Source organism: Solanum pennellii, chromosome 3 (assembly GCF_001406875.1).
Source record: "Solanum pennellii chromosome 3, SPENNV200".
Lineage (NCBI taxonomy): Eukaryota > Viridiplantae > Streptophyta > Magnoliopsida > Solanales > Solanaceae > Solanum > Solanum pennellii.
This window is the reverse complement of record NC_028639.1, coordinates 73,509,920-73,571,705: the sequence shown is the minus strand read 5'-3', so window position 1 is coordinate 73,571,705 and position 61,786 is coordinate 73,509,920. Positions and strand designations below refer to the sequence as shown.

Genomic DNA, 61,786 nt, shown 5'->3' with positions numbered 1-61,786 from the left:
AAAGGACATTTGATGCAAAGAGAACGAAAACATATGCAAGCTGGTAATGTTGTGTTTTGACCATTGATACTCCATGACATCCTTTTATGGTAATACGAGACCCATAAAATAAAGAGTTGTGGGAGAAGAACTTTTGGCAGATTCCATGTAAAGCCTAGGATGTGTCTCTAAGCATAATTTGGGCTCATTGAAATTAATGGAGTTTGGAAGAGGGATAAGGTCAGTACATGGGCGAGGCCTTCCAGGCTCTTCTTCCCACGAAAGTGGAATTGAAGCTGAAGTGTGAAGAGGGGTTAAAATCCCTAAATCCTCAGCTGAATTTACTGAAGACAGAGGAAGTTTTAATGTTGAACTTGTTTCTGTCCCCATGGCTCTTTTGTTTTTTTTTCTTTTGTTGCTTTGGTGGTTTGGTTTGTAGGTAAAGAGGAGAGTAACATCAGCTATGGCCAATATTTTTGTATAGAGGAGAAGGCCAATGACTACAAAGTATTCATTTTCCCCGCGTAGCATTCAAACTTTTCAACATGTGTTTTATAAATTGCTTTGGCACAAGATAAGAATCGATCTCACGACCACATAAATGGTTGTGAGTTTACATTGTTATGCAAGATTAAATAGGCTGAGGTAAAGTGAGTAAACAAACAAGTTGCCCATGAAATTACCTTTTTGAAGGCATTAATTTTACATTTAAGACAATAATCATTGTCCCCATATCGCTGACATTTATTTTCCCCGCTTCAACTAGTTCTTTCCGCTGTGTTCTTAAAATGAGTAAACTGAACTCTTTCAGTCGATCTTTCCTGTTCTCTGTCTGGTTTTTCTTGAACTGATTGAATATGCTATTTCTGGATTGTCCATTACTTTGAATAAAAACTACTAAGGAGCTATTTTGTTTGTGTGCTCAGGAAAAGGCTTAATCTTCTTTGTTTGTGTGACTTGCTTTTGATTGATGAAGAGTTAATCCCAGCGCAAAAACCAAGACTTCCTGAATTGGTGGTTGATATTTCGTTTTTTATTAGGTTTGCTCCTATGAGTGTGTAATGTCATAATTCTACGTTTTTTGGACCAACTTACTGATTAAATCATCATACTTGAGTAGAATGGTTACACACAGAAGTGCATTTTTCATTTAGGACAAGTGTTTTTTGCTTTGCATCATTTGGCTTTAGGTATTTTCATTTATCTAATCAGATACTCTTTTTGTCAATTAATTCTATGTTTGTTCTAGTTATTAAATGTTTTTGAAAAATGAAAAAAATGGTGTAGCTGCATATAAGTCATTGTATCCCATGCCTANTTTAGGACAAGTGTTCCTTGCTTTGCATCATTTGGCTTTAGGTATTTTCATTTATCTAATCAGATACTCTTTTTGTCAACTAATTGTATGTTTGTTCTAGTTATTAAACGTTTTTGAAAAATGAAAAAAATGGAGTAGCTGCATATAAGTCCTTGTATCCCATGCCTTAGTTATTCCTACTTTTGGGAGTGCTTTTTTTGACTTGGGTAATCTTATTAGCTAATTCGAGATGAAATTAAAGCTGGGAAGTCTGACAAGGAGATCTATACAAAGCTTGAAGATGATTTTGGTGAAACTGTACTTTATGCCCCAAAATTTGATATGCAGACGGCTGCTATATGGCTCTCTCCGGTCGGTTGAAGATTTTATCCACCTCTGCCTTGATATTTCATTAATAGACAGAAACACTGAAGTTGTTTGAAATTTTCTTGATGCAGCTACTAGTTGCTGGTGCTGCTGGAGGTTTGTGGGCTTACAAGAAGCACAGACAGAAGACCAATGTGCACATTATGGCTTTGAATCTCGTTCGAGGAATTCCCTTAACCCCAAAGGAGAAAGAAACCATGCTCGATGTCCTCACGCCACCTCCTGGAGGAACTTCTTCCTTGAGTTGGTGGAAAAGATTGCTTCAGCAATGAAAACTCTTTAACCTGTCAATTGTCATCACTTCCCTTGTATTCTATTTTTTTTTTTGCTAGAATATCTCAAATTGCCAGCTAGTCAAGAAACCACCCTATCCATGTCATTTTGCATTGGCGTTTTTGAATTGGTCATCCATCATCCTGATTATACATTTTTCTAAGGGTATTCCCTGATATAAGTTATCGATATCTTATTGTACAAAAGGGTACAATTTGGTTATGAGTTGACTTCAATGTAATAATAATGCTTACATAGTTTTCTGATAGAGCATCTTAATATATATTATACAGTTAATTTTTCATTCCTCTACTCTATCAAGAGTTGACTTTTGCATAACTAGCATTTAGTCAATCTCTTTGATAGAGGTGAGACTTTCAACTATCACATTCACACTACAGAGTGTTACAAAGAAGTTGAAAAAAGAAGAAGCTGCTTCAAACTTACAGGCTGGGAACATTCTACCTATGACTTTCCAGTGTGCAATTTGCCACAATTATCGGCTACTGACATGTGAACACCTTAGCCAACTTGGCTTGGAATCAAACTTATAATACTAAAGTTTTGATTGATAATCCCCCCTTTCTGTGATTAATTAAACGTCTAAAACCAAAACGAACAATTGACTGCAGCATATTTGAAGTGTCTTAATTGATTAGTTATTCAAAGTAAACACATCTTATATAGCATAAGAAAGGACCTCATTCATCTTCTTCCTACTCAGACACCAAAGCTTTAGATACAATGGGAAGAGTTGATTCCTCTAATGAAACTGAAAATCCTCAGCCAGTCGGCGGTGTGCCAAATCCTTCATACCAAGGAGCATATGCACCAACACTAACAGGAACTCCATGGAGCACTGGCTTATTTGATTGTCATTTGGACCAAACTAATGGTATGTTTACTTTTTCTCCTATATAATTGTAATCTTAGTGTCAATTATGTCTTATCATGAGGCGTAAATTAACTAGTTTTACGCTGGTTGTCAGCCTACTACAACTCTCCTCCTTTAAGATAGTGTAGGCATTATGTAGCAATGATATTGATATTAAACATTGTTGTTTGTGCAGCTGCCATGACAGCGTTGTTTCCTTGTGTGACGTTTGGACAGATAGCTGAAGTTCAAGATGCAGGAGAAATGAGTAAGTTGTTCTCTAAAATCTATCCAATATGTCTTGTAAAAGAAGTGTGTTAGTAATTCTTTGTGATATTTGGATGGTGGCTGCAGCTTGTCCATTGGGGTCTTTTATGTATCTCTTGATGATGCCTGCTGTTTGCTCTCAATGGATCATGGGCTCCAAGTACAGAACAAAGTTGAGGCAGAGGTACAATCTGGTGGAAGCTCCCTATTCAGATGTAGTTTCTCACATCTTTTGTCCATTTTGTTCACTTTGTCAAGAGTTCAGAGAGCTTCGTATTAGGGGACTCGATCCAGCTCTTGGTATGAAATCGTCTTTCCTATTAATATTCTGCTTTGTCATAGGCAAATCTAGAAACTAGAGTCAGTGAGTTTAGAATGAACGTGATCTTTTTTGTATGTATACATTCTCAAATGTTAATATGGGTCTGTAAAACTTAATGCAGGTTGGAATGGCATTGTTGCTCAGCAGCAATATGGAAACCAGCAAATGAATCAAGCTCCCTCAGTACAATCCATGTACAAGTAAATTGAAGAGTGTCTGATTTTTGTTATTGTTTAAATTAAGGTTGTAATTTTTAATTTTTTACCAAATTCTATTCATGTTTGAAGTTTATATCCTTTAATTCAAGCACCTTTTTGTATTATTGTTCCATTTCCGTTATAATGAAATTTTCTTTTTATTTATTGAAAGAAATGCTCAAGGCCCAATTACCTTTTTTTTTTAAAAAAAATGAAAGAGTACTATTAAATAAAGTTTATTTACGATTTAAATACTGAACTTTATTATAAGGAAAATAATCAAAAGTCTCAAGAATCACGCACAATTTAATTAGAGAGGTCTAGCTTGACGTGAAATATGGTAACTCCTTTCGGATAAGAATGTTATTGGTCCGAGAATCAATAAAAAAATAAGTGCTAGTTTCAAACGCTCTATAAAATTTGAATACGAATCAGACTCATTCAATTTGTTGTTTTACCGCTGTTGAGTCCTATTTAAAAGTATTTAGGAAATGTTAGGCCCAGTGTCATATCTTTACGGTTACTACTATCGGTAGCAACTACTTAACAATCGGTGGCTTGTGCAAAATTTTCCCAATCACATGACGGGCGGCGGTATTGAATTTGGAGAGGTGAAGGGCAAACAGAAGATTTACTCAACCACTTTCGCTTCAATTGCTCTCCCTTTTCCCATGCATATTGTTTTTCTTCTTCTATAAACCCTACCTTTCGGCTTTTCTATTCCGGTAAGTGAATATTGTTTTGTTCTTCATCGAACAATGTCACTCATTCTCTGTGCTTTTATATGCGATCGCCCAATCAAACTGGAGTTATTAATTTTTCATGTACGTGATTCGTCTTTGTTGAGATTGAGAAATGGTTGCAATCTGAATTTTGTTAACTCGCTGTGTGGAATTCAAGCAATCTCGTATTACATTTAGCTTTTTAAAACGAAGATTTTGCTCTTGACGATTGAATTTTGTCTTTATAATATTGTATTTTCTTATTATTCTATTCAGGTGGGGCTAGGAGAAGGGAATATCGCCTTTTTGTTTCCACTTTTTTTTTATATGATATTGCTCTATCATGAGCTTTAAATGGAACACTAGTCTAAGGATTCATATAGCCGATATTAACTTTTGGTAGCATTTAAGCTTAGTTGTTGATGTAGGCTGGGGGTGGGGGCGTTAAAGACTTGTAATTCTTTATGGAATAACTAATTCTGACTGTTGAATGAATCAGAAACAATGAGGAAAATAGAATGCATTTTCAAATTCTATTGTGTAATTTATTAGGCTCTTTGTATTAGGTTAAACATTTTCCATTTGTGTTCTTATTCTCATTAATCTCTTAATGGAGGTTGATGGATATTTGCATCTACACAAATATTCTGTATTCTTGGAGTACCATCTGTATTGTTTGCTGACATTCTCACACAGCATACTCTGTTGGCCCAGGATTCCCTTGGATGCTACGCACTCTCCTATTTCGTTGTCCTCATAAGAGTTAGAGCTACCTGCTAGGTATGTTCGTTGATATTTCTTTCAGTACCAATCAATATTCTGACTATCATTTGCGATACAATATCATTGTTTACAAGAGATTATGGAAACATTTGAGTCTTCCTTAATGAGAATAATTCTTTCCATGACTTCTTTCTGCTTCCATTCCAGGGATAAGGAATTTATGCGCTTATTCTGTTGATATTGATTAACTATAACTTGGGACAGAGTATTGTTTTGTGATTTGGTTCTTATCATATATTATTATAAGCATGAAGCTCAAAACTTAAAAGTTGAATTACCATTTTGCCCCTCTAATAAATTAAAAATTATATAATATATATATATATATAAAATCTTCTTACTCTCATTTCATAATCTTGACCTTTCAAATTTCTAACATAAATGTAAATAAAAATAAAAATGAGTAATTATCAAGAAATTAAAGTAGATTCATGTATCTTTAAAATTAAATTTCATCTCTATCTTTTTTATATTTATTTTAACAATAATTCATGTGACTTCATGTTTTCATAATTTTGTTCTATAAATTTAACTTTTTTCAAGAAGAACTTTTATTTACCGCTCCTACAATTCTTGTATGTAGGAACTCTAAACATGTGAAATAATGTCACAATTTGAGGTGAAAGTTGTGAGATTCCCTTATGCAGTTACGAGAATAGATAAGAATTCAATTACTGAAGCATCGGAGCTTGATGTGTTAGTTTTATACTTATTTGTAGTAAGAATTATAATACGACTTTTTTGTCTCTCTTCATATAGTTGAATTCTTGTTTTATATACAAGTTGCTCTAAATTCATATTTGTATTTTGTATGCTCAAATATTCAGTTTCACTATAGAGACAACCAAAATGAAATGCCTAATTATCTTGCTCATGTGTACCTTTTTTTTTTCTTTTCTCCGTACTTATAATTTTTACATATACATTAATTTTCATCTTTAAGAATGAATGTGAATAGGATGTTTACTCTTTTCTTTTCTTTTTATGGAAAAAACGGTGAAACATATAATATTATATTAATGGTGGATAAGTTATGTATGACAATTAAATTTTATATAAAAATAGTAGTTATTCATAAATATCCTGATTTTTAAAATATAAATGATAAAACTTTTTACATCTTAGTTTTTAATATTTATAGTTAACTAATTAGTTTAAAGTGTTTGTGGATAAAAATGTAATACAATACTTAAAACACATTCATTAAAAAAGTTGAAAGGTTTTGTTTTCCTTCACTCAAAGTTAATCTTACACTATCTAGCATTATTCTACCAATAAAACGGAACTATCAAGAAATTTAATTTAAATAGTTGTTATTTTTCCTTTTAGCTTTGCAAACTTATTTTTTGAATTACAAACAAAGTTTATTTTATTAATTTCTCATATTATTATCTCGATACATTCACTTGGAGGTCAGAAAATTGGATTGTCACAATTAGTAGTAAAACAAAGTAAGAAATCTCAATTAGACATATTTTATTATTTAGTCGTATTATCTTTTAAGAAATAATACACTCATGGGTTACACGCGCAAAGCGCGTGCGCGGAAACTAGTGCAAGATAAATGTGATACTCGAGTACCAAGATGTCTGCCAAACTAATTTTTGCCTTTGAACTTATATGTTACAGATACCTACTCGCCTGTTTGTGTGAGACTCGCTGCCTCGGAATGCTATGCGAAGGGGAGTTGTTCCAAACCTTGCTCACCTTCAAACCATGCATCAAATCAATAAGTAAAGACCACACATCTTTTTCATAAGCTTTATCGCTTCATAAGTATATATTAGTATCTCAATTTATAATTTAACTAGCATTAATTTGGTGCATTTCACCGAGTTTGCCTGAGTCATTCCGCTATGGCAGATGATCATCATCATCACTAAGCCCCATCATTCTCTTAGTGATGTCAACATCAGCAGAAGGTCCATATTGCCGGCAACAAGCCACAAAATAAAGCAGATTAAAAGCTGTCAATACAGCAAGAAGCCAGTAGTAATACTCATAGTGTCCCTTGTTGATATTGCTTGAAACCCAACTTTCTGTTCCTTCTCCTTTGGTGTACTTATCCACAGCACTCAAAATCACACTTGCTAAAAGACTTGCCACTGCCATTCCCAGTCCTAAAAGAGCAGATGCAATGCTTGACATACTCTTTGGGAGCTCCGAATAATAGAACTCTGTGGAACCGATCGCACTGAATGCCTCTGCTATCCCGTTTAAACTGTTTGGTATTATGAGCCACAATGCCGACATCTCCACCAACCCCTGTGAATTGTTCAAGAGCCCTTGATTGATTGCTTTTCTTCGTCGAACATGTTCGACAATTCCAGAGACTACCATTGACATGCAAGAGATGAATATGCCAATTCCCATTCTGACTATTGGTTTTAGACGAACTGATCTTCCTTTGATCTTCGATGCCAATGGAAGCATCACTCGGTCATACAGAAAAACCCAAATTGTTAACGCAATCATCATAAACATCCCAAATGACCCTGCTGGAATTTGGAATCCTTTACTTAGATGCCTATTCATGGATTGAGCTTGTAGTAGAGGGAATGAACTTTGGCTCAAGTTTATTGATATCATGATCCCCGTCGACCACAATGGCATGACTCTAATGAGGGCTTTTAGCTCCTCAACTTGCTCCACTGTGCAAAGGTTCCATGGATTAGCTGCACCTCCATTTAGCTTAACATCTTCAGGGCTTTTAATGATGCAAGCTTTGTTTAAGAATCTCAATTTATCCGATGGCGCTTGAGGTCCTGAACCACTCTTGTGATGGTAATCAGAGTTCTGATTGGGGTAACGGAGTTTCCTATTCTTGCAGGCAACGACAAGTACTTGTATAAAGCTGGCAAAGACGTTCGAGCGAACCTTTGGCTTGATATAAAACGGAGAAGCAAGGAAGAAAAACAGCGCGGATAAGAACATGAGGATTGCAGGAACTCCAAAACCTATTTTCCACCCGAGTCTGTCTTGAAGGTAAACAATACCTGTCAGGGCAATCAGAACAGAGACTATGGATGAAGTATAATACCAGGCAAAGAAGCTCTCCAAAACCGTACGCTTGTGGGAATTATTATCTCCCTTGTCAAACTGGTTAGCACCAAAGGCTAAAGAACACGGTCTTATACCTCCTGCACCAATTGACATGAGCAGAAACGAGAAAACCAAGAGCATGTATTGTGATGTCGTTGTAGATTTACAAGTCTGTCCCAATTGATTGCAAGGCGGAGGCCTTGCTTTCGGAATCATAGCTGTTAACCACAACACTGCTGTTCCCTGCAACAAGAGGACATTGAAGTATTAAAAATCAGTAAGTTAACTACAATCCTCTTGTCTTATGGGCATAGAAAAATATACTGTATAATTAACAGGTCTAACTGAACATATTTTTCAGGTGCGCACTTAAAAACACTAAAATTACAACAAACATATAGCATCGCGCAAGCATTAGTGGTTGATTCTACAATGACCTATAGATCATACAGATCACGCAGACAAAGACATAGTAATTGGTGACCTCGACCTGAACGAGAAGAAAGATGAAAAACTATAAAACACTAATTAGCAACAAATTAGTTTTAAGTTAAAAGTAAGTTACCATGAAACTGAAGATGGAACCAAGGCCAATAGTGAGGAACCGACCTAAATATGAATCAGCAACAACAGCTCCAACAATAGGCAAAAAATTGGTAGCAGCTGACCAGAAAAATAGAAGATTTTGAGTTGCAGTAATGTCCATCCTGTATTCTCTCATCAGATAAAATGTCATATTTGGTAAAAGCCCATAGCTCGCCACATTCTCCAGTGCCTCATTTGCTGAAATGATTCATAATAAAACTTAATTATAAAACAAACAAAAAATCCCCAAAATATTTGAAATACTCCATTACCTATGATAAAAGGCATAGTCATAAGTCCACCCTTCTTTCTACTTTTAATTGGAATCAGAGAAGAATGTGAATAAGTTTGCCTCTCTGAATCCTCCATTTTAGATCCTTGATTTAAAGGAAGAAACTCCTCCATTTCTTGCTCCATCTCCTCACTTACTGGAGGTTATTAATCAGAGGAATTGGGGAAGAATGAAGTAAAACAATGAAAAACGCTAAGTCAAAATGGAAAAAAAATGATAAAACAGAAAACCGCTGAATCTACAGAAACAAAATAATGATGGGGAAGTGAATGCAGCTGCCGATTAGCAAATGCAAGAAAAAGGCACGACTCACCATCACATATTTCTATGTCTTCCTATTTTTTATATAATATTTTATCTCTATATTAATAAAATTCTAATTAGTACCATTGACCACATCATCACATATTTCCATGTCTTCTTATTTTTCTTTTTTGATTTTTTGTCATATAGTATATATTGTATCGAAGTCTGACTTTCTAACTTTAAATACTATTCTCACAAAATTTAAACTTGAAATCTCTAATTAAAAAATCAACATATCCTTAATACTGTGTGAAAGGTTGCATTTCTTTCCCTCTTTGCTGGTCCCACTATTAACCTCTTAATAGAGTTTGTTAGATATTTGCATCTATGACAACTATTCTGCATTCTTTGTGTACAATACAATCTGTTTTGTTTGCGAATATCTCACACTGCACACTCTGTTGGACCAAGGATTCCTTTGGATGCTACACAGTCTCCTATTCTGTTGTCCTTAAAAAAGTTAGAGCTTGCTGATGGATATGTTCATTGATACTTCTTTCGATACCAATCGATATTCTGACTATCATCTGCCGATACAATATCGTTGTTTACAAGAGATTATGCAAATGCATATTCTCGCCTCATTCTCCTTCTGAATCTTTTTTAATGAGAAAAAATATTTCCAGGACTTCTTTCTGCAACATCTGAGGTAAATCACTGAAAATGACACCTATGTTACCTCAAATTTGTTGGACTGGTAATATCTATGTAACTGTGTTTTAACTATATATCATCCAATTTTATTTTATTTTCAATTTATAAAGCTTTGACATCATGATGTCTTTCGCTTTTTAACCTATATCGGTTGGAGGAAAAAGGTTCATTGTTTTCTTTTTTTTCAGGGACCAATGCTGATATTATGATCGGTGGATACAAGTTATCAGCATTAGAAGTTGAAGCAGTTCTGTTAGAGGTTGTTGTTTATCCATCTACTATAATATAAACTACTCTCTGAAATTCCCATCGCATTTAGACTTTTTTCCTGAGAATTATCTTTCTGAAAGAAAACAAAAAGAAGTCTCAGTGCCAAACATTTGATTTTGAATAAAGACATTTCTGTTCCACAACATTCGGCTATATCAGATTGTTGTGTGTTAGGATTACCTGAGAAAGACTATGGTGAAGTGGTGTATGCAATTGTTTTTCCTAACTCTAGCTGAGTTCAGAAGAAAACAAGCTGAGGAATTGAAGCCTGCACTAAGCTTGTCCCTTATAAGGTATTTCTCCTTGTTTTCTGAATTAATTTGACACAAAATCTTTATGCAAGAACTAACTAACTTCATGCAAAATAGTTAATTTTATGAAATAAACACTTTATACATATATATATGTCTGTAAGGCAGCATCAAGTTTGCGATATATTTTAGCTTCAACTTAAAAGTTGTTAATTTCTCTTATATATGTTTTGATTTAATCTTTATAGTACAAAGAAAGTCGAATAATATATGTACATTCTAATTTATTATTTACAATACAAACATTTTATCAAGTTTTTTGAGGTGAATGATAACGCACATTCCCAGAAACTAGTTAAATAAATGTAATAAGCATACTTGTCAAATCATCCTGAATTTTTTGGGGCCCAAAAGAACGAATTTGGCAAAACTAATCAGTCATCATCATCACTAAGCTCCATCATTTTGATAGTGATGTCAACTTCAACAGAGGTTCCATAATGCCAGCAACAAGCCACAAAATAAATCAGATTGAAAGCTGTCAATAGAGCAAGAAACCAGTAGTAATACTCATAGTGTCCCTTGTTGATATTGCTTGAAACCCAACTTTCTTTCCCTTCTCCTTTGGTGTACTTATCCGCAGCACTCAAAATCACACTTGCTAAAAGACTTGCCACTGCCATTCCCAATCCTAAAAGAGCTGATGCAATACTTGACATACTCCTTGGTAACTCCGAATAATAGAACTCTGTGGAGCCGATCGAGCTGAATGCCTCTGCTATCCCATTTAAACAGTTTGGTATTATGAGCCACAATGCTGACATCTCCACCAAACCCTGCGAGTTGTTCAACAGCCCTTGATAGATTGCTTTTCTTCGTCGAACATGTTCAATAATACCAGAGACTACCATGGACATGCAAGAGACAAATATGCCAATTCCCATTCTGACTATAGGTTTTAGACGAACTGGTCTTCCTTTTATCTTTGATGCCAATGGAAGCATCACTCGGTCATAGAGAAAAACCCAAATTGTTAATGCAATCATCATAAACATCCCAAATGATCCTGCTGGAATTTCAAACCCTTTAGTTAGATGTCTATCCATGGATTGAGCTTGTAATAAAGGGAATGAACTTTGGCTCATGTTTATTGATATCATGATCCCCGTTGACCACAATGGCAAGACTCTAATGAGGGCTTTTAGCTCCTCAACTTGCTCCACTGTGCAAAGGTTCCATGGATTGGCTGCAACTCCATTTGGCTTAACATCTTCAGGTCTTTTAATGATGCAAGCTTTGTTTAAGAATCTCAATTTCTCCGTTGGCACTTGATGTCCTGAACCATTCTTGTGATGATAATCAGAGTTCTGATTGGGGTAATGTAGTTCCCTATTCTTGCAGGCAACGACAATTACTTGTATAAAGCTGGCAAACACATTTGAGCGAACCTTTGGCTTGATATAAAATGGAGAGGCAAGGTAGAAAGACAGAGCGGATAAGAACATGAGGATGGCAGGAACTCCAAAACCTACTTTCCACCCCAGTCTGTCTTGTAGGTAAACGATGCCCGTCAGGGCAATCAAAACAGAAGCTACGCATAAAGTATAATACCAGGTAAAGAAGCTCTCCATCATCTTATACTTGTTGGGATTATTATCTCCCTTGTCTAACTGGTTAGCACCAAATGCTAAAGAAGACGATCTTATACCTCCAGCACCAATTGACATGAGCAGAAATGAGAAAACCAAGAGCATGTATTGTGATGTCGTTGTAGATTTACAAGCCTGTCCTGATTGATTACAAGGCGGAGGCCTTGCTCTCGGAATCATTGCTGTTAACCACAACACTACAGTTCCCTGTAACAACAGGGCATTCAAGTGTTAAAATTAGGTAAGTTCCTCTTGTCTTATGGGAATAGTCACATATACTGTATAGTTAACACGTCCAACTGAACCTATTTTCCGGGTGCACACTTGCAAAAAGACACTGGAATTACTAACAAATACTTACCATCGGCCAAGCTTCCGTGGTTGATTTTACAGTGACCTATAAATCATACAGATCACTCAGACAAAGCTAACTTTATCATTGCTCAAATGTTCCCTTTACTAATTAAAAAAGTGGTGGTTTAATTAGTTATCTTAGAAATAAATATTTGTAGCAGCAATTAGGATAATAAGGACAGTACTATTTTCATAACTTAACCACCATTGGATCCTCTGACTGTAATAACGCATGCTGATAATTATAATGTCACAAATCACGATTAGGAAATTCTAAATCAGTATACTCTCCTCTCTCTTTATTTGCTTGTTCAGTTTTAGCTTGACACATCTATTAAAAAAATAATAATTGACATAATAAATTTATCATTTTACGCTTATTAATTAATCGAATTCCAAAGTTAGTTTACTCATTGAAAAGGTTTTATCTTTCTAAAAAACATTAACTCTCTAAATAAATTGTGAGTATAATAGAAAAAAAATATTTTTTTCTGACTTATCAAAAATAAAAAATAAAAAGTTAAAATTGAACAAGTTAAAACAGGTGAATTATAAAATAAAATTAGCATTTTCTTCAGAAATATATTATAATTCAATTAGAAAAGTTCTTAAAAAGAACACTTCTAATGAAGTAAAAAAAAGATCAATAAAGATTGTCATCATAAAGGACAAAACTAACGCATCTTCTAATAATTTATTTAAAGTAGACAAGTTGTGGTTCCATAATATTAAATCCCATAAAAACACTTATAAAACTGTTAATGAAAATTTGTAGCTCATTTGGATGGAGTGTTAAAGTATATGAGATTTTTCGATAAATTTTAGTAGGTCATTTCTAATAAAAATTAAGCTTATTTTCAAAAGCATTAATAAAATCAGAATAGCACAAGGAGCACATTTTCATTATGCGTAATCTTTCTTTAACTGATAAACTATCTTAATAAATATTAAAATTAGTGGGAGATTGTTGATTTTTCATTTTAATATTAGTATTTTATGTATTAATTTGCTTATAATGGAGTACAAAGATGCCGCATTTCCAATCTTCTTGGTTGCTATTCTTTTTAACCGTTAGTGGGCTATTATTGATCGTGAGTTAGCCCTCATTTATTGTTGTAAGTAGAGGTGTCAAAAATGAATTTAAATATAGGTATTCGCTTAATTTGTTCAGAATTCAAAGGTGGGGTTTAAGATAATTTGATTGGGTTCAATCTTAACACATTCAAGCTTAATCAATTTGAAGAGAATTGTCAATTGAGCCAATTCAATTTCTAATTTCAATCCGTTTAAAACTTGTTATGAAGATATGTTTCTATACTGAAGGTATGAATTATTATCTATTTAATATCTTTTAGAGTTTATCTATCAATTTGCTAGTTTTTATCAAAAAAATCTTGAGTGAAAATTCAAATTGTGATTATAAAAGTTAAATATCAATATAGTAAATTATTGAGATTAATCGAGTCAAATTGGGTGCGTCAAGACCCAATCCGTTTTTTAGCCCATTTGAGTCCAACCCATTTGAACCAAAAGTAAACTTGGGCGGGTCAAGACCCAACCCCGATATCTATTAAACCCATTTTAGTATTTCCAATTTCAAGTCAACCAGCACATTTGACACCCCTAGTTGTAACTTGTAACGTAGGGCGGTAGTTTCTTATTCGCGTTGGTGACCATTACTTCTCCTTCATTCGTTCTTTATTCTCATTCTTCATTTTTTCATTATACCTTGTAATTTTGATAACTTTGAGGCTATTTATCTTCACTACTTACTACCTTATTATCTTCATATTCATTACTTAAAGACTCCCTCATAAAAAATATAGAGTGCATAAAGTTAGTCAAAAATAGAGTTCTTATTAGTTAAAGTAATATGTTCTTTTTGTAGAGTTTTGAACTTAACTCTTGTTAAGAATTTGTTGAGTTAAACTTTGAGATTATGAAGTTGTATCTAGGAGGAGACAAGTCAAGAAGGACTATTATCGGACCAGTAAAAAATGTGTTATAGTCGGCTTGAATCTTTTTAAAGAGATCGAGATATTCGTGTCTCAGCTAGAAAGATTTTTATTTCTTTATTTTATTTTCAATTGTAATTTGTAATCTTGTAATTTTCACGAATATTTTATTTTTATTTATATTCTTCATTTGTAATTTTTTATTTTTAAAATCGACATGTGTAATTTTAGTGAAGAAAAATACGAATTTTACGAACGAACATTATTTTTTTTTTAAAAAAAAGATAATTCTTTTTGAGAGTTATTTCTGTATTTTGTGTATGAAAAATATCCGACAAAATTTTGTTAGTTTTCATTTAAAGAATCGTTGACATCCCCACAAAGTTTGTCGAGTTTTAACATTTTTTTAGTGATGTTACGAGTCTCTTTTTCGAATTGAGTTACATTAAAAGATAAAAGTGAGTATTACGTCATTCAGAAAACTTTCATCAATTTATTTTTATGCAAAAATATAGAGATAATCTCAAAAAATAATATTATTATTTCAAAAAAAATGTTAATTTTTATTTTTTTTTTATTTATAAGATGAAATAAGAACGTATAAGTGAAAAGTTATATTACCATGAAACTGAAGATGGAACCAAGGCCAATAGTGAGGAACCGACCTAAATATGAATCAGCAACAACAGCTCCAACAATAGGCAAAAAATTGGTAGCAGCTGACCAGAAAAATAGAAGATTTTGAGTTGTAGTAATGTCCATCCTGTATTCTCTCATCAGATAAAATGTCATATTTGGTAAAAGCCCATAGCTCGCCACACTCTCCAGTGCTTCATTTGCTGTAACAATTCAAAAATAAAACTTAACTTAATTACAAAACACAACAAAAAATATTTGAAATAGTTCAGTACCTATGATAAAAGGAATGGTAATTAATCCACCCTTTTTTCTACTTTTAATTGGAATCAGAGAAGAATTTTGCTTCTCTGAATCCTCCATTTGAGATAGAGGAACATACTCTGCCATCTCTTCCTTCATCTTCTCACTTACTGGAGATTAGCAAACAAGAGGAATTGAGGATCAAAGGAGAAATAAAATGGAGGAAAATGATTAAAATTTGTTTGGTTCTACAGACAAAATAATAATGGGGTAGAAGCACCTGCATTTTATCAAATGCAAGAAAAAAGGCATGTATCAATATATGTAACTCCTATCAGGGGTCATGAGGTGACACCTAATAGTCCTATGATTAAATAATATTTCCTCGGTTTAACTTTAACATTCCACATTATATGTTTAAGATTACAAAATTAGAGGGCATTTTGATATATTTGACATAAATTTAATTTAGAACTGCAAGATTAAAAATTCTTCTTTTTTTTCTTGAACTTCGTTCCAAGTCAAACTAGGCTATCCTTTTTTAAACGGAGGAAGTAATGTAACTTAATTTGTCGTCTACTTAGTAAGTTTGAGATAACTTATTTCGAGATTAATAATTAATATCAAAATAAGTTATCCTTTTACTTGGATGGTGTAGTGATCTCGAGATGACTTTGTATGCAATAAATTTTAAAGTGATAGAAAATAAATTAAAATCACAAAAAAAAGAAGAAACATAATTTTATTCATCAAGATTGCAGGTGAAATTTCGTTTATCCCTTAATTCTTTTCTCATATGATGTTTCTCCATAATTCGTGGGTTGTTTGTGACGTATTTCTCGACTTAGGATTTTGACTTGATCTACATAATTTGCGGATGATTTGGACTTGATCTACATAATTTGCAGGTCGTTATTGGCGAATTTCTCAAGCTAGAATTATTTGGACTTCATCTACATACTTCGAGGGCCGTTAGTTGCGTATTTCTCAAATTAGTATGATTTGGATAGTTGCGTATTTCTCAAATTAGTATGATTTGGACTTGATATTCATAAATTGATGGGCGTTAGTGACGTATTTAATATGATTTGAATTTGATATCTTTATGAATATTCGATGAGTTTGTAAAATATGAGATATTTGCAATTTCTTTATGAAATTTTTGAGATTTCGATTTCTTTATGAAATTTTTGAGATGCCTTTTTAAAGAAATGTAGTACCATTTATATAGAGGTAATGAATTAGGGTTTAGAGTTGAGTAGCCTCCAAGAATTCTAATTGAAATTGAACACACCTTGTAGAGTCTCAACTCAACTTGAACACGTCTTGTAGGGTCTTACAAAAATTCAAAATCTACTAACTTATCTCGGAATACAATAAATAAATGACAAAAGTATCTCTTTAAAACTCTTTTCATACATCAATATTTTCACATTCGTGATGGATATTTTTGTAAACATATAAATCATTTTTAAAATTTATGTAAGATATATTATTTTAAATATAATAATTAAATACTTCGTAAAAAATAATCTCGCATAAGTGATTAATCTCATCATAATCTATCTCTTCGTAACTAATCTCATCTATATCTCTTCTTATCTAGTATTATAGCTTAAGTCATATGTTACCCCTTAAAATTGTCCTCATATTTTAGTTATACACCTTAACTTAGCTTATATCTATTGAACACTTCAATTTTAATAAATTTCTATCTATTAAACACAAAATGAAAATATGTTCAAATACAAATGTGGGCGTCTCAAACACAAATACATAACAAGATAGATCAATAAAATAATGACACACGACAATTAAAAAAAAATTAAAAGAAAAAAAATATTTTCAATCAACCCCCCTGCCCCTTCTTCTTCGTCAAAATCTGCTACTCTTTCAAAGACTTTCACCCATTATGGCTTTATTTTCTATCCGCTAATAATCATTTATCATCATAATTATATATAAAAACAACGACGCTTTTTGCCTAAGAAAATAACCAATTTGTATTAGTTTTATCAGAAAAAATGAAATTTTACTAGAATATTTGGAAAAAAAAAGTAAAAGCAAAAGAAGAATATATAAGGGTGAGAGAAAGAGAGAGACCTGCAGTGAAGAAGATTTATTTTTTATTTTTTATTTTTTATTTTTTATTTTTTATTTTTCTCTTTTTAATATTGTTTAAGTGTATAAGCTGGAAAATAAAAAAATTATTTTTAATTGCTATACGTACTCAACGAGTATGGAATACACTTTTTTTTTCATTATATTAACATTTTGTGTCTAAGAAGAAGGATTCATAAACAAATAAAGTGTTCTATAGGTTCGAGCAGGGGTGCCAAATGGGCAGGTTAAGTTGAAATTGGAGATATTAAAATGAATAAATCGATAGCTCAAGTTTATTTTATGCTCAAATGGGCTTAAAACGGATTGAGTCTTGACCCGCCTATTTGATCCGATTGATTTTAATAATTTTAACATATTGATATTTTATAATCACAATACAAATTTCCGCTCAAGATTTTTTTTTAAAAAAAAGTAAAGAATGGATAGATAAATCCTAAAAATGTTAAATAGATAATAATTCATACATTTAATATAGGAACATATCTTTGTAAAAAGTTTTTAAAATGATTAAAATTGGAGATTGAATTGAACTCAATTGAGGACTCTCTTAAAATGATTTAGGCTTGAATGAGTTGAGATTGTAGCAAATTCAAATTATTTTGAGTCCCAACCATTAAAATTTTGGAGTANCTTGAATGAGTTGAGATTGTAGCAAATTCAAATTATTTTGAGTCCCAACCATTAAAATTTTGGACGGGTTACCTACGTTTGGGTTCATTTTTGACACACTAAGTACAAACTTTAGTTGAGATGTCCAAATAAAATGTACATTCAACTTTAAGTAGGCATCGATAACTTAAACCTAGTATTATATTAGATTAGATACTATGGCATGACATTTATAAAATTAAGAGGGTTAACCAAATCTCTTTCTGATTTTTAAATATTTTAAATTATTGAGTATTGTAATTTATAGTACTTTTAAAGTAATATGTTCGTCTTTATTTATGTGATACATATAAAAATTTGAGACTCAAACAAAGTTATAATATTTTAAATTGTTAATTTTATCATTTATAATGCATTTTACGTTTATTCCAAATAATTAATATTAACTATCTTTCATGATTTAATTGGCATAAGTAATATTTCAAAAGTTAACTAATTTTTCAATCAAATATTTGAAGTTATTAATAATGTATTGTACTCATTATTATAATTGATGAAAATTAATTAGTTAGGACTTTTTCTCAACCCCACATGGCCATTAATGAAAAGAAAAAATAATATGCAACTACCATTCAANTCCTTAATACTGTGTGAAAGGTTGCATTTCTTTCCCTCTTTGCTGGTCCCACTATTAACCTCTTAATAGAGTTTGTTAGATATTTGCATCTATGACAACTATTCTGCATTCTTTGTGTACAATACAATCTGTTTTGTTTGCGAATATCTCACACTGCACACTCTGTTGGACCAAGGATTCCTTTGGATGCTACACAGTCTCCTATTCTGTTGTCCTTAAAAAAGTTAGAGCTTGCTGATGGATATGTTCATTGATACTTCTTTCGATACCAATCGATATTCTGACTATCATCTGCCGATACAATATCGTTGTTTACAAGAGATTATGCAAATGCATATTCTCGCCTCATTCTCCTTCTGAATCTTTTTTAATGAGAAAAAATATTTCCAGGACTTCTTTCTGCAACATCTGAGGTAAATCACTGAAAATGACACCTATGTTACCTCAAATTTGTTGGACTGGTAATATCTATGTAACTGTGTTTTAACTATATATCATCCAATTTTATTTTATTTTCAATTTATAAAGCTTTGACATCATGATGTCTTTCGCTTTTTAACCTATATCGGTTGGAGGAAAAAGGTTCATTGTTTTCTTTTTTTTCAGGGACCAATGCTGATATTATGATCGGTGGATACAAGTTATCAGCATTAGAAGTTGAAGCAGTTCTGTTAGAGGTTGTTGTTTATCCATCTACTATAATATAAACTACTCTCTGAAATTCCCATCGCATTTAGACTTTTTTCCTGAGAATTATCTTTCTGAAAGAAAACAAAAAGAAGTCTCAGTGCCAAACATTTGATTTTGAATAAAGACATTTCTGTTCCACAACATTCGGCTATATCAGATTGTTGTGTGTTAGGATTACCTGAGAAAGACTATGGTGAAGTGGTGTATGCAATTGTTTTTCCTAACTCTAGCTGAGTTCAGAAGAAAACAAGCTGAGGAATTGAAGCCTGCACTAAGCTTGTCCCTTATAAGGTATTTCTCCTTGTTTTCTGAATTAATTTGACACAAAATCTTTATGCAAGAACTAACTAACTTCATGCAAAATAGTTAATTTTATGAAATAAACACTTTATACATATATATATGTCTGTAAGGCAGCATCAAGTTTGCGATATATTTTAGCTTCAACTTAAAAGTTGTTAATTTCTCTTATATATGTTTTGATTTAATCTTTATAGTACAAAGAAAGTCGAATAATATATGTACATTCTAATTTATTATTTACAATACAAACATTTTATCAAGTTTTTTGAGGTGAATGATAACGCACATTCCCAGAAACTAGTTAAATAAATGTAATAAGCATACTTGTCAAATCATCCTGAATTTTTTGGGGCCCAAAAGAACGAATTTGGCAAAACTAATCAGTCATCATCATCACTAAGCTCCATCATTTTGATAGTGATGTCAACTTCAACAGAGGTTCCATAATGCCAGCAACAAGCCACAAAATAAATCAGATTGAAAGCTGTCAATAGAGCAAGAAACCAGTAGTAATACTCATAGTGTCCCTTGTTGATATTGCTTGAAACCCAACTTTCTTTCCCTTCTCCTTTGGTGTACTTATCCGCAGCACTCAAAATCACACTTGCTAAAAGACTTGCCACTGCCATTCCCAATCCTAAAAGAGCTGATGCAATACTTGACATACTCCTTGGTAACTCCGAATAATAGAACTCTGTGGAGCCGATCGAGCTGAATGCCTCTGCTATCCCATTTAAACAGTTTGGTATTATGAGCCACAATGCTGACATCTCCACCAAACCCTGCGAGTTGTTCAACAGCCCTTGATAGATTGCTTTTCTTCGTCGAACATGTTCAATAATACCAGAGACTACCATGGACATGCAAGAGACAAATATGCCAATTCCCATTCTGACTATAGGTTTTAGACGAACTGGTCTTCCTTTTATCTTTGATGCCAATGGAAGCATCACTCGGTCATAGAGAAAAACCCAAATTGTTAATGCAATCATCATAAACATCCCAAATGATCCTGCTGGAATTTCAAACCCTTTAGTTAGATGTCTATCCATGGATTGAGCTTGTAATAAAGGGAATGAACTTTGGCTCATGTTTATTGATATCATGATCCCCGTTGACCACAATGGCAAGACTCTAATGAGGGCTTTTAGCTCCTCAACTTGCTCCACTGTGCAAAGGTTCCATGGATTGGCTGCAACTCCATTTGGCTTAACATCTTCAGGTCTTTTAATGATGCAAGCTTTGTTTAAGAATCTCAATTTCTCCGTTGGCACTTGATGTCCTGAACCATTCTTGTGATGATAATCAGAGTTCTGATTGGGGTAATGTAGTTCCCTATTCTTGCAGGCAACGACAATTACTTGTATAAAGCTGGCAAACACATTTGAGCGAACCTTTGGCTTGATATAAAATGGAGAGGCAAGGTAGAAAGACAGAGCGGATAAGAACATGAGGATGGCAGGAACTCCAAAACCTACTTTCCACCCCAGTCTGTCTTGTAGGTAAACGATGCCCGTCAGGGCAATCAAAACAGAAGCTACGCATAAAGTATAATACCAGGTAAAGAAGCTCTCCATCATCTTATACTTGTTGGGATTATTATCTCCCTTGTCTAACTGGTTAGCACCAAATGCTAAAGAAGACGATCTTATACCTCCAGCACCAATTGACATGAGCAGAAATGAGAAAACCAAGAGCATGTATTGTGATGTCGTTGTAGATTTACAAGCCTGTCCTGATTGATTACAAGGCGGAGGCCTTGCTCTCGGAATCATTGCTGTTAACCACAACACTACAGTTCCCTGTAACAACAGGGCATTCAAGTGTTAAAATTAGGTAAGTTCCTCTTGTCTTATGGGAATAGTCACATATACTGTATAGTTAACACGTCCAACTGAACCTATTTTCCGGGTGCACACTTGCAAAAAGACACTGGAATTACTAACAAATACTTACCATCGGCCAAGCTTCCGTGGTTGATTTTACAGTGACCTATAAATCATACAGATCACTCAGACAAAGCTAACTTTATCATTGCTCAAATGTTCCCTTTACTAATTAAAAAAGTGGTGGTTTAATTAGTTATCTTAGAAATAAATATTTGTAGCAGCAATTAGGATAATAAGGACAGTACTATTTTCATAACTTAACCACCATTGGATCCTCTGACTGTAATAACGCATGCTGATAATTATAATGTCACAAATCACGATTAGGAAATTCTAAATCAGTATACTCTCCTCTCTCTTTATTTGCTTGTTCAGTTTTAGCTTGACACATCTATTAAAAAAATAATAATTGACATAATAAATTTATCATTTTACGCTTATTAATTAATCGAATTCCAAAGTTAGTTTACTCATTGAAAAGGTTTTATCTTTCTAAAAAACATTAACTCTCTAAATAAATTGTGAGTATAATAGAAAAAAAATATTTTTTTCTGACTTATCAAAAATAAAAAATAAAAAGTTAAAATTGAACAAGTTAAAACAGGTGAATTATAAAATAAAATTAGCATTTTCTTCAGAAATATATTATAATTCAATTAGAAAAGTTCTTAAAAAGAACACTTCTAATGAAGTAAAAAAAAGATCAATAAAGATTGTCATCATAAAGGACAAAACTAACGCATCTTCTAATAATTTATTTAAAGTAGACAAGTTGTGGTTCCATAATATTAAATCCCATAAAAACACTTATAAAACTGTTAATGAAAATTTGTAGCTCATTTGGATGGAGTGTTAAAGTATATGAGATTTTTCGATAAATTTTAGTAGGTCATTTCTAATAAAAATTAAGCTTATTTTCAAAAGCATTAATAAAATCAGAATAGCACAAGGAGCACATTTTCATTATGCGTAATCTTTCTTTAACTGATAAACTATCTTAATAAATATTAAAATTAGTGGGAGATTGTTGATTTTTCATTTTAATATTAGTATTTTATGTATTAATTTGCTTATAATGGAGTACAAAGATGCCGCATTTCCAATCTTCTTGGTTGCTATTCTTTTTAACCGTTAGTGGGCTATTATTGATCGTGAGTTAGCCCTCATTTATTGTTGTAAGTAGAGGTGTCAAAAATGAATTTAAATATAGGTATTCGCTTAATTTGTTCAGAATTCAAAGGTGGGGTTTAAGATAATTTGATTGGGTTCAATCTTAACACATTCAAGCTTAATCAATTTGAAGAGAATTGTCAATTGAGCCAATTCAATTTCTAATTTCAATCCGTTTAAAACTTGTTATGAAGATATGTTTCTATACTGAAGGTATGAATTATTATCTATTTAATATCTTTTAGAGTTTATCTATCAATTTGCTAGTTTTTATCAAAAAAATCTTGAGTGAAAATTCAAATTGTGATTATAAAAGTTAAATATCAATATAGTAAATTATTGAGATTAATCGAGTCAAATTGGGTGCGTCAAGACCCAATCCGTTTTTTAGCCCATTTGAGTCCAACCCATTTGAACCAAAAGTAAACTTGGGCGGGTCAAGACCCAACCCCGATATCTATTAAACCCATTTTAGTATTTCCAATTTCAAGTCAACCAGCACATTTGACACCCCTAGTTGTAACTTGTAACGTAGGGCGGTAGTTTCTTATTCGCGTTGGTGACCATTACTTCTCCTTCATTCGTTCTTTATTCTCATTCTTCATTTTTTCATTATACCTTGTAATTTTGATAACTTTGAGGCTATTTATCTTCACTACTTACTACCTTATTATCTTCATATTCATTACTTAAAGACTCCCTCATAAAAAATATAGAGTGCATAAAGTTAGTCAAAAATAGAGTTCTTATTAGTTAAAGTAATATGTTCTTTTTGTAGAGTTTTGAACTTAACTCTTGTTAAGAATTTGTTGAGTTAAACTTTGAGATTATGAAGTTGTATCTAGGAGGAGACAAGTCAAGAAGGACTATTATCGGACCAGTAAAAAATGTGTTATAGTCGGCTTGAATCTTTTTAAAGAGATCGAGATATTCGTGTCTCAGCTAGAAAGATTTTTATTTCTTTATTTTATTTTCAATTGTAATTTGTAATCTTGTAATTTTCACGAATATTTTATTTTTATTTATATTCTTCATTTGTAATTTTTTATTTTTAAAATCGACATGTGTAATTTTAGTGAAGAAAAATACGAATTTTACGAACGAACATTATTTTTTTTTTAAAAAAAAGATAATTCTTTTTGAGAGTTATTTCTGTATTTTGTGTATGAAAAATATCCGACAAAATTTTGTTAGTTTTCATTTAAAGAATCGTTGACATCCCCACAAAGTTTGTCGAGTTTTAACATTTTTTTAGTGATGTTACGAGTCTCTTTTTCGAATTGAGTTACATTAAAAGATAAAAGTGAGTATTACGTCATTCAGAAAACTTTCATCAATTTATTTTTATGCAAAAATATAGAGATAATCTCAAAAAATAATATTATTATTTCAAAAAAAATGTTAATTTTTATTTTTTTTTTATTTATAAGATGAAATAAGAACGTATAAGTGAAAAGTTATATTACCATGAAACTGAAGATGGAACCAAGGCCAATAGTGAGGAACCGACCTAAATATGAATCAGCAACAACAGCTCCAACAATAGGCAAAAAATTGGTAGCAGCTGACCAGAAAAATAGAAGATTTTGAGTTGTAGTAATGTCCATCCTGTATTCTCTCATCAGATAAAATGTCATATTTGGTAAAAGCCCATAGCTCGCCACACTCTCCAGTGCTTCATTTGCTGTAACAATTCAAAAATAAAACTTAACTTAATTACAAAACACAACAAAAAATATTTGAAATAGTTCAGTACCTATGATAAAAGGAATGGTAATTAATCCACCCTTTTTTCTACTTTTAATTGGAATCAGAGAAGAATTTTGCTTCTCTGAATCCTCCATTTGAGATAGAGGAACATACTCTGCCATCTCTTCCTTCATCTTCTCACTTACTGGAGATTAGCAAACAAGAGGAATTGAGGATCAAAGGAGAAATAAAATGGAGGAAAATGATTAAAATTTGTTTGGTTCTACAGACAAAATAATAATGGGGTAGAAGCACCTGCATTTTATCAAATGCAAGAAAAAAGGCATGTATCAATATATGTAACTCCTATCAGGGGTCATGAGGTGACACCTAATAGTCCTATGATTAAATAATATTTCCTCGGTTTAACTTTAACATTCCACATTATATGTTTAAGATTACAAAATTAGAGGGCATTTTGATATATTTGACATAAATTTAATTTAGAACTGCAAGATTAAAAATTCTTCTTTTTTTTCTTGAACTTCGTTCCAAGTCAAACTAGGCTATCCTTTTTTAAACGGAGGAAGTAATGTAACTTAATTTGTCGTCTACTTAGTAAGTTTGAGATAACTTATTTCGAGATTAATAATTAATATCAAAATAAGTTATCCTTTTACTTGGATGGTGTAGTGATCTCGAGATGACTTTGTATGCAATAAATTTTAAAGTGATAGAAAATAAATTAAAATCACAAAAAAAAGAAGAAACATAATTTTATTCATCAAGATTGCAGGTGAAATTTCGTTTATCCCTTAATTCTTTTCTCATATGATGTTTCTCCATAATTCGTGGGTTGTTTGTGACGTATTTCTCGACTTAGGATTTTGACTTGATCTACATAATTTGCGGATGATTTGGACTTGATCTACATAATTTGCAGGTCGTTATTGGCGAATTTCTCAAGCTAGAATTATTTGGACTTCATCTACATACTTCGAGGGCCGTTAGTTGCGTATTTCTCAAATTAGTATGATTTGGATAGTTGCGTATTTCTCAAATTAGTATGATTTGGACTTGATATTCATAAATTGATGGGCGTTAGTGACGTATTTAATATGATTTGAATTTGATATCTTTATGAATATTCGATGAGTTTGTAAAATATGAGATATTTGCAATTTCTTTATGAAATTTTTGAGATTTCGATTTCTTTATGAAATTTTTGAGATGCCTTTTTAAAGAAATGTAGTACCATTTATATAGAGGTAATGAATTAGGGTTTAGAGTTGAGTAGCCTCCAAGAATTCTAATTGAAATTGAACACACCTTGTAGAGTCTCAACTCAACTTGAACACGTCTTGTAGGGTCTTACAAAAATTCAAAATCTACTAACTTATCTCGGAATACAATAAATAAATGACAAAAGTATCTCTTTAAAACTCTTTTCATACATCAATATTTTCACATTCGTGATGGATATTTTTGTAAACATATAAATCATTTTTAAAATTTATGTAAGATATATTATTTTAAATATAATAATTAAATACTTCGTAAAAAATAATCTCGCATAAGTGATTAATCTCATCATAATCTATCTCTTCGTAACTAATCTCATCTATATCTCTTCTTATCTAGTATTATAGCTTAAGTCATATGTTACCCCTTAAAATTGTCCTCATATTTTAGTTATACACCTTAACTTAGCTTATATCTATTGAACACTTCAATTTTAATAAATTTCTATCTATTAAACACAAAATGAAAATATGTTCAAATACAAATGTGGGCGTCTCAAACACAAATACATAACAAGATAGATCAATAAAATAATGACACACGACAATTAAAAAAAAATTAAAAGAAAAAAAATATTTTCAATCAACCCCCCTGCCCCTTCTTCTTCGTCAAAATCTGCTACTCTTTCAAAGACTTTCACCCATTATGGCTTTATTTTCTATCCGCTAATAATCATTTATCATCATAATTATATATAAAAACAACGACGCTTTTTGCCTAAGAAAATAACCAATTTGTATTAGTTTTATCAGAAAAAATGAAATTTTACTAGAATATTTGGAAAAAAAAAGTAAAAGCAAAAGAAGAATATATAAGGGTGAGAGAAAGAGAGAGACCTGCAGTGAAGAAGATTTATTTTTTATTTTTTATTTTTTATTTTTTATTTTTTATTTTTCTCTTTTTAATATTGTTTAAGTGTATAAGCTGGAAAATAAAAAAATTATTTTTAATTGCTATACGTACTCAACGAGTATGGAATACACTTTTTTTTTCATTATATTAACATTTTGTGTCTAAGAAGAAGGATTCATAAACAAATAAAGTGTTCTATAGGTTCGAGCAGGGGTGCCAAATGGGCAGGTTAAGTTGAAATTGGAGATATTAAAATGAATAAATCGATAGCTCAAGTTTATTTTATGCTCAAATGGGCTTAAAACGGATTGAGTCTTGACCCGCCTATTTGATCCGATTGATTTTAATAATTTTAACATATTGATATTTTATAATCACAATACAAATTTCCGCTCAAGATTTTTTTTTAAAAAAAAGTAAAGAATGGATAGATAAATCCTAAAAATGTTAAATAGATAATAATTCATACATTTAATATAGGAACATATCTTTGTAAAAAGTTTTTAAAATGATTAAAATTGGAGATTGAATTGAACTCAATTGAGGACTCTCTTAAAATGATTTAGGCTTGAATGAGTTGAGATTGTAGCAAATTCAAATTATTTTGAGTCCCAACCATTAAAATTTTGGAGTAGGGTTCATTTTTGACACACTAAGTACAAACTTTAGTTGAGATGTCCAAATAAAATGTACATTCAACTTTAAGTAGGCATCGATAACTTAAACCTAGTATTATATTAGATTAGATACTATGGCATGACATTTATAAAATTAAGAGGGTTAACCAAATCTCTTTCTGATTTTTAAATATTTTAAATTATTGAGTATTGTAATTTATAGTACTTTTAAAGTAATATGTTCGTCTTTATTTATGTGATACATATAAAAATTTGAGACTCAAACAAAGTTATAATATTTTAAATTGTTAATTTTATCATTTATAATGCATTTTACGTTTATTCCAAATAATTAATATTAACTATCTTTCATGATTTAATTGGCATAAGTAATATTTCAAAAGTTAACTAATTTTTCAATCAAATATTTGAAGTTATTAATAATGTATTGTACTCATTATTATAATTGATGAAAATTAATTAGTTAGGACTTTTTCTCAACCCCACATGGCCATTAATGAAAAGAAAAAATAATATGCAACTACCATTCAAGACATCACGAAATTCAATTTGCCTACAAATTTAACAAATTCCAAAACAATCTCTTTAATCTAAGCTTCTCTCATTTTTTCTTTAAGATAAGATATATATATATATATAAAAATATACCTATACTTATAAGAATTAAGAAAATGAAATCCCCTCTTAACCCCTACTAATAATATACAAGTGGGATAATTAGACCGGTCATGCTCTGACATGTTTATTTGACATTTCTTCTATATTCAATTTTTTTTCTTTTGTTTTAATTTATTTATTTTATATTTAAATTTTTTTATATATTTAAAAAATTATATAAAAAATGTTATAAATTATGACTGACAATTGAAAATATTTATTTTTTAAAAAAATACATTAAATCAATTGTTTATAAAAAAAATTGATTGATTCATAAAAATCTATTTATATCACATAAAATAGAATAAAATAAGTAAATATATATTATTTGATTTTGAAAATTATATATCTGATTGACTCTTGAAATTCTTTACGTGATACATTCACATGAGACAAGAGAAGCGACAAATTCTACAATAAGAATCCAAATCATTCATTGCAAGGCTTCACTCCAGAATAAAGGAAAACAAAATAACAGAATTGGATTGTATAAAAGAGAACCTTCAAACGAAGCTTCTTTGTTGTAAAAAAAAGAATAACGACAACTATAGGATAATACTCCTTCATCCAATGGAAGCATCACTTGGTCATATAGAAAAACCCAAACTAGAGGTGCTGTGAACCACAACACTAGTCAGGAGCGGTTCAAGCATATTAGTAGTCAAAGTAAAAATTAGACGGGGCCTTAAACTTGAATTGTTAAAAACTTTTATATAATTGATTTCTTCTAGTTTGCAATTGATAATATAATCATTCTTATTTAAAATTATTTTTTATGAGATATAGTACTCCAAATATGTTAAATTTCTTCTAATAATTCTTTCGTTTTCATATAGAGTTCACTTTTTCTACAAATAGTATTCAATATTTGTTAAAAAATAATAACTTATAACCTATTATTATTAAAAATGAGGCCCCTTAAATTTGAAGGCTTAAGACACATATCTTTTTTTTAGTACTGTCAAGCCACCCCCGACACTAGTGTTCCGTGCAACAACAGGGCATTCAAGTGTTAAAATTAGGTAAGTTCCTCTTGTATTATGGGAATAGCCACATATACTGTATAGTTAATTAACAGGACCAACTCATGAACCCATTTTTTGGGTGCACACTTGCAAAAAATCAACGGATCAGACAAATGGATGACTTTATCATTGCTCCAAAGTTTCTTTACTAATTAAAAAATGGTGTTTAATTAGTTGCTATTTAGAAATTAATATTTGTAGCAGTAATTAGGATCAGACAAATGGATGACTTTATCATTTCTCCAAAGTTCCTATACTTATTAAAAAATGGTGTTTAATTAATTGCTATTTAGAAATTAATATTTGTAGCAGCAATTAGGATGATAAGGACATTACTATTTTTCAAAACTTAATACTGGATCCTCTGACTGTAATAACCCAAGCTGAAAATTATAATATTTGTTACGAATCACGATTAGAAAGTTCTAAACTAGTATACGCCTTTGTTTCTACTACGTGTTCAATTTTGACTTGGTACAACTATTAAGAAGATAATAAATTATATAGTAAATTTACCATTTTATCACGATTAATTGATTAAATTCCAAATTAAGTTACTCATTAAAGAGATTTTATCTTTTTCAAAAACATTAAGATTTCGTTTGGTACAGAGATAAATATGAAATTAGTATAGTAATGAATACTTGAAGTCGTACTTTTAAGAATCAGTAAATCATGAACTTGAAATTGTAAATGAATCTATTTTAAGTTGTACTATTTAGAAGAGGAAATACGGAGGAGCTTAAGGTCAAGTTTCTTGATTTACAAAGAGAGGAATTAAGAGCCCGTTTGGATGGACTTAAAAAAAATAGTTTTTAAAAAGTATTTCTGAAAGTGCTGGAACTTATTTTTAAAAGGAATAATTGTAGAGAATAGCAAACTAATAATTTAAATTAAATGAAATAACTACCGTTTCAGTTATTTCCTTTAATAAGCAAAATCTCAGTCACTTTGCTATTACATGGCTCCACTGATTTGTATAAATTATTAAAAAATAAAATAGAACTGACGTTTTTTTCTCTTCCTCTTATACAATCTCTTCTCCTATTTTCTTCAATTTCTTCCAAATCTTCTCTCCAAATTCAATTTTAAATTTCAAATTTCTCCAGCACGTCTTCGTCGTTTTTCAAAATTACTTCTAAAATTTTAGGTACCGTCAAAACCCTTAATTTTTTTTCACTTTTTCTATACTATTTTTTCACATAAGTTCATAATTCATATAGATTTTGGATTTAAACAATGGATGTCCAATATCCATCGAAGAGATTCACAAGAGATATTTCATTGGATGTCGAAAATAATGTTGAATATCCATCGTTTTCCTTGGGTCTAACTCAGGATTTTGGGGAGATTTCAGGTTCAATGTCCAAATCGAATACAATGCAAGAGATCAGATCCAAATTGAGGAATGACCCAATTAGATTTCTGTGAATGGGGTATCAAAGATAAGGCTGATGTTGTTGCTGGGTCAAGTAAGAAAAGGAAAGATAAAACTGACGTTTATACAGAACACATGATAAATTTGAAGTTGTTGTTTCTGGGTCGTTGGAGCATGCTAATGTATATGTATAATCATTTATGTATAGGTTACAATTTTATGTTATTTTTTTATTTTTTATGTCATTCATGTCTTCTACTGCTTGCTTATACAATTGTGGTTGTATAAATGTATAATATTAGTGGTAATTGTGTAAGTTCATTTAACCATACAAATTTGCTCACACTTATACACATACATAAATTGATATACTTCACTATACATACTATGTAACAATTATACATTTTGAATTTATTTGTATAAGTATAATATCAATAATATTACCTTGACTTTTTGTTCTGCTTGTGCGCTTTTACCTTTTACTTTCGAAATTCATGAAATCGCTCTATTTGAGTTACATATGTTTTGACTTTACTGATTTTCATACTTGTGTTTAATGTAGGAGAAGCACCGTAGGTTATGAATTTGAAAGATTGTGTTCCGTCAGATTGATTACTAAAACTTTTTGTGTTGATTCATCTCTTCTACTGCTTTATTATACAATTATGGGTGTATAAATGTATATATTAGTAGCTACTATATAATATTTTCTTAATTATACACATTTTCTCACACTTATACACATTCATAAATTTGTTTGTTTTTCATTATACATACTATGTAACAATTATACATTAGAAAATATTTATATAAGTATAATATCAATAATTATTGTCTTTCTAGTGGTACAACAATGTATCTATATGAATTATATAAATATTTATACAATTGAAATTACCGTTTCTAATGAAACAGAATGTGTATGACTTCAAAGATTTTTTTTTTGTTTTTTATATAATGAAATTAGCTTCATTTCTATTTATATTTTTTAAACAATCAAAATATGTATAAAAAAAGGGAGGACTAGCGAATATACAAAAAAAAAAAAGTTCATAGCAAACAAAATTTTTGCCATGGAGTGCAATTTTAAAAGTTTGCTATAGCATAAATAACAATTTTTTATTTGCTATACATAAAAAATTGCTCTTTTTAAAGTAAGTAGATATGTGTTTGAATAAAAGTGCTGAAGTTAAAAAAGAGTTGTTGATGTGTTTGGCAAATAAGTGCTGGTAAACATTTTTTTTAATTAAAATGTTTGAAATACCCTTAAAAGTTGTTAACATGATAAAAGTTGATTAATTTAATAATAATAATAATAATAATATATAATATGTAATAATAATAAATAATATGAAAATAATAATAATAATAAAATGATATGAAAATATATAATAATAATAATATATAATATTAATAATAATATATAAAAATAAAATAAATAAATAATAATAATAATATATGATAATAATAATAATAATAATAAATAATAATAAAAATCATAAGAAAATAATATGAAAATAATAATAATATAATAATAATGATATATAATATATAATAATAATAATAGTAAAGAATGATAAAATAAATAATAAAAATAATAAAAATAATAAAATAATAATAATAAAGAATAATAAAATAAATAATAATAATAATAAATTAATAAAAATTTAATAATACTAATATTATAATAATAATAATAAAATTAAATGATAATAATAATAAACAATAATAATAATAATAATATGATAAAAATAAAAATAAAAATAAAAGAATTAAGGGTAAAAATGTAATATACACGGTCAACATAAAATGACTTTTAAGTTGAAAAAAAAAAACAACTTCACCTAGCTTTTAACTCTTGGCTTAAAATAAGTCATTTTTTACTTAAACAAGTTACTTTGATATTTGTCAAACACTCTAATAAGTCAAAAACTGACTTTTAAGTCAATTTGACAAGCTTTTAAGTCGATCCAAACAGGCTCTAAGTTTCTTTCGTTCAAGCATCATTGCCTATCACAAAGTTGGCTCCACCTACTTTCGTGCACTCTTCTTCAATTAGAACTGATCGGTTTGTCATCTGATATTTTATTTGTTTGATTTATTTTTATTTTTAAGATTTTTCTTTTAGAAAATTATCAAAAATAAATTTTAAAATTCAAATTTTTTATTAGAATTGAGCAACATATATTATTGGAAAATTATGTAAATATATGCTAAAATATAGTACTAAAAATTTGATCAACTCTCATAATTTCATATATATTGCATAATTGTAATTGAGTGAGAAATATATATTATTTAAAAGTTACGTTAAATTATATATTAAAATATAAATAAATTTTGAAATTTTATAGTTACATAAATTGGAATAAAGTGACTAAATGAGTAATATATATTATCTAAAATTATGTTAACAATATTATGAATCACTCACATAAATAGAGACATATACAATGACAAATATTGAATCCATACTTGCACGAATTCATTGTATCTAGTCCATGTATAAAAGAAAAGAAAGGATGTGAGGTTTTCGACAAAGTTATTTATAATTTTCCTTTTGGCTTTTTCTAAATTGTCAATTTGATTGATAGCCTTGAAAATGGTTTGCAATTCAACTTACATAAATTTGAATACATAATTATTGATACATGATGTACCAGTATGCTTTACTTATTGAGGGGGAAAAGCTGAAAAATCAATAGATTAACTTATATTCATTGATGGTGGACAAAAATAATAGCATCATCAGCTTATTTTTAAAAATATTTATTTTTTGTAATTTAATTATTATATTTTCATATTTAGAGATTAATTATTCTTTTAGCTTCTTTTTTTTCTTTTTTTTTTCAAAAATGCTTTATAAATTTAAAATTATTTTGAAACAATGTTCAAATATTTTAATACTATTGACTTTGAGTATTACTTAAATAAATTGGAATACATATGAAAGTATATGGATCAAAGTTTATTTTCAATTAATTTTTGTATTGTCGATAGAATGAACTAAGAGGAGAAATGTTGAAGCAATGGAAGCATCTATCCAAAAACTTTTTCATATTAGAAAGAAAACTTAATAAGTTATAAATAATTTTTTTTATGAAATCAATTAGTCTAGATTTTAAAAAGAAAAAAAAAGTAAAAAGTTACCATCGATATTTGTCTCAAATTGCTTCAATGGTGTTGATGGGGAATGAGGTAAAAATAATGAGGCAAAAAATCTTCTTATTTTTGGCAATAAAAAAGAATCCTAAACAAACTCATATAATTAATTTAGAGTTCAAGTTATCATATAATACTTTTTTTATTATTATTTAAATATTAATAATAAGTAATACATTTTAAAAAATAAATTTTTCTAAAAATAAATTGATGGTGTAATTCTTTTTGTCCACTGTCGGTGGATATAAGTTAATCTCAAAAATCAAATTAAGATCTCAAAGTATTCATGTAATGCATAATTAAGGGGAAAAAATGAAAATCAAATTAAGATCACATAAATATTACCCTATTCCATTTCAAATTATTGTCAAGAATTCAATTATATAGTGTAACAAATCAAATAATTCTAAAATTAAATTTCTTCTTCTTGTTCACGTTTTCTCTGTATTATAAAAAAAATTATAATTTTCTTGGAGAAGAATATATAATTGAGTAACCATAAAAAATACTAACTCATAATAGATAACAAAAAAAATCTTTTAAAGAAATTAACTTTTTTCTTACTCTGTGCCATCCCCTACTCAATACCCCAACTTCACCCCCACGCCCCGTATTTCAGAGGGATAACTACATAGGGTGTTCAATTGGACACTCTTTGTCGAAAAAATTATATTGTATATATAAATAAAATATTATATAAAATGGTTAAATAACATATTTTGGACACCCTTAATATAACAAAGTGTTGTAGCCTAGTTGTTTTAGATACTTTGAAAGAGTCAAACTTTTATGAGTTTGTGTGTTCAAATCTCGCTAACAACAACTTTAAGCCTTTTTTTTCTTCAAAATTTTTCATGTATATTACGTCTTTTTTCAAAAACTTTCATGTATATTACGTAGTTAAATTTTTAAAATTCCTAGGGCACCTATCATCTTTTTCCTCTGTTTTTCAATTTTTTTCATGTATTTTAACGTACTTTTCTTGTATATTACGTAGTTTAATTTTTAAAATTTCTAGTTTAATTTTTTTCATATATATTACATATTTTTTTTAAAAAATTCTTGTATATTATGTAGTTAAATTTTTAAAATTTCTAGGACGCCTTTCATCTTTTTCCTTTTATTTTTTTCAAAAAAATTGTGTATATTACGTAATTTAATTTTAAAATTTTTTAGTGCACTCATTCAGCCAAAAAAAAAAAGTATTCATATATAATTTCTAAACACTCTTTGTGAAATTTCTGGTTACGCCACTCTCCTCTCTCGCCCCATCTCTCGCTCGCTTCCTCTCACTTTTATACAAACACAAGTTTATGAAATTTGTTTTCATTTGTATAAATCAAGAAAAATTGTATATATACATATATTTTTGTTCCCCACTCTTTCCCCTCTCAGATCTCGCTCTCCACTCTCTTATAGCATACAAATATGAATTTTATGTTTGCTATTTGTGAAAGTTGCCCTATAATATACTCCATCTGTTTCAAAAAGAATATCCCAATTTCCTTTTTAGTTTGTTTCAAAAAAGAATCACCTTTTTTTTATGCAGCACTTTTAACTTTTTTGCTATGGATGCAGTATAATACCAAGTAAAGAAGCTCTCCAACACTGAGTGCTTGTTGGGATTATTATCTCCCTTGTTTAACTGGTTAGCACCAAATGCTTAAGAAGACGATCTTATACCTCCAGCACCAATCGACATGAGCAGAAATGAGAAAACCAAGAGCATGTATTTTGATGTCGTCGTAGATTTACAAGCCTGTCCTGATTGGCTTTCGGAATCATTGCTGTTAACCACAACACTAGTGTTCCCTGCAACAACAGGGAATTCAAGTGTTAAAATTAGGTAAGTTCCTCTGATCTTATGGCAATAGCCACATATACTGTATAGTTAACAGGACCAACTGAACCCATTTTTTGGGTGCACATTTGCAAAAAAATCAACACATCAGACAAACAGATAACTTTATCATTGCTCCAAGGTTTCCTTTACTAATTTAAAAAATGGTGGCTTAATTAGTTTTTATTTAGAAATCAATATTTGTAGCAGAAATTAGGATCTCAAACACGCTATTTGTTTTCATGTGGAGGCACAATAATATCCTGACGATCAATAAAGCAAATGTTGCTACACAGAAATAAAAGTCCTCCATGAAGCAAGTCAAAAGTGCGTCTAGTTGAGATAAATGACACACCATATTCAGGAAATGTGTGGTTTTTCTTTGAAAAATAATATAGCAACCACAATTTATGAAGATTGGAGACATCATCACAAGAAATTAAGTGATGTTTTAATCAGAGAAGTATAATACGCGTTGCACTCTTTTTCCCTTGACCGAGGTTTTTTCCACTGATTTTCCTGACAAGGTTTTTAATGAGGCAACAAATAATGCGTATCAAAAGATATGTATACTCTTTTTACTTCACTAGAATTTTTTTCCTACTGGTTTTTTCTAGTAAAGGTTTTAAGAAGGCACATTATCTATGGACATCCAAGGAGGAGTGTTATAAATACATTGAATTAAGTGGATTGTTCATTAAACTTATCATAAACTTATCATTATCATGGATATGTATTCCCAAGGTGATATGAACCTTTTTGAGATAGAAATGTATCTACTAATGTGACATTAAACATTGTGACCTTTTGGTTGATTTCTCTACCTATAAATAAATATATCATTCAGCATTGTAATATACACTTGAATAAGAAGAAAGTCTTCTCGTGCATCTACTTTTCTTATCTTTTTTCTTTATACTTATATTATTCTGTGCTTAGATTTTATAACATTATCATTATTATTATTACTATTGTTATTATTCTTATTGTTATTATTTTATTTTTTATTTATATTATTATTTTTATTATTAATATTAGTATTATTATTATTATTATTATTATTATTATTATTATAAAAAATTTGTGATGATAAAGAAATATTATTACTTATGGATGTAAAATATAAATTTATTTTATTTTATTTTATTTTTTTAAGTATAAAAACCTTAAATAAAAATTAATCAAACTTTTATTATATTAACAGTTTTAAGGGTATTTCAGATATTTTGATAAAAAAGAGTGTTTATCAGCACTTATTTGCCAAACACTTCAACAACTTTTTTTTCAACTGAAACACTTTTATTTTAACACATAACTAGTTATTTTAAAAATAAATTTCAGCACTTTCAAAAGTACTTTTTAGAAGTCGCTTTTTTTAAGTACTTTTTAGAAGTCGCTTTTTTTAAGCCCATCCAAACGGACTCTATGTATCAACAAGAGAAGTAGCCAACCAGAAATTCAAGTCAGGTGTAGGTTTTTTCTTCTGATGCAAATCACTCCTCATCGTCATAGTCATTCTCATCGTCGCTAGGTTCCATCATTCTCATAGTGATGTCAGCATCCACAGATGGTCCATATTGCCAGCAACAAGCCATAAAATAAATCAGATTGAAAGCTGTTAATAGAGCAAGAAGCCAGTAGTAATACTCATAGTGTCCCTTGTTGATATTACTTGAAACCCAACTTTCTTTTCCTTCTCCTTTGGTGTACTTATCCACAGCACTCAAAATCACACTTGCTAAAAGATATGCCACTGCCATTCCCAGTCCTAAAAGAGCTGATGCAATACTTGACATACTCCTTGGTAACTCCGAATAATAGAACTCTGTGGAGCCGATCGCACTGAATGCCTCTGCTATCCCGTTTAAACTGTTTGGTATAATGAGCCACAAGGATGACATCTCCACCAAACCCTGCGAGTTGTTCAACAGCCCTTGATTGATTGCTTTTATTCGTCGAACATGTTCGATAATACCAGAGACTACCACGGACATGCAAGAGGTAAATATGCCAATTCCCATTCTGACTATAGGTTTTAGACGAATTGGTCTTCCTTTGATCTTCGATGCCAATGGAAGCATCATTCGGTCATACAGAAAAACCCAAAGTGTTAAAGCAATCAACGAAAACATCCCAAATGATCCTGCTGGAATTTGGAATCCTTTAGTTAGATGTCTATCCATGGATTGAGCTTGTAATAAAGGGAATGAACTTTGGCTCATGTTTATTGATATAATGATCCCCGTTGACCACAATGGCAAGACTCTAATGAGGGCTTTTAGCTCCTCAACTTGCTCCACTGTGCAAAGGTTCCATTTATTGGCTGCAACTAACATCTTCAGGGCTTTTAATGATGCAAGCTTTGTTTAAGAATCTCAATTTCTCTGTAGGTCCAGAACCATTCTTGTGATGGTAATCAGAGTTATGAATGGGGTACTGGAGTTTCCTATTCTTGCAGGCAACGAAAATTACTTGTATAAAGCTGGCAAACACGTTTGAGCGAACCTTTGGCTTGATATAGAATGGAGAGGCAATGTAAAAGAATAGTGTGGATAAGAACATGAGGATGGCAGAAACTCCAAAACCTATTTTCCACCCGAGTCTGTCTTGCAGGTAAACGATGCCCGTAAGGGCAATCAGGACAGAAGCTATGGATAAAGTATAATACCAGGTAAAGAAGCTTTCTAACATCGTATACTTGTCGGGATTACTATCTCCCTTGTCTAACTGGTTAGCACCAAAAGGCTGAAGAAGACGATCTTATACCTCCAGCACCGATTGACATGAGCAGAAACGAGAAAATCAAAAGCATGTATTGTGATGTCGTTGTAGATTTACAAACCTGTCCTGATTGATTACAAGGTGGAGGCCTTGCTCTCGGAATCATTGCTGTTAACCACAACACTAGTGTTCCCTGCAACAACAGGGCATTCAAGTGTTAAAATTAGGTAATTAAGTTGGTGTTAAAGATCGTCCAGAAAATTCACATTAGAGGAGGGAGGAAGGCAAAACTAGTTAGTGCTTTGTGTAGTCTAGATTACTATCCATATCTATTTAGAAATGGTTGAATGATTTGATCTTCAAACATTTGCATTTTCTTTGTACTTACATGGCTCTTTGGTAAAACTATCTGTTACTACGATTAATTGATAAAATTCCAAAATTCATTTACTACGTTTCAGATAAAATGTGTAAGAACTAAGAACGAAAAGTTATATTACCATGAAACTGAAGATGGAACCAAGGCCAATAGTGAGGAACCGACCTAAATATGAATCAGCAACAACAGCTCCAACAATAGGCAAAAAATTGGTAGCAGCTGACCAGAAAAATAGAAGATTTTGAGTTGAAGTAATGTCCATCCTGTATTCTCTCATCAGATAAAATGTCATATTGGGTAAAAGCCCATAGCTCGCCACATTCTCCAGTGCCTCATTTGCTGTAACAATTCAAAAATAAAACAAAACTTAATTACAAAACAAAGCAAAAAATAATTGAAATAGTTCAGTATATACCTATAATAAAAGGCATGGTAATTAATCCACCCTTTTTTCTACTTTTAACTGAAATCGGAGAAGAATTTTGCTTCTCTGAATCCTCCATTTGAGATAAAGGAACATACTCTGCCATCTCTTCCTTCATCTTCTCACTTACTGGAGATTAGTAATCAAGAGGAATTGAGAAATAAAATGATGAAAAAAATTAATCTGTTGATTCTACAGACACAGAATTTATAATAATAATGGGGAAGTGGATGCGCCTGCCTTTTTTTTTTTGAAGTGCAAGAAAAAAAGGCACGTGTCAGTATATATTACTTCCTCCCTTTAAAAAAAATTAGTTATTTCTATTTTATTCTGTTTCAAAAAATGAATGACTTTTTTTTTTATAATATTTTAATTTTAATTTTTCATATTAAATATTTAAGATCATAAAATTAAAAGATATTTTTATATATTTGACATAACTTTAATTTAAAAACACATTATTAAAAAGTTTTTTTTTTTTTTATATTCCGTTTTTAGTTAAACTAGACCATCTTCTTGAAACGGAGGGAGATTCCAATACTCCTCTTAGGGTCGCTTGCCGTTAAAGTTTAAATAATAATGTCAGTCAATTTATTAGAGTATTTTGTTGATAAGTAAGTTGAAATTAATAATTAGTATTGAGATAAATTATTACTTTGTTGATTTGGCTGATATAGTTATCTTAGAAATATAATAAGTAAATGCTAAAAATAACTTTTTAAACCTTGTTTATAATTATTATTTTCACATTCATGATGAGCATTTTTATAAACAAATAAATTATTTTTAAAATTTATGCAAGGCTTATTATTTTAAATATAACAAATAAAATATATAATTAAAATAAATTTTAATATAACTTATTCCATAATAATTTATCTCATCATAATTATCTCATCTTTATATTTTCCATTTAGTATTATATATATTTGATTAGATACATTGGTATGATTTTGAAATTTTTAAGTGATCAAGTATTGTAATTTATCGTACCTTCAAATAATGTATATTACTGTCACAACTTATGTAACATGTGAAAATTTGAGTTAATCAAAGATTTAATGTATTTTAAGAATATTTTTAAATTACTAATTATTAATTATTACAATTTATAATGCAGTTTTATATAACTTCAAATAATTAATGTTATCCATCTCTCCTTATTTAAATGACATACGAAATAATTCTAAAGTTTTAACAAAATTTTCAGTCAATATTTAGTCATTAATAATGTATTGTACTAATTTAGTGTATAATTGAAATTTAATTAGTTAGGACTTTTTCATAAGCACACATGGCCACTAATAAAATGAAATATGGAAATAAAATTCCTGTTATATAGAAGCACACAAAATTATTTAGGACCTTTACTCAACCCACGTGGCCATTAATAAAAAGTAATAAATAGTTGTCTAAACAGTTGACCTAAATTTAATTAATTCCTCAAATAGCTCCTTAACTTGAAGCTCCGATCATTTCCTATTACTCCACAAATTTAATTTTATTACATCGCCTTTAAATATAATAAATTTAAGAAAAAATTATATAATAGCAAATTATTACGTTTTTCATCTGAAATTATTTGTCATGGTTTCTATTTTTAGAGTCAAACTATAAAAACTTTGACTAACATTTTAAGATGTATTTTTTCATCATATTAATATGCAAAAAATTGTAATTTATAATAATTTTCATATAGTTTTAGAATATCTAATTTTTTTGTTTAAAATATCAAATTAATGTGATCTAATTTACCTTTAAAAATTAATCAAATTGACTTTCGATAAGTGCAACATGACAAACAATTCCGGATGGAGGGAGTAATTCAAATTCAATGCTATAAATATAGTGTGATTTTAGTTGTACCCCATATCAAATTGTTTTTGTTTCGCCTCTCTCCTGGTGAATTTCGCTCGCCATTCTTGTTCTCTCTCGTCTCTCCCGCTTTTATACAAACACAAATGTATTTTGTTCGTCTCTGTCCCCATTTTGACTTGGATTGTAATAGTTGGGCTGAAATTTTTAGTGGTGGGCTTAGAAAATGTAAAGTTAAATACTTACGGATAAATTTTAGGAATTACATAATTTTAATATGAAATGCAATTACTCTTTTTTAGTTTGTAATTACATTATCCCTTAAAAAGTAACACAAATCAGATACATTAATATATAGCTCGGATACATTATAACATAAACTGACTACATAATATGTAGTTCGGATACATTAAAAACTAGCCCAAATACCTAATATGTAGCTTAGATACATTAAAAACAAGCCCGGATACATTATAGAATAAACTAGATGCATGATATGTAGCTCGGATACATTAAATATTGTCTTGAATATATTAATATGTAGCTCATATACATTAAAAAAATTAAGGGATTTTAAAGGTTTTTAGAAATAGAAGAAGATAATGGAAATAATGGAAACATAAGATGTGTACTTTAGGAATCACGTAGTTTTAATATTAAATCACAATCTATCCCTCTTTAGTTTGCAATTACATTATCAAGTAGCCCAAATCGAATATATTAATATGTAGCTCGGATACAGTAAAGAGTATCTCGGATACATTATATATAACATAAATCGAATACATAATATGTAGCATGGATACATTAAAAACTAGCTCGAATACATTATATAATAAATCGAAAACATAATATGAAGCTCGAATACATTGAATACCGACTTAAAACACATTAATATGTTACTCGGATGCATTAAAGAAATAAGAAATTTTAGAGGTTATAGAAAATGAAAGGGATATTGAAAACAAGAAAAACATAAGATGTATATTTCAGTAATTTTTTCAATACTTGATTTGATTAAAATTTAACCAAAAATTTATCTTTTATTATGAATAATATATAAATAATATAAATTTTATATATCTAATTTATCGGTTTGGGATTGATTGTTTTTGCAACTGCTTTTAATAAAATCAAAAACAAATTAAATATTAATTTTTTTAATCGATTTGATTCAGATTACAATTCGATTTGATTTGTTGGGTTTAGCAAATGTGAATGGGAAAAGAGAAGAAAAAAAATGAAAAAGTGAGGGAACCAATTTTGGAGAGAAAATGAAAAGTAATTTGCAAAGTGCGAATATAAAGTCATTTCTCCCATATTAGTAGAAGAAAGAAAATTGTTGTCCTCATATTAGAAAACACTTCATTTACTTCTTAAAGGGTTAAGAAAAAAGGTGCCCCTCCGTTGTCGTCGCTCGAATTTGGCATTGAAAATTTTTTGGTCAAAAATTATTCCATCAATTCTGTTAATCTAATAAACCTTGTTAAGATCAATTTTTTTTCTCTTATAAATTAATCCAGAAAGTTAGTTAAATAACAGAATTAATTTTGACGCAACAAAATTTAGTTGAAATTCGCATGCAACAGTATTAACGATCTGATTTTCGAAAAATATTTATTTCTTCCCAAAAGACACATTTTTCCGAAAAGTCTTTATTTTTTTCAAAAGACACAACTTTCTGGAAAAAATGGGTCTAAACAGATTTGTCTAAACAAACACGTTTCTTGCTGAAAATGGCTATAAAAAGAAAGTCTTTTTCGTTTTTCAAACACTGAAAATTTTTCCTCTCTGCATACATTTACTCTCATAAACAAATTGTCAATCAATTGAGTCTGTATGTGCGTGTTATTGTTTTTACGTTCACTGAAGTTATTAAAGTTTAAGGTACCGCTACGTCTCTAACAGGTTCATTCGTTTTATCTTTGGAGAAATTAATCTGCAACCTCAGATATAGTAAGAAAATTAAATTTCTTAAGAAAACACGATAATCTTTGTGAGCTCGAATTAGAAGTTTTCTTTCTATTTCATTTTATTTCTGATTCTGTGTTTTTAATTAACCTTAATACAAGAGATAATAGAATTTAAATCATAACCATGAACCATCCTAATTGGAACAAATTGAAAAGGCAATAAAAACAAAAACTAATGGGTTTAGCGTGTCATCCACTCACGAGTTAGTGTATATTGGAATTTTCTGCGTAACGAGTATAAATATTTTTAAAAATTACATAAGTAAATGTTAAAATTTAACAATTAAAGATTTTAAAAATTAATTTTTTAAGAAATTATTCCCCATCCACTACCCAATAACCCAACTCCACCGCCCACCCAGCCCTGCAGTACTTCCAATGATCTGTTTTCTTAACCTCTATTCTGAAATCAAAAGATAATGACAAGTATATTAAAACTTAATAAAAACTTATTTCGTACTATTTGGTAGTGTGACAAAATAAAGAATAAAACTTTTGCCTGCAGGCTGCAAGTGCATCTCTACAGAATTGAGGAAAATAACAAAATGTCTATTGGAGATTCATCTCTTCACGAATAATGAGATAATTTGGTTCAATTTGCGATTTATGGTTTATATTATTTTTATAATAAATCAGTTTTAATTAGTTTTTGTTTTTTATATTTTGATTTTTTAGTTAAATAAATTAAATAAGCATACTGAGCAAATCATGCTGCATATTTTGGGGGCTGAAAAGAAGGAATTAGGGAAAGTGGAGTATATAATATACTATACTATTAGTAGCTAAAAATGCAATAGCAATTCCGTATAAGTACTAGTACGACTATGTATCAACAAGAGAAGTAGCCTAGCAGGAATTCAAGTCAGGTGTAGATTTTTTCTTCTGAGGCAAATCATCTTCGTCGTCATCGTCATTCTCATCGTCGCTAGGTTCCATCATTCTCATAGTGATGTCAACATCAACAGAAGGTCCATAATGCCAGCAACAAGCCATAAAATAAAGCAGATTAAAACCCGTTAATAGAGCAAGAAGCCAGTAGTAATACTCATAGTGTCCCTTGTTGATATTGCTTGAAATCCAACTTTCTTTTCCTTCTCCTTTGGTGTACTTATCCACAGCACTCAAAATCACACTTGCTAAAAGATTTGCAACTGCCATTCCCAGTCCTAAAAGAGCTGATGCAATACTTGACATACTCTTTGGCAGCTCTGAATAATAGAACTCTGTGGCGCCAATCGCGTTTAATGCCTCCGCTATACCATTTAAACTGTTTGGTATAATGAGCCACAATGCTGACATCTCCACCAACCCCTGCGAGTTGTTCAACAGCCCTTGATTGATTGCTCTTCTTCGTCGAATATGTTCGATAATACCAGATACTAACATGGACATGCAAGAGACGAATATGCCAAGTCCCATTCTGACTATAGGTTTTAGACGAACTGGTCTTCCTCTGATCTTCGATGCCAATGGAAGCATCAGGCGGTCATATAGAAATACCCAAATTGTTAATGCAATCATCAAAAACATCCCGAATGACCCTGCTGGAATTTGGAATCCTTTTGTTAGATGTCTATTCATGGATTGAGCTTGTAGTAGAGGGAACGAACTTTGGCTCAAGTTTATTGATATCATGATCCCTGTTGACCACAATGGCACTACTCTAATGAGGGATTTTAGCTCCTCAACTTGCTCCACTGTGCAAAGGTTCCACGGATTGGCTGCAACTCCATTTGGCTTAACATCTTCAGGACTTCTAATGATGCAAGCTTTGTTTAAGAATCTCAATTTGTCCGTTGGAACTTGAGGTCCTGAACCATTCTTGTGATGATAATCAGAGTTCTGATTGGGGTAATGTAGTTTCCTATTCTTGAAGGCAACCACAATTACTCGTATAAAGCTGGCAAACACGTTTGAGCGAACCTTTTGCTTGATATAAAACGGAGAAGCAAGGAAGAAAAACAACGCAGATAAGAACATTAGCATTGCAGGAACTCCAAAACCTATTTTCCACCCCAGTCTGTCTTGAAGGTAAACGATACCAGTCAGGGCAATCAGAACAGAGACGACGGATGAAGTATAATACCAGGCAAAGAAGCTCTCCAACACTGTCTGTTTGTTGGGATTGCTACCTCCCTTGTCAAACTGGTTAGCACCAAATGCTAGAGAACATGGTCTTATACCTCCAGCACCAACCGACATGAGCAGAAACGCAAAAACCAAGAGCATGTATTGTGGTCCCGTTGTAGATTTACAAGCCTGTCCTGCTTGATTGCAAGCCGGAGGCCTGGCTTTCGGAATCATTGCTGTTAACCACAACACTGCTGATCCCTGCAACAAGAGGGCATTCAAGTGTTAAAAGTTAGCAAGTCTAGTGCATCCCCATTTTCCAAAGTAGTGTAAATGTTAGCAATCTACCATCGTCCAAACATTAGTGGTTGATTCTACAGCGACCTATAAGTCTGAGACAACTTTACCGTTGACCCAAGCTTAACTTAACTAATTCAAAAATTGGTGGTTTAAATTAATTGTTATCTTAAAATTAAATATTTGAAGCAGCGAATATGATACTAAGGACAGTAATTTTCAAAACTTTATACTGCATTGGATCCTCCGACTGTAATAACCGAAGCTGAAAATTATAATATTTGTCAGGATTAGGAAGTTCTAAAGTAGTAGCAAGGATTAGCACTTTCTTCGGAAAAATATTTTATTCAATTCACAAAACTGGAAAAGGAAAAAATAAAAATTGTCAGTGTAACGGACAAAACTTACACATCTTTTATTTATTTTTATTTATATATTAAAATAGATAAGCGGTGATTCGATTAACGAGTGAAGTATAAGGTATAATATAATCTCAAAATAAAGTGTGTGCTTATTTTACCAAATGTTTGATTGAAGGTATTAAGTAATCTTTGGATTATTTATCTCGTAGATAAGTGTTAGTGATAGATAAATTATCTCATATACATAATGAATGATTTACTAGAAATAACTTGTTTCTAATCAAATGACTGTTAAGGTAAAAGTGTTGACCCCAACAAGAAAGTCTGTATAAAACCCATTAATTATTAGGCCGACATAAAAGTTAAAACTTAAATTTAGTGGTAATAATTACAATAAATCTCAAACTAAACACAAAATTAGTTGAGTAAAGAAATAGTGGATCGCCATAGAGACTGAGGCAGAAGCTCAATTATGGGTTGGGTTTGCGCACATAGCTTTTACTTTGAAAAGCTAACTGACTACATTAATTAAAGTATAAAAATTATCTCAAATTCTCTTTAAATAAATGGTATTAAAGTGTAGTTAGTCAAATTCTTCTTAAAACTAGATAATTGAAAAACACATAAAGATATTTTGGGGGGAAAAACAGTCAATACATATTTGAGTTTTTATTTATTTTGAACACTAAAATAATGTGTTATAAATTTTGGATCGGCGAAAGTGTGTAACTATACTGAACTCAAAACCCAATTATTATTCTTACTACTTGATGCAGTAAAGATTCACTAAACTCATTAAACTGAAACATATAGTAAATTCAGAATTCAATTATTATTAATACTTAGAAGTCGTACTTTTTAGATTTCCTGGATCGTAAAATTAAAATTGTAGCTTTTACTCCAGATCGCTATCAGATCAAGCTGTCCGTGGACCCAAACAGTAAGATGAAGATAAAATCGAGAACTCATAAACTTTAATTAACAAAAAGATAAGTTCAAAGTTTAGTTAATTACCAGGAAACTGAAGATAGAACCAAGGCCAATAGTGAGGAATCGACCTAAATATGAATCAGCAACAACAGCTCCAACAATAGGCAAAAAATTAGTAGCAGCTGACCAGAAAAACAGAAGATTTTGAGTTGTAGTAAACCCCATCCTGTATTCTCCCATCAGATAATTTGTCATATTTGGTAAAAGCCCATAGCTCGCCACATTCTCCAGTGCTTCATTTGCTGTAACAATTCATATAAACTTAACTTAATTACAAAACAAAAAAGAAATCCCCAAAATATTTGAACTAGTTCAGTATATACCTATGATAAAAGGCATGGTAATTATTCCACCCTTTTTTCTACTTTTAATTGGAATCGGAGAAGAATGTGAAGAAGTTTGCTTCTCTGAATCCTCCATTTTAGATCCTCGATCTAAAGGAAGATACTCCGCCATCTCTTGCTCCATCGCTTCACTTATCTGAGTATTTTAACCAGATAAAAAGTGGATCAAAAAGATGAAAAAAAAAAATTGAAAAGTGGATCTAGTGACGATACAAGTATAATATAACTGCTTTTTAGCAAGTGCAAGAAAAAGGCATGACTAATTTATCACATATTTCTGCATCACTCTCCATTTATATATAAAGAAAAATAGAAAGAGTTTCTTATTTGTAAAATGGATTCCGTGTGAAGTGTTGTATTTTTTTTTTTCTAGCAGACTGTTACTGCTGGTCCCATTCTCTATCTTCCAACACGTTTTCACTCTTGTTTTTATTATTATTTTTAAAAAAGGAAAATAAAAGGAAAAAATTATTATTCTTTTTTTGGAAATAATAAAAATGAATTGATTTCAAGTGTTACATATATTGTTGAAATACGTGTTTAATTAATGAAACATAGTAAGAAAGATTATTATTTTTCTATGAATACTTATATAGAAAAATATGCATAGGTGAAAACACTTTCATTTTGTTTTGATTTTCCTCTTTGGTGAATTTCAGGTCAATAAGCAATTACAAGTAGAGTCACCATGAAAGTTACGCTTACCTGTTTTGAGAAAAGAAAAACAGAAATGGAGTTTTTTTTTTATGGTTACTGTACGTAATTAGTTTATTACGAAGTATTTAAAAGGCACTTAAAAGATCATTATGTTCCAAAAAGGATCTTACAATAATTCATCACTACTACTATTTTGACCGGCTGAGTTGAACACGTGATTAGTAAAATGATTACTCCATACATTAAAATTATTTAGAAAGTTCATGTTTTTTAAAAAGATAAATACCTTTATGATTTTTTAAATTAAAGTTAATTTATAAGAATTTTGATTAAAATTTTATAATATATCTTTTTATTTTATTGCTATGTAAAAAATTATAATTATAGTACTTTTTATATAATTATTTAATATTAAAACTTTTTATTTAAAATATTAAATTACTGTAATCCAATTTAACTTTAAAAAGTAGTCAAATTAACTTTTAAAAATATAACAGATAATTAAAAGTTGGCAGAGAAATTAATAAAGATAAAATTGTAAACTTATTATATCAAATTTTTTTTTCTTTCCCATTGAGCAAAAATTTATGTGTTTCAAATATTTAAAAATAATGTAAAAACACTATAGATTATAATTATTTTTCATATTAATATAATTTAAAAAATATTTTAAATATTAATCAAAATTTATATTCTCTCCCATTGAACAAAAGAGAGGAGTATAATTTAATTCAGTCAAGTTACCTTTTCTAATTTAGGTTTTAATTAAACTTTTAATATGTCTATATGAGATTAGTCTCTTCACGAATAATGAGGTATTTTCTTGGTTATATAAACCAGAACCTTCCTTCTAAAAACAGAATGTTGAGATTTATCCATAAAGAGAATAATTCCTCCCAATAACCTTAGCTAATAGGACGTGTTTGATCGATTTGATTTGATTTGAATTTTATTGATAATTTATTAATTAATTTATAAATATATTAAATTATTATAAAATTATTGAGATGATTAATTATTTATTGATTATAATCAATTTGATTGTTGATTATGTGCTAATATTTTATATATTATTTTTAAGTTGTAAATTACTTAAAATAAGTGACAAGCTAAATTACTATACATATAAATTGATAGATTGTATCCTACTCAAAATCAAATAACGATACTTTGGAAAATAGCCAAAAATTTGAGACAATCACAAAGAAAAGTGACTTTACATATCAAAACACAAATTTGTAAACAAATGTAAATATTATCATATATAAGACATTGTATTGAGTAGACTTTCTAAATCGATTGCTGCCACACCATTTTTTTTTTCATTTCTTAGAAAATATAAATATAATTTCTATTGATTTTTATATATATGTATACAAACTATTATCAAAACTTCTAAATGTATAACTAATTATCGATTAATAAAAATCAAATAATTAATTTCAGTTCGATTTATACGACTCTACATTATGCTAATATTATAAGTTAAGAATCATAGTTTCCCATAATTAGAAATAATCAATTTTAAAATTTTTCTTTTACTTTTAATGAAACTTCGCCGTAAAAAAAGTTACTTTTTTCATTAACTTTTATCTGTCACTTACTCACTTATTACTAGAGCCGTCAATATGGGCTAGGTCTGTTGGGCCGGCCTGGCCTAACCCAGAATTTAATAGGGCTGGGCTAAGATTTTTGGAGCCCATTTAAGAAAAGGGCTTTTTAGCCCGGCCTGAATAAGCCTGCTCATTTTGGGGGCTTGAGAAATATCGGTAGGGCCGGCCCATGGGCCAATAAAAATTAATTAAAAAATATAATATAATATTAAAATTTAAAAATAAAGAGAGTCCAAAATTAAAACAATTAGTTTAATATTTCTATTTAGATATTTATACTTTTAGTTGAAAAAAAATTANATTTCGGTCATAGTCTTGGAGGTACTTGTGCATTTTCCCTAAATATTATAAAGATAATTTTTTTGTGAATTTGATTAACAAGTAGTGACATTAAGGTCTCATTTGTTTCCATTAAGATTAAGACGTCTGAATTTGAATACGCATTTAAATATTAAGATGTGCATTAAGATCTAGATGTGTAAATCTAAATAAACATCTGAATATTAAAATATTGTCTCTGAATCTAAACACTAAATTACTGGGACAGTTTGTTTTCAATATATGAATGCACATATGAAATTAAACGTTATATCAATAAAATATTATCAAAACCTTGTTAGTAAAATAGTATTTTTCATATAAAATAATATTGAACATTTTTTACCGTAACAAGGTAATATGATTTATCTTTTAAGAACTCAACATCAAGTTACATCATTAATATGACTATTTTTTGCACTCAAAATACTTTGAGAATCTAATATAATGCAATCTAAAATAGTTTATATAGAGTAGTAAATATATAGTTTAGAAAAATATTTTATTATAGAAATTTATTATTGTTATAATCAAATAACTAATACTTTCTTATTTTTTGAAATCGTGCTAAATATTATATCATGGGAATGCTTATCAATTCAAATATATTGATTAATTTATGAAAGTAAAAGATGTATATTAAGTTAATATGAATGAAGGAAATTATAATGGCAAGCATGTAATTAAATAAGAAAACAACTTTTATGAGTTGTTGTGATTTAGTTGAATTAAGATAGGAGTCTTATTTTTTAGTTTGAATAGTGTTAAGGGTGTGTTACAGATCTGATTCATTCAGATATATCCAGACCCATTAAGAGGCTTATAATTAAAAAAAACAAACGAACTTAATGAACTGAATCTGAATAATTAAGATTCAGTTCTTAAAAACAAATACATGAGACAAATCTGAATGATTAAGATTCAAACCCCATTAAGTGCAAACAAATGAGGCCTAACATAATGTAATATTGTTTTGTCGATATTTATGATAATATTTTTAAATTATAATTTATAATTTATTTTAATAATTATAAAAAAATAATTTTTTTTAAAAAGTGGGCTGGCCCGGCAAGCCTGTAGCCCACGTACTTGTGGGCTGGGCCTATCATTTTCTGGCCCACACTAAAATGGGCTAGCCCGGCCTGACCCGTAAAATGTCAAAGCCTGTATGGGTTAGCCCGGATGGGGTGGGCTAGCCCATATTGACAGCTCTACTTATTACGAAAATAAATTTTTATTTTTATTTATTATTTTTAACATATAAAAAAAGTTACTATTTTTCTATCTTTTATCCTTCACAAATAATATTTATCTTCAAAATTAGTATTAAAGATCATTTAATAAAATATTATATTAATAAAAAAAAATTTAATAAATATATCAAATCAAATCGTAACGAGTAAAAATGTAGCATTATGAAGTTGAGGTGGAGAGGAGATATGGAAGAAGCGTGACACAATGATAATATATATGTTTAGGATTATTCAGAGATGACATTTGACTTGACAACTGTTCAATAGTGATGTGTCTGTTCATCCATTCTTCTTTGGAACTTGAGATTTCAAATTATTTTATTTATGTTCAATTAGTATTATAATAAAATATTAATTTGACACACTAATTAAAGATTAATATATAAATAGACGGAGAAAGTATTTTTCTTTCCCTTATGTGTTTTTTAAATTCGACAATGCATGAATCTAATGGGAACTCTTTGACTGTTATGTTTTTTATAAGTGAAATAAGGTAACGTGAGAGACTTTTCTTTTCTTTTATTGTCTAAGGGATTTATTTTTAATTTCAAGTTTTTTCTACTAATTTAAATTTCACAATAATGTATAAATTTGTAAAATTCTGCAAATACCAATTTAACAAACAATATTTCGATCATTTATAAAAAACTTTTGTTTTAATTATTTGACGCTTATCTCTTGTGAGTTTCTTTTTATTTGTTGTAGAGTTCTTTTTTTAGAGTCAAACAATATAATATTTTATAAGATTTTAAAATATATTTAATTATTATATTAATTAGAAAAAAATACTATAACTAATAATATTTATAGTATAATTTTTGAATATTAACTAATGTAATTAGCTTCAAAAGCTTAAAAATTTAATCAAATTAAATTTTGAAAAATCGCGCCATATCAACTAAAAAGAACTAGAGGGAGAATGAACTTTGACAAAATTTTAAAATAGGCATAATACGTATACTAGATCCTAAACTTGTCTTTAAATTTTAGCTTTGACCTCAAACTTTCATAGTGCACAAATAAGCACTTTAACTATCCTATCTTTCAATAAATAAACACGCGATTCCTACCCGGCAAAATGCGTGAAATGCACGTATTCTGCGCGAGTGAGGCGTAATTTTCGAGACCCACAATGGTAAAAAAATGTTGAAATGACAATTCTACCCTTAATGAATCTCTTTTATATTAATTAAAATTAATTTTAATTTTTTTTAGTTTCAAAATGGCGTGTAAGATATTTTTTTAAAAAAAAACACGTGTAAAATGTTTAATTAGTTGGCAGCCACTGATTGACTCACTAATACACGTGGGAGCGTTTGCATTTCACGCAATATGGCTCCAAAATCGCGTGTTTATTTATTGAAAGATAGGATAGTTAAAGTGTCTTTTTGTGCATTATGAAAGTTTAAGGTCAAAATTAAAATTTGAAGCTAAGTTTAGGATCCAATATATGTATTATGCCTTTTAAAATATATGTTATTCATAAAATTGAAAGGAGACGGATTGCATTCATCGTACTCATTTTATACTTATTAAAATATTTAAAATTTTAATTGTCTTTAAGTTAATTTAATTTTAAATAAAATTAGTTAACTTTAACTTTCGAATAGTGAAAAACAGAATAAATCAAGGTGGAAGAAGTACTCCTGTTTATTTTAAAATATTGTTTTAATTTGACTTAATTAACACCGAGTTTGAGAGTAAATAGATAATTTTGTAATTTATAATTTTTAAATTAAAAAATCCACATAATATAATTAGTTTTATTTTAGTTTTATTATTTAACATATTATGTAACATATTACAATTATAGACTAAGATCAAAATAGGTATATTTTTATATTTTTCTACATTTAAAAATAAGATAAATAAATTGGGAATCACTTATAATAATGTTATGAAAAAACTGGCTTTATCGAAATAAAGTGTGCAATTATTATTTATGTGAGTTAATCAATCATTACTTTACTAACATGATACCCATATTTTGAAGAAATAAAAATATTTCTTGGTTGGTGGAGCACGTGGTCGTGTCTTACTTTACCCATTCATTTTAACTCAAACATTTCACCTTATGTTTACAAAAATAAAAAATACCTTAATGTTGTATCATTATTATTTAATCTTAACTTTAATTAAAAATATTTATTGAGATCAAATTAATATTTAAAGTATTTATTCTTTATGAGTCATACTCGGGCTCCATATCGAAATTAACCTCCTTGTTTGTATTCCTTTCAAAGGATTATTTTTTATTATTATAAAAATAAATTGTTCCCTATATATATCAATTAAAAAATTTGATACGATGGAAGATATTTTTTTATTTTAAAAAATATATTTCTTATTGAAAAGTATTAATATTTTTCTTCTTTTCTGAAAATTAAATTTGTTGAAACTGAATATGAAAGAAAGAATTTTTTTTAAAAAAAATTGTGGGGTAAACAAGTCATAAATATTTGTATTGTTATAAGTAATTTCATTCAAAATGAAATAATTATTTTAAAATTAAAATTATTACTAAATATAATACTAACTTTTCAATTTATTAAGGATAACAATAAATCAACATAAAAAACTATTTTTTTTAAAAAAAATACTTCCTTCGTCCCAATTATGTGACATTTTTTAAATTTCAATATTTAAACACATTTATCTTTAATTGTATATTTTTTATTAAATCTATACCGTTTTACTCTAAAAATAAAAAAATACAAAATATATATATTTTTTATCGAATGTTTCTGAAGGGACCAAAAAATATCACATAAATTATGACTTTATTTCGTTCGCCCACAGTAGAAAAAAAATATGGAAAATAAAACATGGGACTTTTTTGAGTAGCTCATTTTTAAAGTTGGGGCTAAATTATTGTGAATGATTAAGGTAGTGCGCTGTCAATTATGAATATGGCTAAAAAGATCAAACATAAACAACATATAGAACTTGACAAAATAAAGTTATTGTACGATAATGATATGTTTGTTTTTTCAATATTTATAAGGGACGTCATCAGATATGGACGTGTAGAAAACATTGTGTGAAATCTACTCACTAGTCAAATTTGAAAAATATTAAAGTACGTAGTAGCAGTAGTAAGTAGTTTCAACTGGACTAACATTCGTCTAGGTGTAGTACGAGACGGAGATTTCACGTTCAAATTTTGAATATGGAGATAATTTTATTAGAAGTTTCACTCTCAAATGAGTTCTATGATGCGTTATTTAAATTTAATTGAGACTCCAATATGAATTTCAGACACTAAATAAAAATATAATTTAACTATTATAACATAGTGATAAATACGTTTCGTCAAATAGTAAAAGAAAAAATTGATTATTAAACAATTTATAATAGTGAAAATTTTAATTAGTGCCCCTATTTCCATCCATAATTTAATTGAAGGCAGTTTAAATGATCGGTTTGACGCAGAAAAAACAGCACTACTATAGGAAGCAATATTCTCATTTATTAGTTCCTTCTTTGTATTATTCAAATATAAATTCATTTACACTTGTTTAATTTAGAAAAACAAGGATATTTTTATTTAATATTTTTTTACTATTATTATCAAATACCATTTCATTTATTTCATATTAATTACCTACATTTATTAAAAATAGTCGTTTTAATATATTTTCAATTTATAAATTAAGATAATAAACAATTATATCTTATTTTATGATTAGTTCTTTTTTAAAGAGTGAACAAATTTATAAATTTCAGAAAAAATTACAACACTTTTTATGATAAACAAGGTTATTAACATTTCACAAATCGTTACATATCTTATGATTAACATGATAATACTTATAAAGCCTACTTTTTATATCTGAATTTATGTGATATTTTTCGTTCTTTGAGAGTCAAAAAATTTAAATTTAATATGCGAGTTGTGCATGTAATTTAAAAATCTTTTGAAATGAAATTTATATATTTGTAAAATTCGTAAAAAGTATTATATGTCACAATAATTGATAACTCAAAAAGTTAAAAAGATTTATAAAAAGTTTACGATATAAAATAAATTTATTTAAACTCAAAAAATGCCACATAAAATTAAACGAAAAAAATACTTATTTATATGCTTTTGAGTATTGTGCAAAATCAGATATAGACAATAGTTCAAACTGATGTATATTAAGTAGTACGTATACGTATTCATAGTATTGAGAAGTGTACGGAGGAAATAGATGCATTTTATGATTATCCGATGGCGGAGACAGCCGTCTATGACACACGTACATTAAGAATTCAGTATTTTTAGTGTAAAAAATAAAATTTATATTTAAAAACATATAGAATTGTAAACAAAAAATAAATATGAATTTTTAATATCAAAATACACTAAATTCAAATATTAAAATCCTTTAAAATTGAATCAATAAGCTTTAGGGTCCGTTTGGATGGGCTTATAAAAGCGGCTTTAAAAAAAGTACTTTTGAAAGTGCTGAAACTTATTTTTAAAATAAGCAGTTATGCGTTTGGATAAAAATGCTGAAGTTGCTATGCCAAACCTGAAAAGGGAAAAATGGAAGAAAGAGATGTTAGGGTTATGTGGGTAATTTGTCCCTGGTAATTATTGACGACGAACAATTAATTATTGGAATTTAGAAAAAATAGGGTAGTAATGTAGTATACGTGGAGAGAACTTATCACATTTGTGCTGCTTGGTTACCCGCTATGACTTTATTATCCGATCGAGTTAGAAATTTTAATAAAGAAATTTATAATATTTTAAAAAAATATCTATATAATTTTAATTTTATAGAAATAATTGTTTTCTAAAAAATTGAAAAAATCTCTAATAATCATTGTATTAGCACTACAACGAAAAGAATTTATGTATATTAAATTAATAAACAGGTAAAAGATACATAATTAAAGGATTATTTGATTATCAGCTTGTCGTTGTTATATATATAGAAGGAAAGAAATATATGTTGAATCGAAAATATAACGAAAAAAAGATATATTTAAATTGTTTCCAACAATTCATGTTTATATATTTAAATAGAAGTAACTACTATAGTACGTAATATCTCAAATTTTAAATTAAAAAATACATTCTTCTTTGTGATTATTTTTTTAAGAAACCGATCATTATGTGTTGGTTTCTTTCATTTTGTTATTATTAGCAAATCATATCATATTTTCATACTGTACTTTGATTACATTTCACATGTGTTTTAGGATTATGATAGGGAAGTGGGAACGTAGAGGGTTTTACCGTGTTGTCTGGAGGAAACTATATACTATATACAATATAATAATTTAATGATTGTTGACTATAGTGTGAATCAATATTTTGTCATAGAAAAAAAACAAGACAGCATGTCTTATCCCACCAAACGAGCTACCATTTCTCTAATTTTTGACTCAAAAAATGTGGCTACTCTGACTTTAATGACATTTCATCAATTATATTTTTAGATTTAGAAGATATATAGACCGTCCTTGCACCAGTTTGGAGTTATATTTTAGAAGATAATATAGGCCGCCCTTGCATTGGGTATAGAGTTACATTTTTAGAAAATACATAGGCCGCCCTTGTATGAGGTGCAGAGTTATATTTTAGAAAATATATAGGTCGTTCTTGCATCAGGTGTGGAGTATATGTTTAGAAGATAGATATATAGATCGTTCTTGCATCATGTGCGGAGTATATATTTAGAAGATAGATATATAGGTCGTTCTTGCATCAGGTGCGGAGTATATGTTTAGAAGATAGATATATAGGTCGTTTTTGTGTCAGGTGCGGAGTATATGTTTATAAGATAGATATATAGATCGTTCTTGCATCAGGAGCGGAGTTAGTATGTTGATTATGAGTTCAATTGAATTGTTTACAAATATTTAGAATTTTAAATTTTGACTTCGCTTCGACTCGATATTAATGTCCTACATATTTCTTTAGCCATAATTAGAGGAAGCAATTAAAATAAACTTTCGGAACCACGAGACCTAACCCAGTCGTTACGCAAATATATATTGCGGACGTGAGTAAATGAGAGTTAGGATTTAATTAAACTATCTATCATCGAATCATATTATTCATTCATTATTTGTTATTTCAATAAGATGACAAGTATCTGGTGAGATGCCAGCTACCAAGGCCTAATTTCAAATTCATTCTATTAATATTGATATTTATTGCTTCCTTTCTCTTGTTCACGTTGATCAAGCAAATTATAATATACAAATTTGGTACGTTCATCTTATTAATTCCTATGGTTTTAAGTCAACGTTTATAAATTTAAATTGTACCGTTTCAGAGAAGACACACTTATTATTCACGATACGTAAAAGTATATTTGTAAGGTAGGTCTTTGATTGGTGTTTTTAATTACTATTTCTGTTCTAGAAGAAAAGAAAGAAGAAACTTTTTTGATCACATGTTCCTGTCAAAACATTATGGAGTATCTAATTCATATGAGTAGTTAAAGTATAATAATTATGTGGGATCAATTTAATGAAGATTTAGGAAGGACATTTTCTATCTCAACCTCTGGACTCGTATTAATTAGGAGTAAAAGTCTGTCGTATATCCTTTTATTACTACTTCGAAATTTCAGGTACTTAAACCTATTAAGATAAAGTACGTTGGATGGTCAGGAGGACACAATCAATTTGCTAAGACGGAGCACTGGCCACGGCGCCTCGAGTTTACTCTTTAGTCAAATGAATAGAGGAGGCCCCTCGGTAGAATTATGTAACCAACACTCGTGACCTGCAAAATTTAGTTTCGCTGGCACTGTTGTGTATTGCGTAGATGATACGAAACAGTGGGGACACCTAAAAGTGTAGGTTAACTATCGATGAAATGAAAGAAGAAACATAAACTTGAGAAACAGATTCAAGATTTGAAACTTTATAGGTTTCAATTTTTTGGGTTTATAGCATCGAGTCAAGTATAACTTTAAGATGATAAGTTCAAGCATGCTATTATTGCACTTTTGATAAATATTATGAGTATGTCAAATGCTAGGTAATGCCTTTATATCTGTCTAAATCTTCATAGACAAAGTAGTCGAGGTATGCATGAGTTAATCAGCTGGGCCGAACCTACCTGTAATGTTGTTTGTAATTTTGCCTGGTCGATCTTTGCTAATACACTCATTTTAATTAAAAGAAACAAAAAAAAAAAAGAGCAAAGTTCAGTGTGCCTGGATGGAAAAAATTAGTTCAATGTATCTAGAGTCATTTTCTAAATTATAAATTGGGGCAGGTCAGTAGATTAAGGTACCATATCTAAAAGATATGTTTGTTCTCTGCACTTTTAAGTAGTACTCTTCTTCTCAATATTTTTTTTTCTGATAAAGAGTACTTTTTTCTCTCAATATTTTGTTACCAAAAGTACATAGGTAACACGATTGAGAATGTTATTAACTAATAAAATTGTGCTCTGGATTTAAATTTGTAGATAAGATGTTCACGCACTTCAATATGGTATTAAAGCAGACAGAAGTCCTGGGATCGAATTTCACCGCCACCCAAATGAAAATAAATAAATAAATTAACATGCTTGACCCATGAATTGAAGAAAATAGTTATATCCCAACTGTTAAACTCACTTTAATTTAAATACAATAAAATTTTTACATAGGCAAATGAAAATTTTGAGACATGAGGAGGGTAAGAGTAGAGGAACATACAGCCTATGTACGAAGGAAAATAATAAAACAGATTAACACAACAGATGATTATACAGATTATGTCTGAACATTTTGCGTATTATTTCTATTACATATCTATAAGCTTACAACAATAAAACAAACAAGTGAAAGATATCTCTGCACCTGATTTAGCTACTTCTTTTGCTCCTTAAGACTGGCACCATTCTTCTAATGTAGGAGTCGCCACACCCACATTTTTCATGTCAAATATGTTCGCTGCAATACAAAATAATCAGTCCACATAACATTTTTCATGTCAAATATGTTCGCTGCAATACAAAATAATCAGTGCACATAACAGTAGCACGAGATGAATTATAAATGAGTTGAACATCTACTTTTGCTTTAAGTGGATGGCAAATTAGCATTTCAAGAAAACCATGATCACAGATTCACATGAAGTTGAGTAAAGTTTCGCTAGAACTTAAGTCAAAGCAGGAAAAACTATTTTCATTTAAGATCAAATCTGCTAAGACGACCAAAAAGAAACACAGCAGAACACATTCGACAATTGAACTGATGAGGATGGCTCGCTGTTCTCAAACAAGGAAGAAACTGATAAGTATGCTTCTAACTTACAAATGGAACTAAATGAGTTGTGATATAAGAAAGTAAGTACAAAAAAATTACAGAATCGCACGGTACAAAGTCCTTAAAAGAACTACCATACATTTGATGATCCTTTCAGAGGAGAAATTAGGCAACTCTAAAACCAACAGTATCAGCGAAACTTAGTTCAAGTCTTGAAATCAATGGCATAGTAAAAACTGTAAGTATTAAATACATATAGTATTTCTTTTCAGAGAAATGATAACTGTCGGCAGTCTCCTAGTTCAAACGTCTTGTGATTGTTCCAAGATCTAGATATTTGAAGGACCAGTACCATGTCTGACTTCTCTATGACTTGTGCAAGCAGAGGTTACCAAGGACAAACTAGGATGACGAATAGTGAAAAAGAGTTCATTTGTTAACTGAATTTTATAGTGTGAAACATGAATAAGGTTGAAGGTAAATGTTTGATGTACTTTCAGATTTTTTTCTGTATTTCCTGATACTTAAGGTTATGGATCCAAAATAAAAATTATGGCCTAGACAAGTATGGATCCAAACCATTGTAAATGGTAATTCCTCATACAAGCTTTCAAATGCAGAAGAATAAAGACGCACTGGTGCTTCAAATATGTAGCAAATTCATCTATGAATCTAACTGTAAATAAACTTCACAAGACAAGACAAGGTTAAATACTAAAGCATGTATCGATAATGAGGAGATAGTCGACCTCTGTGGTCCGAACTTATGATCAGGTTAAGTGATCAGTAGTTGTAATTCGTAACTACTTAAAATAAGAAATAGCATGAAGTTATTAATTGACAGTCAATACTAATCAACTTGCCTAGATTAAAGGACAAATAGTCATAAGCTATTAAAACTTAAAAAATCAATAGGTAAACCAGCACAAAAACAACTGCTTTGTGTTATCTGTTACCAATGTGTATATCAGGAGTAGCAGCAGCTGTGGCATCTATAATGACCGTCACGCGTTGATAGTCCAACGCTACAGCATCAAAGACAGTCTGTCGTATGCAATTTGGAGTTTGAACACCTAGACAAAAAATATACGTCACTTGACAAATACAAAGACAAATATTGGTTATTCAAATCCTAAAGTCTATAGCTATAGAAAATCTCGATTATAAGCATCTATTTACCAATAAGGACCAAGTTAGTAATGCCAATGCCCTGAAGATACGAATGAAGATTCGTGTTAAAGAATGCACTGAAACGTGTTTTCACCAATTTGTAATCACCTTCCTGAATAACAAGCCCATCAACCAGTTCTGCTCCCACACACCCCTTTGATGTGGGTTTCGGTTTCCCATCACCATACAAATGCCTACGAAACAATTCAACATCTCTTCCTAATGGGTCATGCTCGCGGACAACCTACCACAAATTGATTCAACCAGTATTTTAACCTAAAATTATCCATTACAATAACAACAACAACAACTACACTTCAGTCCCAAACCAGTTGGTATCGGCTATATGAATCGTAGGTGCTTCATTTAAGCTCAATTTAGTTAAAAATACATCAATATTGTAAAATTGAACTTTACAGTTAAATCATAAAGTTAAATAAATACCCAAATAATGGGGATTCCACGGTTTCGTGCAACCTCAACGGTTTTGATAACGTTTGGGACAATAGCTTCACCTCCTCTAACAAGCATAGGAGCACCTGGTAGTATAAAATCTTTCTGAAATTTAAGTTCAAACAGACAAATTTTCAACAAATGATTGTTACTATTATGCTGAATCAGAACAAAATTAGAGAAATACCTGCATATCTATGACAACAACAGCTGTTTTGCTCCATTTATCACCATTTTCTGAGCCCATTTGATTATCACAAACTCAGAATTTTTGCCAGCAATTTCGTCCCACTCTACTTTATTTACCTGCTACTTTCAAAACTAATCAATATTTTGAGCGTTGACCATATTTATTGGATGGGCCTGACTAATTGGGGCCTGCTACCCCAAACTCGCAACTTTTCTATGTTGGGCTTTTGATAAGGAAATTACATGTATAAACAAATATATATGTTATATATATATACATAATTATCTAACAGATATATATACACAATTCAGTTCTCTTACTCTTTATCCTCTTCTAATCTCGCTTGCCTCTTTCCGCTCATACCAAGCTCGCTCTATGTATATCAGTTACATATATACAAGATATACATATACAATTCGCCTCCCTCCATTTTCTTTCCTCTCTCAATCTCGCTCGTCTCTCTTCTCCCTCTAACATGTAGCTACGCATCGTAATTATCAAATTATAGCTGTGAAACATAATTAAATTATTTTTAAATAGCTATATACGAAAATTTCCTTTTATAATTCATCAAAAAATAAGAAATTTTTACGCAGCCCAACAAATACCATAACACAATGACTTTGAGTGATGTAATTTCCAAAATAGCAAGCAAATATTGTATAGGTTAGGCATGATAATTATGCCTGGTCCAAGGGACATGATAATTTGCTTTCATGGTTTAGGACTTTAGGTCACTCACATTTTGTTCACTGCAATTACAGGAATTACTTTTGCTTTCTTTCCTCTCGCTACTAAGATGTTTTAGTTTGTTTTGTTGTCTCTTGTATATTCAACAGCTCGGGAGCCTATACGATTGTTAGGGTGTCCAATTGGATATTCTTTATCGAAAAAAATACAGTAAATACAAGTAAAATGATTCACGAAGTAATTAAATAATATATTTTGGATGCTCTTGAAACAATAAGCTATAATAATCCAGTGGTTACAAATGTCTCAAATGGGCCAATAGTACTCGTGTGTTTGCAATTTGTAGACACCCTTTGTAAAATTTTCGATTCTGCCACTGCAACAACTCTGAATTTATTATTTTTAACTCCCAAGAGTGTTTCATCCATTACTACGTCCATCCTCGTTTATGAATGCCTAGATATCCACCGTAAGACTCTCCATATTCTTGCATTTTTTTTGTAAAATATGATTTGTAAAATAAATAAAGCTCTTGCTATTGACTCTAAAGAACTGTC

At 29.8% G+C, this 61,786-nt stretch overlaps 7 protein-coding genes, 1 long non-coding RNA gene and 1 pseudogene across 14 annotated transcripts; 3 read left to right on the top strand and 6 right to left on the bottom strand.

Moving 5' to 3' along the window:
- The first annotated feature begins 227 nt into the window (after positions 1-227).
- On the top strand, positions 228-2,202 carry LOC107012690 (cytochrome c-type biogenesis CcmH-like mitochondrial protein). The gene is made up of 4 exons (XM_015212598.2): positions 228-282; positions 419-486; positions 1,517-1,648; positions 1,735-2,202. The coding sequence occupies exons 1-4, from the start codon at positions 228-230 to the stop codon at positions 1,933-1,935; spliced, it is 456 nt and encodes a 151-aa protein (XP_015068084.2). The 3' UTR covers positions 1,936-2,202.
- Positions 2,203-2,310: 108 nt separating this feature from the next.
- On the top strand, positions 2,311-3,761 carry LOC107013976 (protein PLANT CADMIUM RESISTANCE 8-like). Its single transcript, XM_015213851.2, has 4 exons — positions 2,311-2,831; positions 3,007-3,078; positions 3,165-3,377; positions 3,521-3,761. The coding sequence occupies exons 1-4, from the start codon at positions 2,681-2,683 to the stop codon at positions 3,601-3,603; spliced, it is 519 nt and encodes a 172-aa protein (XP_015069337.1). The 5' UTR covers positions 2,311-2,680; the 3' UTR covers positions 3,604-3,761.
- Positions 3,762-4,150: 389 nt separating this feature from the next.
- LOC114076346 lies at positions 4,151-6,847 on the top strand. Its single transcript, XR_003577178.1, has 3 exons — positions 4,151-4,321; positions 5,033-5,098; positions 6,731-6,847. It is a non-coding gene; the product is annotated as an uncharacterized LOC114076346 (long non-coding RNA).
- LOC107015115 (protein NRT1/ PTR FAMILY 1.2-like) lies at positions 6,805-9,376 on the bottom strand. Its single transcript, XM_015215289.2, has 3 exons — positions 9,001-9,376; positions 8,709-8,926; positions 6,805-8,386 (listed from the first exon to the last, which is right to left on the bottom strand). Exons 1-3 carry the CDS (start codon positions 9,143-9,145, stop codon positions 6,956-6,958), a joined length of 1,794 nt encoding a protein of 597 aa, XP_015070775.1. The 5' UTR covers positions 9,146-9,376; the 3' UTR covers positions 6,805-6,955.
- A 1,384-nt stretch (positions 9,377-10,760) lies between these two features.
- LOC107015114 (protein NRT1/ PTR FAMILY 1.2-like) lies at positions 10,761-15,694 on the bottom strand. Of its 3 annotated transcripts, none has more exons than XM_015215286.2 (4): positions 15,371-15,694; positions 15,081-15,298; positions 12,512-12,547; positions 10,761-12,357 (listed from the first exon to the last, which is right to left on the bottom strand). In XM_015215286.2, exons 1-4 carry the CDS (start codon positions 15,495-15,497, stop codon positions 10,936-10,938), a joined length of 1,803 nt encoding a protein of 600 aa, XP_015070772.1. In that variant the 5' UTR covers positions 15,498-15,694; the 3' UTR covers positions 10,761-10,935. The 3 variants fall into 3 exon arrangements, with proteins under 3 accessions (XP_015070772.1, XP_015070774.1, XP_015070773.1); XM_015215288.2 differs by having other exon boundaries at positions 15,478-15,693; XM_015215287.2 differs by lacking the exon at positions 12,512-12,547 and having other exon boundaries at positions 15,371-15,693.
- Positions 15,695-19,906: 4,212 nt separating this feature from the next.
- On the bottom strand, positions 19,907-24,840 carry LOC107012272 (protein NRT1/ PTR FAMILY 1.2-like). 3 transcript variants are annotated; one of them, XM_015212068.2, is made up of 4 exons: positions 24,517-24,840; positions 24,227-24,444; positions 21,658-21,693; positions 19,907-21,503 (listed from the first exon to the last, which is right to left on the bottom strand). In XM_015212068.2, the coding sequence occupies exons 1-4, from the start codon at positions 24,641-24,643 to the stop codon at positions 20,082-20,084; spliced, it is 1,803 nt and encodes a 600-aa protein (XP_015067554.1). In that variant the 5' UTR covers positions 24,644-24,840; the 3' UTR covers positions 19,907-20,081. The 3 variants fall into 3 exon arrangements, with proteins under 3 accessions (XP_015067554.1, XP_015067556.1, XP_015067555.1); XM_015212070.2 differs by having other exon boundaries at positions 24,624-24,839; XM_015212069.2 differs by lacking the exon at positions 21,658-21,693 and having other exon boundaries at positions 24,517-24,839.
- Positions 24,841-36,533: 11,693 nt separating this feature from the next.
- LOC107012578 lies at positions 36,534-38,990 on the bottom strand (annotated as a pseudogene).
- A 4,366-nt stretch (positions 38,991-43,356) lies between these two features.
- On the bottom strand, positions 43,357-46,939 carry LOC107015096 (protein NRT1/ PTR FAMILY 1.2-like). The gene is made up of 3 exons (XM_015215269.1): positions 46,658-46,939; positions 46,359-46,576; positions 43,357-44,946 (listed from the first exon to the last, which is right to left on the bottom strand). The coding sequence occupies exons 1-3, from the start codon at positions 46,800-46,802 to the stop codon at positions 43,462-43,464; spliced, it is 1,848 nt and encodes a 615-aa protein (XP_015070755.1). The 5' UTR covers positions 46,803-46,939; the 3' UTR covers positions 43,357-43,461.
- Positions 46,940-58,069: 11,130 nt separating this feature from the next.
- Positions 58,070-60,681, bottom strand: LOC107012576 (probable inactive nicotinamidase At3g16190). 3 transcript variants are annotated; one of them, XM_015212450.2, is made up of 5 exons: positions 60,537-60,681; positions 60,341-60,454; positions 59,906-60,140; positions 59,683-59,799; positions 58,070-58,411 (listed from the first exon to the last, which is right to left on the bottom strand). In XM_015212450.2, exons 1-5 carry the CDS (start codon positions 60,594-60,596, stop codon positions 58,344-58,346), a joined length of 594 nt encoding a protein of 197 aa, XP_015067936.1. In that variant the 5' UTR covers positions 60,597-60,681; the 3' UTR covers positions 58,070-58,343. The 3 variants fall into 3 exon arrangements, with proteins under 3 accessions (XP_015067936.1, XP_015067938.1, XP_015067937.1); XM_015212452.2 differs by having other exon boundaries at positions 58,073-58,411; positions 60,005-60,140; XM_015212451.2 differs by having other exon boundaries at positions 58,073-58,411; positions 60,341-60,435; positions 60,537-60,667.
- Positions 60,682-61,786: the final 1,105 nt, after the last annotated feature.

Bases quoted from the DNA above. Each gene is read 5' to 3' on its own strand.
- LOC107013976 (XM_015213851.2), top strand. From the start codon at position 2,681: ATGGGAAGAGTTGATTCCTCTAATGAAACTGAAAATCCTCAGCCAGTC. The intron at 3,079-3,164 runs GTAAGTTGTTCT...TGGTGGCTGCAG, and splicing joins TCAAGATGCAGGAGAAATGA to CTTGTCCATTGGGGTCTTTT. The intron at 3,378-3,520 runs GTATGAAATCGT...AACTTAATGCAG, and splicing joins GGGACTCGATCCAGCTCTTG to GTTGGAATGGCATTGTTGCT.
- LOC107012272 (XM_015212068.2), bottom strand. From the start codon at position 24,643: ATGAAGGAAGAGATGGCAGAGTATGTTCCTCTATCTCAAATGGAGGAT. The intron at 21,694-24,226 runs GTAATATAACTT...TATGATTTATAG, and splicing joins GTTCCATCTTCAGTTTCATG to GTCACTGTAAAATCAACCAC. The intron at 21,504-21,657 runs GTAAGTATTTGT...CTGTTGTTACAG, and splicing joins CCACGGAAGCTTGGCCGATG to GGAACTGTAGTGTTGTGGTT.
- LOC107015114 (XM_015215286.2), bottom strand. From the start codon at position 15,497: ATGAAGGAAGAGATGGCAGAGTATGTTCCTCTATCTCAAATGGAGGAT. The intron at 15,299-15,370 runs GTACTGAACTAT...GAATTGTTACAG, and splicing joins TACCATTCCTTTTATCATAG to CAAATGAAGCACTGGAGAGT. The intron at 12,548-15,080 runs GTAATATAACTT...TATGATTTATAG, and splicing joins GTTCCATCTTCAGTTTCATG to GTCACTGTAAAATCAACCAC.
- LOC107015096 (XM_015215269.1), bottom strand. From the start codon at position 46,802: ATGGAGCAAGAGATGGCGGAGTATCTTCCTTTAGATCGAGGATCTAAA. The intron at 46,577-46,657 runs GTATATACTGAA...GAATTGTTACAG, and splicing joins TACCATGCCTTTTATCATAG to CAAATGAAGCACTGGAGAAT. The intron at 44,947-46,358 runs GTAATTAACTAA...CTCTTGTTGCAG, and splicing joins GTTCTATCTTCAGTTTCCTG to GGATCAGCAGTGTTGTGGTT.
- LOC107012690 (XM_015212598.2), top strand. From the start codon at position 228: ATGGGCGAGGCCTTCCAGGCTCTTCTTCCCACGAAAGTGGAATTGAAG. The intron at 283-418 runs GTGAAGAGGGGT...TTTGGTTTGTAG, and splicing joins AGTGGAATTGAAGCTGAAGT to GTAAAGAGGAGAGTAACATC. The intron at 487-1,516 runs GTATTCATTTTC...TAATCTTATTAG, and splicing joins AGAAGGCCAATGACTACAAA to CTAATTCGAGATGAAATTAA.
- LOC107015115 (XM_015215289.2), bottom strand. From the start codon at position 9,145: ATGGAGCAAGAAATGGAGGAGTTTCTTCCTTTAAATCAAGGATCTAAA. The intron at 8,927-9,000 runs GTAATGGAGTAT...GAATCATTTCAG, and splicing joins GACTATGCCTTTTATCATAG to CAAATGAGGCACTGGAGAAT. The intron at 8,387-8,708 runs GTAACTTACTTT...CTCTTGTTGCAG, and splicing joins GTTCCATCTTCAGTTTCATG to GGAACAGCAGTGTTGTGGTT.
- LOC107012576 (XM_015212450.2), bottom strand. From the start codon at position 60,596: ATGGGCTCAGAAAATGGTGATAAATGGAGCAAAACAGCTGTTGTTGTC. The intron at 60,141-60,340 runs GTATTTATTTAA...AATTTGTGGTAG, and splicing joins GTGGAATCCCCATTATTTGG to GTTGTCCGCGAGCATGACCC. The intron at 58,412-59,682 runs GTAACAGATAAC...TTTGTATTGCAG, and splicing joins TACTCCTGATATACACATTG to CGAACATATTTGACATGAAA.